Source organism: Diadema antillarum, unplaced genomic scaffold (assembly GCF_040938485.1).
Source record: "Diadema antillarum isolate AM-2024a unplaced genomic scaffold, OU_Dant_1.0 seq00000805_RagTag, whole genome shotgun sequence".
NCBI classification, from domain to species: Eukaryota; Metazoa; Echinodermata; class Echinoidea; order Diadematoida; family Diadematidae; genus Diadema; species Diadema antillarum.
In genome coordinates this window covers 57,334-129,422 of record NW_027271687.1, presented here as the reverse complement: position 1 = coordinate 129,422, position 72,089 = coordinate 57,334, and the positions used below count along the sequence as shown (strand labels likewise).

At 38.1% G+C, this 72,089-nt stretch overlaps 2 protein-coding genes across 2 annotated transcripts; one reads left to right on the top strand and one right to left on the bottom strand.

The window, feature by feature from the left end:
- Positions 1–837: 837 nt before the first annotated feature.
- Positions 838–22,359, top strand: LOC139739549 (kinesin-II 95 kDa subunit-like; the record flags this gene model as incomplete). Its single annotated transcript, XM_071650151.1, has 17 exons — positions 838–962; positions 6,298–6,422; positions 6,976–7,059; positions 8,419–8,498; positions 9,887–9,956; positions 10,436–10,528; positions 10,864–10,942; positions 11,676–11,817; positions 12,255–12,439; positions 14,273–14,412; positions 17,122–17,319; positions 17,979–18,098; positions 19,197–19,315; positions 19,781–19,897; positions 20,786–20,891; positions 21,460–21,599; positions 22,302–22,359. Coding segments are annotated over 17 exons (1,981 nt in total), but the record flags the coding sequence as incomplete, so codon positions are not given.
- A 25,023-nt stretch (positions 22,360–47,382) lies between these two features.
- Positions 47,383–53,836, bottom strand: LOC139739548 (uncharacterized). The gene is made up of 3 exons (XM_071650150.1): positions 53,679–53,836; positions 50,969–51,098; positions 47,383–49,045 (listed from the first exon to the last, which is right to left on the bottom strand). The coding sequence occupies exons 2-3, from the start codon at positions 51,048–51,050 to the stop codon at positions 47,655–47,657; spliced, it is 1,473 nt and encodes a 490-aa protein (XP_071506251.1). The 5' UTR covers positions 51,051–51,098; positions 53,679–53,836; the 3' UTR covers positions 47,383–47,654.
- Between the last annotated feature and the right edge of the window lie 18,253 nt (positions 53,837–72,089).

Genomic DNA, 72,089 nt, shown 5'->3' with positions numbered 1-72,089 from the left:
CTCTGCATTCATGCCTGGCTCCGCCCGACGCGACCCGCGCGTGCCAACGCCGCATGCTCAAAGCAAAATGGCGCCGGAGGTGCTCCAAAGCGAGCGTGGCGTGTGCGTTGAGAACGTACTGTATTGCAGAACCTACATCATATTGCGCATGGCTTACTGCCTAACGTCGTCTGCTGTGGAGATATCTTATGCGTGCGTGCGCTGCTGGAGTGTAGCAGCAAGGTCTATAGCATACAGCTCTATGGGGCATTCACATCACGTATAAACACCCAACATGCCCTTTCGAATGTGGCCTTGTTGCCCCTCTGACTGACCTAAGTGCCCTGGCCTCTTGGACAAAGTGCCCTTTTCTAAATGGCCTTGCCCCTCTAAAATCCTATTTCGAGGCCTGTTACACTGTGAGAGGGCTCAACATTTGTGTTGGGCCGCCAAGTTCCCAAAAAGGTTATATCTTTTAGTGGCCCTGGGGCCACTAAGATTCAAAGAGGATTCTTATGTTTCCATGTACATGTACACGTGTACCGCATGCCACTACTTTTCTTTTTCCGGCCACCAAAATTTCAGATTTTAAGATTTTAGTGGTCCGAAGTATGTCTCATCGGACATGGAGAGACCTGTGCAATGAGATATTTAGGGCGAATGGGACACCAGAGGGAAAATTAGTATCGAGCCTTGATTTGGTGTATTATATGTGTGCTCTGTTGCCATGATGTTTACACTCTTGCTATTTCTCCTGCATACCTAATGATTTTTCCTCATATGATTTTGAATTGTTTTCTTTTCATTAACTCCCTTCCCCCATCTCATTCCCCTTCTCCTTTTCCCATCCCCTTGCAGCTCCAAGCAGAGAGACCTGTACGATGAGACTTTCAGGCCGCTGGTGGAATCCGTTCTCCAGGGCTTCAATGGCACCATCTTTGCCTATGGGCAGACGGGGACCGGGAAAACCTTTACCATGGAAGGTGAGTTAAATGCTAAATGCTTAACCCGCTATAATGGACGAATCCCAAGTATACTCGACCAGGGGGGCATTTCATGAAGCATTTTGTCTGACCTTGTCTGACAAATTTGCTGTCAGCCAATCAGATGCAAGGATTTCTGTAGCTGGTAACAGTTTGTCAGAAAAAATATCTGACCAAACTGCTTCATGATATGCCCCCCTGGTGTTTATGGTAAATGTTTTTTGTAGTAAATTCAGTTTTTCCTCAATGGAATAATTTGCCTGGGCAAGAATGTACTGTACTCTGTCTAAAGTAGCCAGCTACTAAACATACACTTGATATCTCTGAGACTATGCTTTTTTTGCTTGATAGAAAAGCTGTTTTGCTTGATAGAAAAGCTGTTTTGCTTTTATTCTAATGTTTTGACAGAGATAACTCTCTGTAGTAATGACAAAAATTAGTCATGGCAGCCCACCCAAACCCACAAATAAAAAAAAAAGTATTGTATTTGTTCAATCCATTCTGTTTTATAGTAATCAATAACAGGGGCCTTTCAGTGTTCTTTTGTCTCTGAAAGATTTTTGTGTGTGTATGTGTAAATTGATATATAAGTATTTTTATCTTATTTTTGATTGTCAAAGCGCAATTAGGTTAAGCATTATTTTGCAAAAGGGGCATTGATGTCAGAATACTAGACTAATATCCATACCATACAAATTTTTTATGCCTCCGCCACGAAGTGGTGCCGGAGGCATTATATTTTCGGGTTGTCCGTCCGTACGTACGTACGTTTGTACGTACGTCCGTACGTCCGTCCGCTTTCGTTTACGCGATAACTTGAGTAATATTTACTGGAACTTTACCAAACTTGGTCCAAGTATGAAGTATGATGGGGCAATTATTTTATTAGATTTGGGGTGAAATCGGCTAAAGGTCAAAGGTCAAGGTCAAATCATGAAATTGTATCCGTTTACGCGATAACTCAAGACTGGATGGAGCAAATTTCACCAAACTTTGTTGGAGGATGATGTATGATGGGACAATTACTTGATTAGTTTTTCAGTGAAATCAGACAGAGGTCAAAGGTCAAAGATCAAGGTCAAATCTTAAAATTAATCTGTTTATGTGATAACTCAAAACTGGATGAAGCAGCTTTCACCAAACTTGGTCCAAGGATGATGTATGATGGGACAATTAGTTGAGTAGATTTTAGTGACATTGGCAAGAGGTCAAAGGTCAAAAGGTCAAGGTCAAATGCTACAAATGTTGCAATTTCCCCCATATCTATGCAATGCCCAAAGGTATTTTCTTGAAACTTGGTGTGGACATGTACTACTGCGTAAAGATTCTCCAGAGAGAGTTTCATGTCATAAGGTCAAAGGTCAAAAGGTCAAAGGTTAGATGAAAATGTTGCAATATCACTTTTCTCGCAAATGGTTCAATGTACTTGTATCTTCATGGAACTTGGTACATACGCATGTACTGACTTGCAGGGATTATCTAGGGAATTTAAGGGTCATAGGTCAATAGTCAGGGGTCAAAGGTCAAGGTCAACTCCTCAAAATGTTACTATTTCCGTCATTAATGCTTGCATTATTAGTTCCATAACTTGATACATGCATTACCTAATGGAGATTCTCTGGGAAATGTCGAGCCAGAAGGTCAAAGGTCAAAGGTTAAGGGTCAAAGGCCAGGTTTCAATGCCCCCCCCCCCCAAAAAAAAAAAAAAAAAAAAAAAAAATCTATTTTGTACCGTCATTTACACTCTTTCTTCATACCTTGGAAATTATAGTTGGAGAAATTTACAGGCCACCAAATAGTAATTTTAACGATTTTGTCGGTGTACTGCAAACTATACTTGACTCTCCCTCTCTTATGAACAAGCATTGTATATTGATGGGAGACTTTAATGTTAATTTATTTTGTTATAGTGAAAAGCCCCAGTGTCAGGAATTCTTAGATACAATGATGTACAATTCATTTATACCTTGTATCACGAAACCAACAAGGGTTTCTGATACAACTTCGTCACTAATTGACAACATATTTACAAATTTATCTCACGTTGCTGATCAAGGAATCATTGTTTCTGATATATCGGATCACTTCCCTATATTTGTGACGTTACACGATATTTTTGAAAAAGGTAAAACAAATTATAATAAAAAGGGATTTCGAGTAATGTCACAACAACGTATAGAAAGTTTTAAAATGAGTCTTGATCATACCGACTGGTCTGCTGTTTATAATATGAATGACGCTGATATAGCGTTTGATATATTCAATGAAATTGTTTTGCGTTTATATGATGCTCATTTCCCAGTTTCATCGATCAAATTGAATTATAAAAAAATCCCAAGAAGTCCTTGGATCACCAAATCAATTTTGAGATCTATAAATCGTAAAAACAATTTATTTTATAGATATAAGTCTAGTGGTACAGAAGAAGCAAAACGTAAATACTCAGCTTACCGAAATACTTTGACTTCTGTGCTACGTAAAGCAAAAAAAGATTATTTTTCTGCACAATTTCAAATCCATAAAAATGATATCAAGTCTACTTGGAAAGTTATAAATGATGTATTAAAAAAGAATGATGGAAAGAAACTGGGAATTGATAAAATAATACAAAATGGAACGATAATTGATGACTCCCGTGGTATTGCTGAAGCATTCAACACGTATTTTGTAAATATTGGGTCAAATTTGGCCAGAAATATTCCTTTAACGGAAAAAACATTTCATTCATTTCTTGTGAATCCCAATCCTAGTTCTATATTTTTCACGCCCGTAGATGCATTGGATGTCATAGATATTGTAAATAATTTTAAAGCTAAACAAAGCTCAGGCTATGATGGTATTTCAATGTTTCTTCTTAAACAAATCATTTATGAAGTAGCCGCACCTTTGACCCATGTATTCAATTTGTCTTTAATGACTGGTGTTTTTCCTAGTAAAATGAAAGTTGCCAAGATTATTCCTGTTTTTAAGAAAGGCAGACAGGACGACCTGGGCAATTATAGACCTATATCTCTTTTATCATCATTCTCCAAAGTACTTGAAAAAGTTGTCTACTCCCGAACTATCAAGTTTTTAAATGACCATGATATTTTAGTAGACACTCAATTTGGTTTTCGCAAAAAACATTCGACTACTCACGCTGTTTTGTTGTTAATAGATACAGTTGTTCAAGCTATCGAAGCTAAATCTCACACTGTTGGAGTTTTTCTGGACCACTCCAAGGCGTTCGACACAATTGACCATGAAATATTACTGTACAAACTGTCTCATTACGGGATTCGTGGCAGCGCCTTGGAGTGGTTCAGAGATTACCTCACAAATCGGTCACAATTTGTACACATTAATGATTCTGATTCAAGCACAGCAAATATAACGTGTGGTGTTCCACAAGGCTCCCTTTTGGGACCACTTCTTTTTATTGTGTACATAAATGATTTGCCCAGGTCGTCAGCACTCCTTTCTTTCCTCTTGTTTGCGGATGATTCAAGTCTTTTTTTGACGCACAAAAATCCTACTGAGTTACTTGATATGCTTAACTCTGAGTTGAATCACGTCAATGATTGGATTCAAAGTAACAAACTATCTCTAAATCTAAACAAAACTATAATTTTATGGTGTTTAGTAATACAATCACTTGTTTACCTGGCTCAATTTCAATCACAGGAGTAAACTTACAACAGACAAATTCAGTTAAATTTCTTGGTCTTTTAATTGATTGTAAATTATCTTGGCAGGAACAAACAAATCATTTATGTAAGTTATTATCAAGAAATTTGGGTGTTATACAGAAGCTTAAGCATGTTTTCCCCACATATATATTACGTACCTTATATTCGACTTTGTTATTGCCGTATCTTCATTATAGCATACTGGCCTGGGGGAATTGTTCCAAAATACGCCTGGAGTCTATCTTTAGAATACAAAAGCGAGCTGTAAGGATTATCAATTGTACCAATTATTTAGCACCGACAAGCCCTCTGTTCAAAAGTAATAACCTCTTAAAGATTTTTGATATACATTCTTACTCCCTTGGGATATTTATGTACCAGTTAACTAAAGACGAATTACCTTATGCTTTCACTCCCATGTTTGTAAAAAATAAAGTTATACATTCCTACCCTACAAGACAGGAAAATTCATTTCACTTTTCTCCCGTGAGAACTGCATTTGCTCTTAAAACAATAGTACATACAGGTCCAACATTCTGGAATAGCCTTGACTCCGACATTATTGAATCGTTGTCATTGAACTGTTTTAAACGTAAACTAAAAAAATCCCTTGTGCAGGCTTATATCTAATAATACAACATGCAATTTTATTTGAACTCCCTCTTCTTTATCAGATTCGTTGTTTATCATATGTATTCCATGGTTGCCTTTTGGTTTTTTTTTACTGAGTCATTTATGTCAAGGCCTTCCTGAATTAATGAATCATTATGTATCATGTGCGTTTTTGCGCATTCTTACAGTTACGTAACTGTGTTGCTCGGGTGACAAGGAGTCTTGTTAACGCGTTACAGGTGGCTACTTTGTATTTCGCTATGCTTTCGTATATTTTATTCCTTTCCTTTGCTCTTTTTGCTCTCTTTTCTTTTACGTCCCTTTCCTTCCTTTCATAGTTTTCGTTTCTAGGTTGTTTAAGAAGACCAACACTTTCATATATACAGGGACCTATACATTACAAGCTTTGCTTTTTAGTAGGTCCCCACATTTCATGTTTGTTAAATTGTCTTCTCTTGTATTTTTTGTAATTTACGACGCTATGTTCAATCTTATGTTCAATCGATCGTATCATGTTTGATGTTTTGAAATGTGGAACAATAAAATCAAATCAAATCAAATTACCCATTGCATAAACTTATAAAAAGGTCCGTCAGAATTCAAGTAAAAATTCTCAATTCCCCAAATATGTGTGCCTGCACTCTTAGAAAATTATAACAAACCCAGAAGACATTTCTGATAAACCTGTCATTTCAATATTTTGCCAGTTATGTGAAACTGTCATGGATCACACATTGTGAAGACATTGTACTATACGCCTATTGGGAGAATCATGCATTATGGCGGAGGCATCAAACGCCATAGCGACAATTCTAGTTGTAGGTTGATATACATTGTGTTGGACTGCAAACTTTGATACCCGGTTTATGTGAAATTCCATGAAATGAAGAGTTGTGTACATACACATTTCTTCATGACAAAATTTCTTTTCTTTGGAAGATTTCTTATTGAACTCTACATGTAATAAAAGTTTACTTTGTAGCTGTAGTTAACAAGAAAGCAAAACCAATAATGTAACTCTTCCTAATAACACCCTACTTTCCTTTCCTATGCAGGGTTGCGTTCAAACCCAGAGCTGCGTGGAGTCATACCAAATTCCTTCGAACACATCTTCACCCATATATCACGCACACAGAACCAACAGTACCTAGTCCGTGCCTCGTACCTAGAAATCTATCAGGTAAGAAAATTATTTGCTTCTGTTCTGTTGTTTTCCTCTCTTTGTTCTTCTTTACTTTGTTTTGTCTCATCTGTTTTCTTCTCGTTTTTCCTTCTTTCCTGTCTTCTCTATAATCACCTTTCCTCTTCATTTTATGAGTCCTTCTCTTTCTTTTTCTTGTGTTTTTTTCCTTTGCGTCTTCTTTCTTCTTCCTGTTTTTTTCTTTGTTTTTGTCTTATTTTCATACTTTATGTTCTTGTGCCTTTTCTGTAAACAGTTTCGATATGCTTTTCAACAGAGAAAAATAGTTTTAGTTTTCCCAGTGTCTGTAGATTTTAAACAAAGTGTAATAATCAATCTGGTACCCAATCTTTATCATCACATGAGCACAGCCAACATTAGACTTTAATTCATATGTCTTCTCATAACAGGAGAGACAAAGCAACAAAAAATGCATTTAAATGTGCCTTATGCGAAGTTGTTTCCACACTTGTGTGCACTTCACATCCTGTCAAAAAGAATACAATTACATTGTAGTTTACAAAGATCACACAAATCTTTGATGCATTCACAGGAAGAGATCCGAGACCTGTTAGCCAAGGACCAGACCAAGAGATTGGACCTCAAGGAGAGACCAGACACAGGAGTCTATGTCAAGGTTTGTTTTAATAAAGCCCTTTGTGTACCAAGACTCTTTATAAAGCTTTTCCCTTGCCATGCTACAGTGTATTATTGTCCCCCCCCCCCCCCCCCCCCCCCAACAGAGTTCGGAGGATACTATACTTGCTAAGGAGGTGTATGGGTGGTAATTCTACATGAAGGACACAACAGTTTGTGGTGACGGCGCCCTCAGTGTTCCGACTTGGAGGCCATGTCACTGTTCTTGTGTGTGCTCTATCAGCCGCATTTCTTGTCAGATTTTCTTCAAATTTGGCAAAAAGATGCATTATAGTGAAATAAAGATGCCTATTGTTTTTGGAGCAACTTTCTGGCCTAAAAAGTAATCCAGATGGGGTATGGGAGACGAGTTCAGGGGATACATGTGCTTGAACTTGTCTCCTTTGCGAGTGCTCTAGTTTTCTTTTTTCTTTTTTCTTTTTTTTTTTGATAGCATTTAGCCATCCATCCAAAGTGGACTTAGTTGTTAATATTAACGAGCCCACTCAGGTGTAACAGTGTGCCTCAGTCCGACAGGATGGCCATGTTGTACCAATAGGAATTAGGGGGGCTGGTTTATATCTTTATTCATTGGCAATTACTGTGAAAGTGGTCATTTTTGTGGAATGATAATTTTCATGCATTGTATGCAACTATAAATTGGTGCCAAGATTAAAGCATGCAGATATGTTTACTTGATATGTAACATTTTGTTTGAATGTTTTGATTGAGTGGAATAAAAGATACACCAAATCTATCTCACCCAATTTAGCCCAAAAACAATTTACTCACACAAAAGTTTCCACTTTTACAGTAGTTGTAGACATGTGGAGATCAGCAAAGAAAGCACTCCGATGTGCATGCCTGTTTTAGAACAAAACACAGTAGGGTTAAAGATGCTATTTTATCCAGTATACTGAAACCTCAGCATAATCCCTGAGTCTTCCAAAAGCAAATGTGTGAGCTTCACAAAGAAGATAATTACTGAACTGTTTTTCTGTGCTCATTACACAGGGTTAGATTTTTAACAGGCATTGAAAGAAGTAAATATTTACAAAGTTATTTCTGGATATAAAAGCATTAAAAAGAATTATATGACTCAGAGAGCTTCTCACAATATCAAACCCGAGATTTCATATGACTCTACATGTTATAGCACTTACATTGTACTTTACTCCAACGTTGATTTAGGACAATGCCTGTTTATGGATCAAAACTTCAGTCTTGGTGATTATACATTATACTTTCTAGTAGCACTGTATGGTAATCATAGAGTCCCTGGTTGTTCTCTATTGTGTTAGCTACTCCATGCAAATTTTCATGTTCCGTTAATTTTGTTTCCTTCTTTGGTGGCCACCAGGATCTTTCATCGTTTGTGACGAAGAGCGTGAAGGAAATTGAGCACGTCATGACAGTTGGCAATAACAACAGATCCGTCGGGTGAGTGTAGTTTATTGTCGTGATTCCTCATCCACTGAAAGAATCGTGGGGGCGTTTCATGAAGGAACTTGTCGGATAAAATGTCCGACAAGTCAATTATATCCAACAAGTTTAGAGAAATCATCCAATCAGACTAAAGAATTTCTCAAAACTTGTCGGATATAATTGACTTGTCAGATATTTTATCCGACAAGTTCCTTCATGAAATGCCCCCCAGGTCCAGCCCAAAAGGTAAAGCCAAAGCTAAGAGTTTGAATGTGTTTTTAGCAGAGTGTGTTGATAGTGAGGCACACAGTCTGAATGAATTTGCCCCTAGGCCTTTTCTCTGTGTTTGACACTTTTTTCTGGCATCAAGACATGTAGATGTAGATACTGAATGACATTAATTCACGACTAATGATGCATTTCTGTCATATGCCAACTCTTTGGAGGCTCGTCATATCTGTCAGCAGGGATTAAGTACAGGTTTTGTGCCCCCTTCAAACTGCGCTGATATCAGGAAATGTCTTTAGTGGAAAGTAAAATGCTTAAAAGGATAGTACAGTATTGGTGGAGATGAGAATTGGGCTTTTAACTTTATGCGAGATACCAAGAAAACACTTATGATGTAGTACAGAGCATACCATTTTAAGAGGAATTCAAAGTTTATTTGATGAAAATCGGGTTTGGAATGAATGAAACATCCAAAAACAAAGTAAAACAAAGCGATCGTAATAAAGTGTGGGTTCCACACTCTATTAAAATAGCTTTTTTTTTTTGATATCTCAGCCATTTCAAAACCAATTTTCATCAAATAAGCATTGAATTCCTCATAGAATTACATGCTCTTTCCTATTTCATAAGAGGTTTCTCATTATCTCACCAAAAAATTTTAGAAACCTGAAATTATGTCTCAATCAAAACTGTACGATCCCTTTAACCATGACATAATATAACATTCAGTATGATATTCCAGTACCACTTTCTTGTGAACAGATACATGTATGTGACATATTGACTTTCCTCTGCCAAATAGTTTGTGCTTTGATAAAGAACACTGAAGTCCCGGACCAAATTGTAAACCATCATCGGATCATAATCTTTTGATGCAATATCTTTAGATGTTATGTATTTGTTTTCCTTCATAAGTTCTATGAAAATATTGATCAAGATTTTTTTTTTCTTTTAATATTGGCTTACTGTTATCTTTTTTTCAAAATTTAACTTTTCAACTTTGTTTTTGTGGTAATACTTATTGTATCCCCTATGTGTTAAGCCTTTAACGAGGACATGTATATGATAGTTACACATATTTCTACCATTCAAGGACGATATTAGAGCAAACTTTGAATGAATATGTCACATATTGTCATTTTTTTTTCCTCTCATCTGGATTTACGTGTATTCAGTGCGACCAACATGAACGAGCAGAGTTCTCGCTCCCACGCAATCTTCATCATCACCATAGAGTGTAGTGAGGTGAGTTGAATGTCAAAGGTCAGATGTCAGCAGGATTGGCATGGTGGATCCATTATATCCTCATGTGTAGAAAAGTTGTATGCAGTTTGGAATTATTCACAGACACAATTTCCATACTCAGAAAGGTCATCTCGTAAGAAATTCCAATGCGACAAAAGAGAGAAGAAGAGAACAGTACAATTGTATGCAGTTCAATTTATATGATCAGATGTCCTTTCTACAAATATCTTGAAGATTTTGAAGGAACCATTGTACTTTATTCCATAATATAAAGTGTATTTTACTGTTAAACATAAGGCACTGTCATGATAATTATGATTAAAGGCTAACTACAAATAGTCCATTTTGAATAGCAAGCAGTAATTACTTGTATGTCTCAGCCAAACAATGCTATTATATTTGTTTTGTTTTGTTTGCTTTTGTGTGTGTGTGTGTGTGTGTGTGTGTGTGTGTGTGTGTGTGTGTTTTTAACGATGCAGCTTGGACCAGATGGTGAGAATCACATACGAGTCGGGAAGCTCAACTTGGTGGATCTTGCAGGCAGCGAGAGGCAAAACAAGACAGGGGCTACGGTGAGTGCTGCCCTCTTGTGGTGGATGGAGAAAGACAGCTCTTTTCTAACATCCATGTCCAATCACAAACCCTCTCCCCCGTTCCCCATGAACTCTTTTTCTTTTTCATGTATGTACTGCTATGTATTTTTGCTATATTTCTGTACTCCTAGTTTCATGTTTTCCTTCATCGTAGCAATGTCCCATTTTTTATGTTCTTTTTTTGTCTCCTTAAAGACATTAATGCAGTACTCACACATATTAAACATGCATTCTTTAAATTGGCAACATTTCCTTTCTTGGCCTTGAATTTAATCATGGCTGTGTTTCATTTGTGACCTGCATTCTCATTACAGGGCGAGAGATTGAAGGAAGCAACAAAGATTAACCTTTCACTAGCAGCTCTAGGAAATGTCATATCTGCCCTTGTTGATGGTGAGTGGATACATCTTCTTGCTTCCTACATTGTACAGAGGAGAATTTAACTTAAATAGACGGAATTGATGTGAGTTTCATGAGATTTTAACTGTTTTTATCTTGATGAATGTCAGTGAAAAAAAAAGTTTACACTAACACCAAAAATTTGAATGATACATGCAAATATGCAAACTCAAGAAGTAAAAGGGCTACAAAGAGCATGTAACTTGTCAACATAAATGTCAGCATGATTCACATTATGACATGTACAATCTTTCAACGCCGTGCCAAACACTAGTTAGCAGAACCGTCATGCTTTTCAGCTTAACCTGTAAAACCAGTTGATTTCACGCTTACAGCTATTACTGGTGCATACAATGAAATGAGATAACTGAAATCAAGCTTTGAATCACCCATTATGACCAATATGGAGGAATGAATATGAAAAATAGCAGTTTGATCATGAAATGCATGATCTCCATCCTTGTTAATTTGACATAATCAATGATGGTCTCACTTTGAATATTCAGAAATGATAATATTTAACCTGTATTGTAATCAAAATTGGATGTGGAGATTGTGAGAGAACAAGCTAGAAAGAGAGAGAGAGAGAGAGATAGAAACAGAGAAATAGAGAATGTTGGTGTGTATGTGTGTTTGGCATCATCTAAGGATATATCCTGGCAATATATTTTGTGGATATGATACTTTTGTACAATCATATTTTATGTATCAATTTGTATTCGTGCAGGCAAGAGCTCTCACATTCCGTACCGAGACTCCAAATTGACGAGGCTCCTCCAAGACTCACTGGGGGGCAATGCCCGCACCGTCATGGTGGCCAACCTGGGTCCTGCCAGCTACAACTTTGACGAGACCATCACCACTCTGAGGTGAGTCCAGATGAGTTCAGTCAATTTGAGTTGGTTGAGTCAAATCGAGTTGAGTCAAATCAGCTCAAGTTACGTCAAGCCAAGTCGATTAGACCAGAGTTGAGTGGAGGTACGTCAAGTACGGCTAGGTCGAGTGTAGTTGTACGTAGTAACTTCAGTACTGTTAAGTCAACTCAAGCCAAGTCGATCAAGCCAAGCTATGTCGAGTAGAATTGTGTCAAGTTGAATCAAGCAAGATCTGGCCATGTTGAGTTCATTTTCAAGTTGAGTCGTATTTATCAAAACCATGTTGAGCAGAGCTAATTCAAGCTTGACAGAGTCGAGTTTACTTACGTCTAGTTGAGTCATTGAGCCATGTCCAGAGACTATGCTAGATCGTAAATTTTGTTTGCATTAAATTGACTCTGCTCCATTTCCGTTTTGATGATACTAAATAGGTACGCCAACCGGGCCAAGAACATCAAGAACAAACCGAAGATCAACGAGGATCCGAAGGACGCCCTCTTGAGGGAGTTTCAGGAAGAGATCATGAGGTTGAAGCAGCAGCTGGAGAAGAAAGGAGGCACCGGTGGCGGGATGGGGTCTCAGAAGAAGAGGAAGAGAGGGAAGAAGCTGGGGCAAGGTAAGGCAAAGATGTGTGACTCTAGGCAAAAGATTGAGAAGTTTAAGATCGCGATCTTTCAGATCTCGGAAGTTCCCACAAAACTTTGCCAAAAACTTCTTGCGAAACTTCCTACATCAACTAGGGATTTTTCCCCCTCCCCCTCCAAATTTCTTGATCTTTTGCCAGTGTGACCGCGAGAAACTGAAACCTAGCGATCTTTGTCACGTGACCAGTCCACCACCTGCTGGCGGGTAGTGTCTCCGAAGCGCGAGGCCATTGTCATGTACAGATGTGCATTGTAACATCACAATCACGAGCCATTGGTCTGGGTGCTCTTTTTTCTTTCTTGTGCTCGCGCACCAATGACCCAAACTTCTTGATCTAAAGATCGAGAAGTTTGGCTGCCAGTGTGACTGCACGACAAAAGATCGGGAAGACTTCCCGACCTTGAACTTTGTGATCTTTACCCAGTCTGACCGCGCCTTTTGTAAGCTACACTGTATATACTTAACTCAGGTGGAAAATGTAGTCTTATAATGAGCAAAGATGTACCAAAACAATGAAGTTTATGAATATGAAGCAACTATTGTTGTTTTCTATAACTAGTATTTCCTTTGTACGTAAATTGCTTTTTCAATGAAGTCTGAGTATTGCTATGCTTCATTATGTCCAAAAGTGAACCTCTTTTGAAAAGAAAAAAAAAGAAAAACCTAATTATGTGAGTAGTACAATTGCTAGTAAGAATTAATGTGCTATTACCTTATAGAAACACATACATTTATATGTGACCCTGCACCTCAAAACAAACAAGAAGTCGCCAGACATTAATTTTTAGTTAAGACCATATTCTGAAAGAGCAGACTTTAAACTTTAGAATGATGTATAACTCAAATCAAATGGACTCTCCTAACCTACAAGTATCTAAATATTTGAAAGAAAGCACAAACTCAGGAAAAGTGTGAACTGAGAAAAGAGGCTCTGAAGTACAGTGTCTATTCAAGCGCTTTAATAATCTATACCAAACCGTGCTGGCTGTGCGATGAATGGGACAAAAAAACAGGAAGTAAACCACCAGAGTAACAACAATGAAGGGATTATCAGATTAAACTGAAATTGAGCATGTCTCATTAACTCATTCTGTCCATAATCAATGCCAACTTTCAAAGCAGTAACACTCTCTTTACAAAAGTTATTAGAGTTGATAGTGAAGAGTGTGGACAAGGTTTTTCAGAAATGAAAAAGGGATTCTAAAGACACACCTAATCACACTATTCTACCAAAAATGTTTGAGATAAACTGCTAAAAAACACACTTTCCTGCCCGTTTTATGATACCAAATTTTAGCATAATGTAAAAGAAGACCCGCTCTTTCAGAAAATATGAAAAAGTCAAGTTCGGCTAGGTTGACCCATTTCACTTATTTTCAGTCCTCACGCAAAATCAGTGTGTGCGACTTTATGTTCGTTTTGAGGTGCACGGTCACATATACCTAGTGTTTCCACAAGAATGCTGTGCAGTGCACGATCTAGAATTTTGTCAAATTATGAATGAGAATCCCAATGAAAGTAACATACAATTATGTATGATACATGTATTTTAAAAGAGCTATCTTTGAGTAAGCCAATTAAAGAGAATTCAAAGAGATCCCCCTGATATTGGGTAAAAGGGAACTGTCTTTCTATTTTTTAGTTGGTGTGATTACAGTAATTCATAACAGATTATCTGGGACAGGAAGCTGATTCTGCTATTTTCTTTGTGATCATGATTGTCAAAAGGAAGTAGATAAGGCCTATACAGTATGTATCTTCATGGTGCAATGAGGTTAATATCACTTTGACCTTTTTCGATCAGGAGGCTCGGAGGATGACGACATCGACGATGAGACAGAGGAGGGAGCCGAGATGGATGAAGAGGAGATGTACAAGGAGGCTCAGCAGAAGCTGGAGCAGGAGAAGCAGGCAATCCTGGCCAACCAAAATATGATCGCTGAGGTAACGTCTATCTTGAAAAAGATCTATCCATTCTGATAAGCCCACATGCACACACGTGCGTATGGAAATATATAGAAATTACTCTGAGGTCAGGGGCCTCTTGCATAAAGCATCTAACTTGAGAAAAACTTTTGTAAGAAGTGAATACTGTATGAGCTGAAATTTTTGCGGTGCTTTTATTTTCGCGAATTTCGGGAATCGCCTTCGAACCCCGAAAAATAGCAATGTGCAAATAAGTAAGTTTAGTTAGACCCTCGCAACCGCGAAATTAACAACATGCGAAAATGTCCTCCAAGTAGCAATTCGCGAAAATATCTGGACAGTACTCGGGTTATTATGATTCCCCCATTGACTTTACAAAGGAAAAACTCTATTAAAAATCAACCTTTCTTTTTCTCATGGTGGAAAAAAAAAAAAAAGGCAACAGGCCCGAGGTGTCCAGTCACTTGGCCGTTTCGCTAGTATGCCGTTTTTCGTTCTCTCTTTGGGATAGCATTACACCCCCGGCTTTTTGGTAGTTCAGCTCAAACTTGGTTCGTGCAACTGCTATCATACTTTACAGGAACAGCTGTAGATTTGCAAGACATGATTTGCTTTAATATCGAGTAAAACATACAAGTGATGCATTCCCATGATAATGACAACTTTTTGCAAGTAATAATATCAAAATATCGACTGAAGCACTGTTACGTAGGAGTGTTTAGCAGTTGAAGTTTTTTGACAAGTCGATAGCATTATGTCCAGCAATTATGTGGGGTCGTCAACTTAAGGCGGAAGAAATTGAAAGATGATTATTGTTAGCATCGACATATCATCAATCTCATCATCATCACCAGTTTTCTGTTGCCATGGCGACTTGCAGAAGAAGCAGAGGCTTGTGGCTGAGGTTCGATTGGCTTTAGACAGGAAAAATCTCTTAAAAATCGACCTGAGTTTTTCTCAGGTAAAAAAAATCTCTTAAAAATCGGGTTTTTCTCAGGTTTTTTTCAACAGCCCCAAAGTGTCGAGTCAGTTGGCCATTGGCAGTTTCATTGTTATATCTTGTGGATAGCATTACGCCCCCATTTTCTGAGTAGTTAAGCTAAAATTTAGCTCATGCATCTTCTATTGTATGTAGATGTGGCAGACATGTTTTGCATCAGTATAAAGTAAAGCATGATGAATTGCCAGGATGGTAATGGGAAATTTTAGGTTGAATAATACCAAAATGTTGTGGATTAAACTTCTGTTTAGTATGTGACCCTGCACCACAAAACAAACAAAAAGTCGCCAAACATGAAATTTTAGTGAAGAGCATATTCTGAAAGAGCAGACTTTTAGCTTTAAAATGATATATAACTCAAATCAAATGGACTCTCCTAACCTATCTAAATTTGGAAAGAAGACACACACTCAGGAAAAGTGTGAACTGAGAAAAGAGGCTTTGAAGTACAGTGTCTATTCAAGTGCTTAGTCTTTACATGTACAAGCCGTGCTGACTGTGCAATGAATGGGACAAAAAAAAAACCAGGATGTAAACCACCAGAGTAACAACAATGAAGGGATTATCAGATTAAATTGACATTTATCATGCCTTATTAACACATTCTGTCCTTAATTAATGCCAACTTTCAAAGCAGTAGCGCTATCCTTTCAAAAGTTATAGGACTTGAAAGTGAAGAGTGTGTACAAGGTTTTTGAGAAATGAAAACAGGACTGTGAAGACACAACTAAACACACTACTCTGCCAAATAATGTTCCAGAAAAACGGCTAAAAAGCACACTTTTTTGTCCGTTTTATGATCCCAAATTTTAGCGCAATGTAGAAGAAGACTTGCTCTTTCAGAAAATATGAAAAAGTCAACATCGGCTCGGTTGACCCATTTCACCTATTATCAGTACTCACACAAAATCAGTGTGTGCGACTTTTTGTTCATTTTGTGGTGCACAGTAGCATATGTAGAAAGTATACTGATATGGTATATTTCTGTCAGTTTAATAGCATACTGTATTCATTCCCTCCAGAAATTGTGGGAGGTCACGAGTTATGTCAGAAAACATTGAGAGACAAGTATCATTCACATCAATATACAGGGTGGCCCGAAAAGAACGGAACATCTAAGATCTTTAATTTCAGCAATATTGTTGCAAACATCTCATTATTTTGCATACTGTTGGAAAGGCCACTCTTTGTCCAACAGAATGACACCAAGTTCTTTAATTTTGGTTAATGCGTTATGATTTTAGGCCCATTTTTGTCAACCCTTGCAATTTTCAAAATGTGATAATTTTGCACTCTCAGGGATACCGAAACCAGCGACAATTTGGCTTGTCATAGAACCAGTAGCATTTGCAGTGTGTGGAATGTGAGGCAGACGTGTGATTGTCATTGTCCGCCCCACATTCCCCACATTGTGAACGCTACTGGTTCTACGACAAGCCGAATTGTCGCTGGTTTCGGTATCTCTCAAAGTGCAAAATGATCACATTTTGAAAATTGCAAGGGTTGACAAAAATGGTCCTAAAATCATAACGCATTAACCAAAATTAAATAACTTGGTGTCATTCTATTGGAAAAAGAAATGCCTTTCAAATGATATGCAAAATAATGACATATTTGCGACAATATTTCTGTGATTAAAGATCTTAGGCGTTCCGTTCTTTTTGGGCCACCCTGTATAGTCATCATCATCATCATCGTCTTTGTTCTGTTGCCATGGCGACTTGCAGGAGAAGCAGAGGCTGGTGGCCGAGGTGCAGTCCAGACAGGAGGAGGTGAAGAAGCAGCAGCAGCAGCGGGACATCCTGGACTCCAAGATCAGGGCCATGGAGAGCAAGCTGCTGGTTGGGGGCAAGAGCATCATGGACCACACCAACGAGCAGGAGAAGAGACTGGAGGAGCAGCGGCTGAAACTCATCGACGAGAAGGTGGCATATTTAGTTCTGAGACATCATCCACCTCACTTCCTCACTGTCTGTTTTGGATGTTTTGTTTTCTATTTGTTTTCATCATTGTACTGAAACCTTCTTTCTTTCTTTCTTTCTTTCTTTCTTTCTTTCTTTCTTTCTTTCTTTTTTTGGAGTCATTGACACAGGTGTTTCTGTTATGCTATTGATGTGATTAGCAACATAATATAATTATTAACTTAAAGGTAATATATGATAATGTTGTACTCCAATAGTATTGACTTTATGCACATAATGTACAATACTTTGTATGTGGACAAAGGGCAGCATGTAATGATGTGTCATCTCGAGTTGCGTAGAAAGTGAAGATCCTGAGATAGAGTTCAGAATGCAGAGTGTCAGGAATAGAAAAACTTCACGTTGGAAATTTGAAGTGTTTGTGAATAATTGCATTGATTGTGGAAGATACATGCTCAATCTATTGTGTTCTGTGTTCCCAGAACAGGAGCTTGAGATAACAAATGAAGAGAGGCAACATCTAAATTGCAATCTTCAGAAGTAGCACGTACACACTGTGTTTTTTTGTGTGTATACACGTATGTGATGAAAGTTTACTGTGAATGAGGACAGGATGATCATGGAGATGATGTTCTATCTGTTCTCCCCTGCCGTTGCCATAGAAACAAGAGCGTGAGATGGAGATGAAGCTGAAGGAGAAGGATGAGAACACGGAGGAGCTCCAGGAGACGTACAGCTCCCTACAGCAGGAGGTGGAAGTCAAGACCAAGAAACTGAAAAAGGTCAGTGATGTACCCCTTGAACATTAGAAAGGTGTCACGTCGATAAAGATTAGCTAATCCGCCCCCCCCCCCCCCCCATGTGTTAAAAAGGCAAGGGAATGGACCACCATGAAACTGACAAAGTTCAGTTCTATACCCATCAAGAATAAAGGAAAGTTGCTAAGTTGTACAAATGCAGAAATTTGAGCGTTAGAAAGGTACCAGGTCGAAAAAGATTGGTCAAAGCCAAGTTAAGTCAGTGACTTATAAATGCTGACTGCAAACAACTACTGTTAAAAAGGACATTTTTCACAAGTCATGTTTTGCTCCCGATGTGGTAACATGAAATTCTGTATGTGTTTTATTTTGCAGATTTGAATTGTAAAGTAGCATTTACATATCAAGCAAAAACTTTCTGGGAGTGTGATATTTGCACTAGGTTTATGATGCACTAAATGCAAAGCTTTCCATACTGTGAACATTTCCAGTGCCACACTACCAGGGCTGCCAAGTCGCTGTGTATATAAATTAGGATTTTGTTTACAAAATACGGTCACATTGAGGAGCCATTTTTCCATCAGAATATTTACTAGTTAATGTACCCATCTTCCGTCTATTTTTCAATCTCTCCCGAGATAGAAATCTCCTCCTGCCTATGTTTGCTGCGATTTCTCAATGTATCCATCAGTCCATTAGATTCCATCCATCCATCCATCCATTCATCCATCTTGTCTATTCCTGTTCTTATGTCTCTCCCTTATATCTGTCCCTCTGTTTAACCGCCTATTCCACTTTCAATTTATCCATCAATCTGTCTCTCTATCTATCTATCTATCTATCTTTCTCTCTATCTATCTATCTATCTATCTGTCTCTCTATCTATCTATCTATCTCTCTATCAATGTACACAACAGTGTATTTCTCAGTCTTTCTTAAGCTGAACATCTCCATATAAGTCTGTCTTGCCACCTCATGTATCTGCATGTATCTGTTCATCTATGTCATTTCAATCTATCCATATACATTGCATCCATTTTAACTCCATCTATCCATCCATCCATCCGTTCATGAAGTCAGTCCCTTTCAATAATGTATGTATATCCTCTAATACCTGTCCAGTTGTTTGCCAAGCTTCAAGCCTACAAGAGTGACATCCAAGACTTGCAGGACGAACACGCCAGGGAGAGGCAGGATTTGGAGCAGACTCAGAATGAACTCATCCGAGAGCTCAAACTCAAGTGAGTCTCACACCTTGTATAGAGTCCTATTTACCCTGACGATTCCGGAAAACCTCTGGAGGACATCTCATACCCTGTCTACAGTCCCCTTTACCCTGGGAATTCTAGAAAACCTCTGGGGGACATCTCATACACTGTCTACAGTCCCCCTTTACCCTGAGAATTCTAGAAAACCTCTGGAATACATCTCATACCCTGTCTACAGTCCCCTTTACCCTGACAATTCTGGAAAACCTCTGGAGTACATCTCATACATTGACTGTCTGTAGTCCTCTTTAATTAAAGAGTCCCGTTTATCCAGAGAACCTCACGTCAGGAGAAAGTGTTATGGATGATATTAGAAGAAGTAATTACCCACTAAAAATGTACATTTTACAAGAATGTTAATTTCTCATTGAAAGTCTTTAATGTAAGATTCCAGCCATATTTTTTTTTTCATCGTGCGTTTTCTCTCGTTTCCACCAGGAAACTTATTGCAGACAATTTCATCCCGCCAGAAGAGAAGACGAAAATCACGACTCGAGCGGTGTTTGACGAGGAGACGGAGGAGTGGCTCCTAACACCTCTAGCCAAGGCAGAAGGGTAAGCCCCCACCCCCCCACCCCTGAAATACTACACTGATACTTTGTATGGAATGAATGGAAATCCGATTGGGTGAAAGTCAAATGCTTGTAGCTGCTTTGTCCTGACAATCGGATTTACTGCACCTAATAATACATAGATTGTAATTGCTCTTCCATGAATAGTCAGAACTTCATCTTTCCTTGTGCCTATTCTATCAAAACAAGAAATGCAAAATGAAAGAGGAAATGGGAGGACATCTGGTTTCCAGATATGTTGGGAGTAGTTAGGTGAATTCAGTTCTTCTTTGGTTGTCATTGTTACCTCCGCCAAGGGAGGAGGTTATGTTTTCGTAACCGTTGGTTTGTTTGTTTGTTCGTTTGTTCGTTTGTTTGTTTGTTCGTTCGTTCGTTTGTCTGTGCGCAAAATAACTCAAAAAGTATTGAACGTATTGGGATGAAACTTGCAGGAAAGGTTGAGAATGACACAAGTAACAAACGATTAACTTTTGGTAGTGATCCGAGAATTTTGGGGGAATATATGAAGGATTTTTTATATTTTGGCAGGTAGGGTCAATGAACTTGGGAGTTCAGGCTGCGCGTATTTGACGTTTGCATGCGCGCACTAAAGTGCGTGCTCTAGTTTTTGCTAGGGTGAGGAGCGCTGTGCAGCTGAGGGTTTATGACGTAACAAAGGCTTCTATGTTGGAAAATGGGGAGACTTTCAGCACACTATTATAAACACTTTCAGCGTGCTATAGTGTATACGTATGGCTGGAAATCACTGATATCTCTATGGAAGAACAAGATCAGTGATTGAAATGAGATGCACGCTTGGCGGAGGTCTGCGCTCTCAGAGTGCTTCTCTAGTTTTGTTTTGTTTTATTTGTTTCTGCTTGTTTATTCACAGGCCTCAGCAGATGGCCAAGAGACCGGTGTCTGCCGTTGGAAACAGGAGACCGATAGCTGACTACGCCAAGATGGCCGCCCAGATGGGAGGCAACCCACGATACAAGGTCTGTATCTCTAGCTGTTGGATGAGGGTCAATATTTTTCTCAACAAAGATGTGTTGTATGAACAATATTTTTCGGGCAAATGCAGGAAATGTGGAATAGACATGCATGTCACTTGTCACATGCTTTGTCTTTATACCTCTTAACCCATTGAAGACGAGTCCCGAGTAGGCCTATACCTGTGCAGGTGTCTATGGGAAATGTGTGTTGTAGGAAAATCAAACTGTCCCCAACGGGTTAAGGTCCATGCAAAACTGTTGCCAAAAAAAAAAAAAAAAGCACAAAGCTTGACTGTTTTACTACCAAATAATGCATTACAGTAAACCTAATGGACTATGCTGTTAACTCTCACAAGATATTGTAAATATAGAGCAATATTTTGGTGTCTAAATAAAGCCCTTGATGTGTCCGGGTGCATTACATATCATAAGATGGTGTGATGTATGCTCTGGATTTGCACATGAAAAGTTTATTGGTCAACATAGTAATATTCACCTGGTGGGCTAACATACTGCATTATCATTGTTAATATGGAACCAATGTGTGGTTGGATCCTGTTCCTACCGATAGGCTGAGAACATCCTGTCTGTGGACCTGGACATGCCCAATAGGACCACCCGGGACTACGAGGGACCCACGGTGGCCCCACGGGTCCAGGCTGCACTGGATGCCGCGCTACAGGATGAAGATGACCTGGATCTGGAAGTGCAGTGAGTTCTTGTATTTTGTTGCTCTATCAACCACACTAATGGATTAAATGCACACTGGTTTTCTGGCTGGCCTATTGAAAAACACAAAACCAAAACAAAACAAAACAAAACAATTGCACAAAATAGATTAGAGGCACAGCACATTTCTGTCTGGCTTTTTGGAAATTAGCAGAAACAAAAGACAAGAGACCAATGATGACAGGCATAATGTCGGTTCACAACACTAAACAATTATATTATTTGAAAGTCTGTTTTCACTGCAGGGTTAGTTTAAAAAGTGGTAGTGAAATTGATAGGACAAGTAATAGAGGCTATTTCATTGGCAGTATAAGAGTGTCATTCGTAATCAGCAGAGACTTCACGTAATGTGATCCATTCAAGGTGTTAGAAATGTTTGGCACCCACTTACATGTATACAATAAAATTTAGAGTTATGCATGACTCCATTTACTTCATTCACAAGGATTGCTAACAAATCGAGTACTATTTTAAAGGGTTTGGGAAGTCTGTATTAGTTTGTGCTTTACTATTGTTTTTTTTTTTTTTTTTTTTTTGAAAGTGAATGTCATTAAAAAATGAGAAATACGATGTAAGAAAAATACAGCTGTATGGAAACTTTTATATATTGAACACAGCAATTCAATGTTGTGAATAAAATGTGATGTATTTCTTTTTTTCTTCTCTGTCTTGTGTTTCTTCCAGACCTGAAGTTTTCAAGGCAAAGACAAAACTTAAGAAGGACAAAGTCAAATCAAAGTAAGTAGAATCAGTTAGCTGCATGTTAGTAAGGGAACAAGTAGTGGTAGTACTTTAACTCTTTACAAGAATCGCTCATTTTTCTGACACTTGTTCTTCAAATGTGATACAAATAGGACTTCTTGCAACTGATCAACAAATTGCCGTACATTGATGTAAATACATTTAGGCACCGATTAATCATTGTTTTAGTAAGTGGCCATTATAAAAAGATATTGGCATACATACACTGGCTGGATTTGAACCAACAACCTCCTGAGCATCAGAAGGGCATCATATCCACTAGGCCACCAAGCTTCTGCCTAATAGCCAGTGCTGGTTTTAATCCAGATAGTATGCACAGAAATGGATTCTTTCATTGAGTTTTTCTTCTTGCAACTGAATTTGTGGATCAGTTGTAAGAAAGACAACTCCATGAAAGAGTTCATTGATTTGAATAAACAGGACTCCTGTTACATGTACTACTGCTATCATCATTATTACACTTGCTATGTACGTCGTATGTCAGCTGCTACTGCTCCTACCGTAACTACTACCCTCAGTACTACTAGTACTACTACCACTACTACTACTACAACTACTACCACTACTACTACTACAACTACTACTACTACTACTACTACTACTACCACTACTACTACTACTACTACTACTACCACTACTACTACTACTACTACTACTACTACCACTACTACTACTACTACTACTACTACTACAACTACTACTACTACTACTACTACTACTACTACCACTACTACTACTACTACTACTGTGTGTTGCTAAACATCGAGTTTCGAGTTTCGAGTTTCGAGTTTCGAGTTTCGAGTTTCGAGTTTCGAGTTTCGAGTATCGAGTATCGAGTTTCGAGTATCGAGTTTCGAGTTTCGAGTTTCGAGTTTCGAGTTTCGAGTATCGAGTTTTCGAGTTTTCGAGTTTCGAGTATCGAGTTTCGAGTTTCGAGTTTCGAGTATCGAGTTTCGAGTTTCGAGTTTGGAGTCTCAATTTCAAATTTCAAGTTGCAGATTTTCGTTAATTGGTAATTGAAAAGCCAGCGATAAATCGGGAGCCTGTGTCTCCTTCTTTCTCATTGAATACTTCAAGCCTTACAGCAATAGCTTTGGAATCTGCGCTATTTTGTTATTGAATTACACTTTTACTGCAATTCCATATCAAATTTGTGTGATTAAGTTACGTAACAAGTGTACTGTACAGCCCTTAACATTTGCAGCAAAAAAAAAAAAGAATAGGGCCCATGTCATTATAACGAGATCATCGATCCGACTAATTTACTTCATTATGTCGAGACATAATATCCTGACACATGGAATACAACCACAATTGTGCAGTTATTAAAATGCCCTGGTGCAAACTGGTTACATGTATAGACGGATAATATGACGCGATATTGATGAACAGAAAAAGTACATGTGACGGGGAAGTGCTGACCGTAGGGAATTTACTCGCGAAAAACAAAGAAAACTGTTATTTTCTAGGCTTGTTATCAAATGTTTTAGATTTGACGATGCCGTAATGATATCGCAAACGGGACTTGCCTTTCGTTACACGATTACATAGCTGCTATACCTTGACCGCCGCGTGAAAGCACCCGACTTTAAAAAGAAAAGGAAAAGAACAGGATAAAAGAAGATGAAAAAGAAAGGTGAAACTAACAGAGCTGTATCGCGCTAACCCTCCCGAAGCCGGTTGGAAGAATACTCTTTATGTTCCCCTTAAACGTCTTTGGAGTTCAGGTCTTTGTCAGACAGCTTCATTTATTCTGAGTATAACATCATTATATTTATGATCGCCCTGCTCTTCCTGCTGTTATTATTGTCAGCGACAAAGTATTTGCAATCGAGCAAGAAAGAGGTAATTAATTTTTTTCCTCATTGTCGATTCAGGAGATTCAAGCATGGCACAAATTCGTGTTCAAACTTTGTCAGCGAATTGCTGCTTTCCTAAAATAGCAATGTGACATTTTGTGATTGAATTATAAGTATGTAGCCCTTGTCTGGTGCAACATTAAATAACATGTCTTTGAACTGTGTTATAGTTTAAATAGTCTAAACTATAATCACATTGTGTAGGATAATCAGGACATTATGACAAGAGAAAGTGGGCACTAGACCACACATTCCTGAGCACTGTGGTCACTACTGGTCATTCAAAGGACTCCTCCAAGCACACGTCTGTGTTCTGACAGGTTCCGAAGTCCAGACTGTGTGGTTGTCATGGCAATGCACATGATATATATACCAACTTCGGGTAGGAACCTGCGTCATCACCCTCTCTCTCTCTCTCTCTCTCTCTCACCTCCCCCATGCTTTATTCACTCCCGCTCTTGGTTCCAATCTCCCTCTGTCCCTGTCTCCCCTTATTCTTTTAACCTAGACCACTTTCTCTCCCTACCCCTCTCTATCGTCTTTTCTTAGAAGATATAGGGCTATTCATTTCATGCGAAATGGTGTCTTCCATCTGATGAAGCAAAGTTATGCAAGTATTAACAGTATGATATTTGAAAGTAATTAGTTTTAGAAAATGTTTCGTGTATTATGTGTATGAAAGTGTATTACATTGTGGTAAAACCAACCAAAAAATACGCTTCAACTGAAGACTCCACAAAACCCTCAAACTGCAGTATACCGTCCATCTAATTGAGCAAGATGGTACGTCTACCTCATGCTGCATCATTTTGGCTCAAACTTTCTCTTCTTTTGCTTCTGCTCTTCAAGGTGCGAGGATGTGTTGAGCATCCCAACTTTTGACAGTCTTCACAACTTTTGGTATTTCAGGTCAACCCAACTACATTGACGTGACACAATGGCACGACGAGAAAAATGTCTGCAATAAAATTAATTTCTTGTAATTGCTCAACTAATGCAGAGGATGTACAAAATTTCGACTTTATTAGGAATTCCTTGGGCAAAACTGAACCATATTAATAACGTAAATAATGTATGATATTTTTTATTAGTACCATTAAAGCAAGATATACATTTCCTTTAAAGACAGTTGTCTACGTAATTCAGCAGTCATGGTAGGGAAGTTATTCAACCACTCCTTGTCAGCATTCTATGTGGTGAATGTTGATGTTACACGCATGTATTTTCTCTGTAGACCGAAAGGTTTGGATTGTGCTGAGTCGGTGTAAAAGTTAATTCTGTCTTGCATCGTAAGTTTGTCTTTGTCATTGAATTGCAGCTTTTCTTCTTTAGCAATGGAACATTTTTTGATTGAATTGTGAATAGATTCTCCTGGTCTTTATAATCTCAGCGAAAAAAGATTTGAAATTGGGCAAGAAAGACTTGACTCGAATTTTGGCCATTTTCGAGTCTAGACTCGAAAATGGCAAAAGTTCGAGTTTCAACTTTGTCATTGAATCGCAGCTTTCCTACAATAAAAATGTAAGATTTTGTGATTGAATTGTGAATAGATTGTCCTGATCCTTATATTGGCATCGTAAACGGATTTGATATCGGGCAAGAAAGACTTGACTCGAATTTTGGCCATTTTCGAGTCTAAACTCGAAAATGGCAAAAGTTCGAGTTTCAACTTTGTCATTGAATTGCAGCTCTCCTACTATACGGCCGTAATCTGGCAGAACTGCGTATCTCCTTTAACACATTACGCCAGAAATTGGGTTTAAAGATTCAATGTTACACCTTTCTAAACTGAGATACGATGAGTTGCATTTTTCCTCTTTTCTCGGTCATAATTGGTCTAAAGAATTTATTTCCAGCAAAAAAATGACAATCTGACCTTTTTAAGTAGTAAAAATTACCAATTTAAAAAACTTACGCAGTTCTGCCAGATTAATCGTCGCCAAATTTTTGCGATCGTAATCTGGCAGAACTGCGTATCTCTGGTCACGTGCCCGGGTTGATCAGCCAGAACTGCGTAAGTTTTTGGCCATGCGGGGGGTTTTTCAGGCAGAACTGCGTATCTCTAGGAGATACGCAGTTCTGCCTGATAAGCACGTGTTTCATCAGGCAGAACTACGTATCTCTTTTTGTCGTCAACCACGTGCTTATCAGCCAGAACTGCGTATCTCCTAGAGATACGCAGTTCTGGCTGATAAACACGTGGTTTATCAACCAGAACTACGTATCTCGGTCTATTTTCTGCGGGTTGTCTATCGTATTTTACCATCCACCCTCTTACTATTCAGCGGATGCAGTGTCAAAACAATGAATATTTTAGATCGAGTACAATTTTTTTGAAATATTTGTATTGTATAAAGTCATCATTATTGATTCACATTTAATTTCATTTTATCCATTCATTTGTATATGGAAAATAACTTGCTTTCCCCAAATGTTGTCAGTCTGTGTTCATGTTTCAGTATTATTTAGCGGCACAAGAAGTACTGCTACATCAAAAGCCTGGCTGCTGCTTGGGTTATTGTCGATCTCATGAAGCATTGCATTTGGACTAAGAATAATATTAGACTAGGTTCTAGATGTTAAGCTATATTGTTCATCAAGACTATAGGTACTACACTGTAGACCGTCGTCTATTCAGGCCTAACGATACACTAGACATCTAGAGACTAGTACTAGTAGAGCGGTACGTAGGAATCTGCATACGATAGGCCTACTGATCTCATCATTATCCTAGTATTCCTACTCTATGCCCAAAGTAAGAGTAAGCCTAGACCCTTTTGGCTGAAGGCCTAAACTCTATTTAAACTAAAGAATATTAGGAGCTAGGCCTGACTAAAAGTTTATTTACAGCTTTATTAGAAAATAAAAAAAATAGACCCTAGTTCTCGTTTGTGTCGACTCCTAGTCCTACTGTAGGCCTTATTGTCACTACAGTACTAACGTTAGGGTAGTAGTGTTCTAACCGTTACTATCTATTTCTACGCAGGCCTATTAAAAACGTACGAGAACTCTCGAACTCTGTCTACTCGATTGTCTAGGTCTATGTAACATCCAGACGTCTATTTTGGGGCGTCATTATAACAGACTAGTAGATCAATGAAAATTAGTTTCTAGATTTTCTAGTCTAGACTCTAGATCTAACGCTAGACTCTATATCCAGGTAGGGGCTAAATCTAGCGTTACAGCTAGACTGTTTATTGGGGATCTAGGCCTAGAAGGTACTAATGTTGTAGATCTAAGAACAACATAAAGCCTAACATGCCTATCTATAATGACTAACGGTAAGTCTATAGAGTCTATAGCCTATAATGTCTAGTAGTAGGCCCCTAGTACTGGTAGTAATGTATAGAACACAGATCTAAATCTAAGTTTCAGATCTATTTCTAGGGCTAAATGTTTATAATTTAGCGTTTAACCTGTAGATTCTAGATTCTTCATATTACAGACTTCAAGAATGTCTGGCCGAATCAAATCTAGAAAAATAGAAAACTGAGTAAAGACAGAATAACCGGCGATTCAGCCTAAGTTAAGTAACGGTAGGCCCCAGTAGTCTACTAGTAGTAGGCCCCTACTGCACAATTTACTGGGAGTACCGGTACGGTACCGGTATTAAAAAGTAAACTGTAAAAGTGTTAGTATTGGTCAATTTCTGACGTCTGTAGGATTGGATCGAAAATGCCATCGTTATAGACGGTATCCTAGATATTCATTAAACTTCTCGAGATCAATCCCATAGATCCAAGCCCACTAACCGCTTATTACAATGAAAAATAAAATAAGAAGCTATGGTCAATGGATTACAGATATTGTTGTTCGCGTGACCTACGCTACCGCACAGTACATTGATTTCACGTACACTAACAATCATGGACAAGTGCTGCAGCAGTACCAAGTAGGCCTAAAGTTGACTGGAGCGTGATGTCAGACAAGATGAAAACTATAACGTTTGTTAGATCTAGAAATGCTCTAGGCTTAAAAAACACTAGATTGTAGCAAAACTTAATAGTAAGGCATACCGCATATTGACCTGTTTTGAAGCCTGCCAGTCTATGAAGGGAAAGAAAGTGGCAATTTCCCCCAAGAGTAACGAGGGTTATTGCTTTAGCGTGACTGTCGTCGTGTACAATACACGTAGCCGCACGACGTGTCTAGCTAGCTAGCTAGCTAGCTAGGCACTGCTAACCTGAACGCGCAGCGCGTTCGTCACTACCAAGGTCGCGCACGCGCGTGTTAAGATATACCATGTCCGTGCGGGACGCAGGAACACCTTGGTCCAAGCGTTGTCGTAAGTCGACTTACGCAGTTCTGCCTGATTAACATCGGAAAATTCATTTCGAATCTCGACTTACGCAGTTCTGCCAGATTAATCGCCCTCTCTCCTCAGGAATTTTGCCAAAATCACTTTCTAAAAATAACTTTCTGTACCGATTCACAACTTATTTTTTGGCCCACTTGAAAGAGCATGAGAAAAAACACTCAAAACACTCAAAACCTGAAAATCGACCAAAATCGACTTAGGGAGTTCTGCCAGATTACGGCCGTATAGCAATGTAACATTTTGCGATTGAATTGTGAACAGATTGTCCTGATCTTTATATTGACAGCGAAAAAGGATTTGAAATTGGGCAAGAAAGACTTAACTCGAATTTTGGCCATTTTCGAGTCTAGACTCGAAAATGGCAAAAGTTCGAGTTTCAACTTTGTCATTGAATCGCAGCTCTCCTACTATAGCAATGTAATATTTTGTGATTGAATTGTGAATAGATTGTCCTGATCTTTATATTGGCATCGTAAACGGATTTGATATCGGGCAGGAAAGACTTAACTCGAATTTTGGCCATTTTCGAGTCTAAACTCGAAAATGGCAAAAGTTCGAGTTTCAACTTTGTCAATGAATTGCAGCTTTCCTACTATAGCAATGTAACATTTTGTGATTGAATTGTGAATAGATTGTCCTGATCTTTATATTGACAGCGAAAAAGGATTTGAAATTGGGCAAGAAAGACTTAACTCGAATTTTGGCCATTTTCGAGTCTAAACTCGAAAATGGCAAAAGTTCGAGTTTCAACTTTGTCATTGAATCGCAGCTTTCCTTCTATAGCAATGTAATATTTTGTGATTGAATTGTGAATAGATTGTCCTGATCTTTATATTGGCAGCAAAAACGGATTTGATATCGGGCAAGAAAGACTTGACTCGAATTTTTGCCATTTTCGAGTCTAGACTCGAAAATGGCAAAAGTTCGAGTTTCAACTTTGTCATTGAATTGCAGCTTTCCTACTATAGAAATGAAACATTTTGTGATTGAATTGTGAACAGATTGTCCTGATCTCTATATTGGCATCGAAAACGAATTTGATATCGTTCAAGAAAGACTTGACTCGAATTTTGGCCATTTTCGAGTCTAGACTCGAAAATGGCAAAAGTTCGAGTTTCAACTTTGTCAATGAATTGCAGCTTTCCTACTATAGCAATGTAACATTTTGTGATTGAATTGTGAAAAGATTGTCCTGATCTTTATATTGGCATCGAAAACGGATTTGATATCGGGCAAGAAAGACTTAACTCGAATTTTGGCCATTTTCGAGTCTAAACTCGAAAATGGCAAAAGTTCGAGTTTCAACTTTGTCAATAAATTGCAGCTTTCCTACTATAGCAATGTAACATTTTGTGATTTAATTGTGAATAGATTGTCCTGATCTTTATATTGACAGCGGAAAAGGATTTGAAATTGGGCAAGAAAGACTTAACTCGAATTTTGGCCATTTTCGAGTCTAGACTCGAAAATGGCAAAAGTTCGAGTTTCAACTTTGTCATTGAATCGCAGCTTTCCTTCTATAGCAATGTAATATTTTGTGATTGAATTGTGAATAGATTGTCCTGATCTTTATATTGGCAGCAAAAACGGATTTGATATCGGGCAAGAAAGACTTGACTCGAATTTTTGCCATTTTCGAGTCTAGACTCGAAAATGGCAAAAGTTCGAGTTTCAACTTTGTCATTGAATTGCAGCTTTCCTACTATAGAAATGAAACATTTTGTGATTGAATTGTGAACAGATTGTCCTGATCTCTATATTGGCATCGAAAACGAATTTGATATCGTTCAAGAAAGACTTGACTCGAATTTTGGCCATTTTCGAGTCTAGACTCGAAAATGGCAAAAGTTCGAGTTTCAACTTTGTCAATGAATTGCAGCTTTCCTACTATAGCAATGTAACATTTTGTGATTGAATTGTGAAAAGATTGTCCTGATCTTTATATTGGCATCGAAAACGGATTTGATATCGGGCAAGAAAGACTTAACTCGAATTTTGGCCATTTTCGAGTCTAAACTCGAAAATGGCAAAAGTTCGAGTTTCAACTTTGTCAATAAATTGCAGCTTTCCTACTATAGCAATGTAACATTTTGTGATTGAATTGTGAATAGATTGTCCTGATCTTTATATTGACAGCGGAAAAGGATTTGAAATTGGGCAAGAAAGACTTAACTCGAATTTTGGCCATTTTCGAGTCTAGACTCGAAAATGGCAAAAGTTCGAGTTTCAACTTTGTCAATGAATCGCAGCTTTCCTACTATAGCAATGTAATATTTTGTAATTGAATTTTGAATAGATTGTCCTGATCTTTATACTAACAGCGAAAAAGGATTTAATATCGGGCAAGAAAGACTTAACTCGAATTTTGGCCATTTTCGAGTCTAGACAGTTGAAGCGTATTTTTTGGTTGGTTTTACCACAATGTAATACACTTTCATACACACAATACACGAAACATTTTCTAAAACTAATTACTTTCAAATATCATACTGTTAATACTTGCATAACTTTGCTTCATCAGATGGAAGACACCATTTCGCATGAAATGAATAACCCTATATCTTCTAAGAAAAGACGATAGAGAGGGGTAGGGAGAGAAAGTGGTCTAGGTTAAAAGAATAAGGGGAGACTGGGACAGAGGGAGATTGGAACCAAGAGCGGGAGTGAATAAAGCATGGGGGAGGTGAGAGAGGGAGAGGGAGAGAGAGAAGGGTGATGACGCAGGTTCCTACCAGAAGTTGGTATATACATATATCATGTGCATTGCCATGACAACCACACAGTCTGGACTTCGGAACCTGTCAGAACACAGGCGTGTGCTTGGAGGAGTCCTTGAATGACCAGTAGTGACCACAGAGCTCAGGAATGTGTGGTCTAGTGCCCACTTTCTCTTGTCACAATGTCCTGATTATCCTACACAATGTGATTATAGTTTAGACTATCTAAACTATAACACAGTACAAAGACATGTTATTTAATGTTGCACTAGACAAGGGCTACATACTTATAATTCAATTACAAAATGTCACATTGCTATTTTAGGAAAGCAGCAATTCGCTGACAAAGTTTGAACTCGAATTTGTGCCATGCTTGAATCTCCTGAATCGACAATGAGGAAAAAAATTAATTACCTCTTTCTTGCTCGATTGCAAATACTTTGTCGCTGACAATAATAACAGCAGGAAGAGCAGGGCGATCATAAATATAATGATAATATACTCTGTTAGTTTCACCTTTCTTTTTCATCTTCTTTTATCCTCTTCTTTTCCTTTTCTTTTTAAAGTCGGGTGCTTTCGCGCGGCGGTCAAGGTATAGCAGCTATGTAATCGTGTAACGAAAGGCAGGTCCCGTCTGCGATTACGGCATCGTCAAATCTAAAACATTTGATAACAAGCCTAGAAAATAACAGTTTGCTTTGTTTTTCGCGAGTAAATTCCCTACGGTCAGCACTTCCCCGTCACATGTACTTTTTCTGTTCATCAATATCGCGTCATATTATCCGTCTATACATGTATAACCAGTTTGCACCAGGGCATTTTAATAAATGCACAATTGTGGTTGTATTCCATGTGTCAGGATACAATTGTCTCTACATAATGAAGTAAATTAGTCGGACCGATGATCTCGTTATAATGACATGGGCCCTATTCTTTTTTTTTTTTTGCTGCAAATGTTAAGGGCTGTACAGTACTTGTTACGTAACTTAATCACACAAATTTGATATGGAATTGCAGTAAAAGTGTAATTCAATAACAAAATAGCGCAGATTCCAAAGCTATTGCTGTAAGGCTTGAAGTATTCAATGAGAAAGAAGGAGACACAGGCTCCCGTTTTATCGCTGGCTTTTCAATTACCAATTAACGAAAATCTGCTACTTGAAATTTGAAATTGAGACTCCAAACTCCAAACTCGAAACTCGAAACTCGATACTCGAAACTCGAAACTCGAAACTCGAAACTCGAAACTCGATACTCGATACTCGAAACTCGAAACTCGAAACTCGAAACTCGATACTCGAAACTCGAAACTCGAAACTCGAAACTCGAAACTCGAAACTCGAAACTCGATACTCGAAACTCGAAACTCGAAACTCGAAACTCGAAACTCGATACCCGATACCCGATACCCGATACCCGATACCCGATACCCGATACCCGATACCCGATACCCGATACCCGATACCCGATACCCGATACCCGATACCCGATACTCGAAACTCGAAACTCGATGTTTAGCAACACACACTACTACTACTACTACCACTACTACTACTACTACAACTACTACTACTACTACTACTACTACCACTACTACTACTACAACTACTACTACTACTACTACTACTACTACCACTACTACTACTACTACTACTACTACTACTACAACTACTACTACTACTACTACTACTACTACTACAACTACTACTACTACATTCTTCGGTACAACTCCTTCTACTACTACTACTACTACTACTACCATAGGCCTACTACTAAGCTGTTACTACTACTACTACTACTACTACTAAGCTGTTACTACTACTACTACTACTACTACTACTACTGCTAAGCTGTTACTACTACTACTACTACTACTGCATTCTTCGGTACAACTCCTTCTACTACTACTACTACTACTACTACTACTACTACCATAGGCCTACTACTAAGCTGTTACTACTACTACTACTACTACTACTACTACTACCATAGGCCTACTACTAAGCTGTTACTACTACTACTACTACTACTACTAAGCTGTTACTACTACTACTACTACTACTACTACTACTACTAAGCTGTTACTACTACTACTACTACTACTACTACCACTACATTCTTCAGTACAACTTCTTCTACTACTACTACTACTACTACCATAGGCCTACTACTAAGCTGTTACTACTACTATTACTACTACAGTACTTCTGTTACTACTTGTTGACGTACCACTACTATGTAACTACTACTACTACCAGTACTACTACTGTTACAACTATGTACAACTGCTATGGAACTACATTCTGCTGCTGCTTCTACTACTTCTTTTATAACACTATTACTGCAGCTGCTATTACAAATACTACTATGTTACTATTGCCAGGTTTCCTACTTGGAGAAAGTGTTCAAGAAAATATTAATACCTACGTATGCCATATAATTATGTATAGCCATCTATTAGTGTGCTGTTGGTCATGAAACAATGAGATGATGGTGTAGTGTTGTTAGCTACTTATTTTCACTTGTCTTGCAGAAACACTTGTTTGACTCTATTTCTGTGTTTATTGATTTGTTTCCGTAACATGATGCAAGGGTCAGATTTACAGATTAGCGATAGTGTTAAAATCATATGAAAATCTGATGTGCTTGTTCAACTACACACAGCATGATCTGCTTGATTATGGATGCTCCTCTTATGAATGATTTGTCTGTATTTTGTTTGCTCCCACACTCCAGGCATAAATCTGTGAATAAGGCCAGTCTAAACTCTCAGCTGTACCCCCAGGCTCGGGGCCTCATTCCCAAATAGGACCTCACGCCGATGGTGTCTTCTTCTCCTTCTTCTTCTACGATAGTTGCTCTTCGCCGACGATAGTTGCTCTTCGCCGACGATAGTAGCTCTTCGCTGTGATGTTATGGACGCCTGTTCATGCGGCAAACGAAAAATCTTCTTATGAGAAACTGCATTGAACCGGAGTATGAGATGGGCAGCGATATCTTTCTATTTAAATCTTTTCAATCAGTTTTGTGCACTTATCTCTATAGGAGTTATCTGGATAGCTCATTGGCTCATCACTTTGAAGCTACTGCGCCGCCATCCTGCCATGTGCATCGCCCATACATTTGTGTACGGAGCTCTCAACATCATGTGATCTTGGTGGCAGTCTCTGCTGGAAAATGCCATAGAGCTTGCCTGGTGAGATGGAGCTGTGGCAGGCTTCACTCTTGTTTGTACAGCATGAATGGGGCTATGAGCTATCCAGTTGCTTTCCGTATAGATCAGTGGTTTAATGTCCTAAAACCAAACCTGCATCTTCACAGGGAGGTAGCTGCACATAGTCTGTGCCCTCTCAGCATCTCTAACTCTTTGTGCGCTTTGAATGCTGATCGGTAGAGAAAACTTCATAGCTTTGTACACACTGTACAAAGTCCCTGGCACAGAAAGGGTTAAGTAAGATTTCTTGCAGCCCACACCCACCGCTTCACTTCTGCAGACATTCAAAAATATTTGAAAATACAACGTATTCAAAAATGATCAAACATATTCAAAAATATAAAAAAATGATTGAATATGTGGTGTCTCGATAATACTTAATTGCTTACATGGTTGCAGTAGTGCCCCACATATTAAGATTTCTTCTTTCTTTCTTTCTTTCTTTTCGTTTTTTGAGGGATTTTTTTTTTCCTTTGTCACACACTGCTAAAAACACTTTGAATGTTACGTGGCTACAGCTTTGCTGTAGTTGATGAGAATGGTAATAAGTGAATCAGATACACTTTACAGCGAAGAAAAAGGCAAAATGGCTGGTCTTTACAACATTCTCAATGCAAACTGATACACTAGATGTGCGTGGTAATGGCTCTGCAGCCTCAATTGTTATGTTTCGTTTGGGGTCTTTTTTTTTTTATCTCTTGTAAAATATTTAAAGTTTATAGAGGATACTCGTTTGGCATCCTCATGATATGATTACATACTCTGTACAAATGTCAGCTTGATTTTTTGTTGTTTTTATTCATTTATTCTTTTATGGCATCATTGCTAATTTGCCTGGCAACAGTGGTTACAACATACTGCATGCATTGTCTACTATCATATCAATATTGGCATATCTTATTCCATCAGTGTTGAGATACAGATGTTATGAGTTGATTGACTTTTCTCAGTTTTTGTTTTGTGTTTTGGTGTTGCATGACATTTACTGGATAATTGCAGTAGCCCTCCCGTTTCAAAAAGTCGTCTACTCTCAAGACAGTGGTGTTGACTTCTTGCTAGATTATTTTTCTGCTTGATTTGTTTCCTCATGTGTCAAAACTTTCTGCAAACAACTGGAAGGAAAAAAGAAAAGGAAAAAAAGTTCAAATGTGTCAGCAAATGCTAGTTGTCCACGCAAATCAAGGATTAATTCTGTGCATGTCATGTGTGCACAGCTGACTCAGTCAACAACTTGCCACCTTTGCATATTTTGCTCAACCGCACAAATGCACACAAACTGATCGATGTATGACAGTATGTTACGTACAGTAGGCCTACATTAAAAGTGTCAGAGCCATGAAATTCATTAATTGTGGTAAAATTTACATCGCAGCCAAGCTTGCAATTTTTTATCCACAACTTGGCTGTAATGCATTTCTAATATAAGTTTCTATAAAGTTGCACGGCTTGCAAAATTGAATATTTTCCAAAAGTGCTCATGTGTTGCTGTCTGAGAAGGAAATTGTAGGACACAGGTGGTATACACTGTGGCACATAAAGAGTTAAGCTTTCTTGTGATCATCATAGTCGGCGAGGAATGACTTTATTCTTGGAATAAAGTTAAAAAGACATCCTGTCAATTCAGAGCAGTGAGGGGGGTATTCTTCATCTCTGCTCTGCGCTCTTTCACGCTGTAGGCAACTCTGTAGTCTGTAACTCTGTAACTCTGCTGATAAGTCTGTAGTCAGTCTAACATTATGGTGAATTTCATACCTGTACTGACATGCTTCTGAGTATGTGGGACTGAGTGATACTTGTTATTCTGAAGGCGGAGGAAACAAACTGTGTGTGTTAGGGTGACTGTCTTTTCTTTTTCTTCTTCTTCTTTTTTTTTTCTCTCCCAATTATTTGTGAACCTGCAAGGCTGTTGCAAAATAACATCCAATGTTGCACAATTTTATTTCTTGTTTCAATGTGTAGCCATTTTGGGCAGTATACCTTCCCCCAATATTTGATGCCGATACGAAAATGTCAGAAAACTTTATGTAATAATCCTCACAGAAGTCACCAGTGGTCTTATAACTTTGCCGAGTGAATACACCTGTAAATTGTTCTGTATACTATTCTGTACTGTGTACACTACTTTAATAGGTAAGTGTTCATTTTTATATTCAACCTTGTACAAAGACATGATCATATTGTATATAACGGAAAATCGATAGTATGCTATGTATATAATGTGTGTTGTGTGATAGACAAAAGAATTATTCAGTAGCTAAGATGGCCAACTTATTTAATTTCCCCCTTTTCATTTCCTTTTTGATGTTCTGTGTGCATATTATGTCATCATTGATCTTTATATTCAAATCCACCAATAGACTTGTTACGAGGTAAAGTTGTTTTTTGTTTTTTTTTTGATTGGTCATTTCTTCTACTCGTGTTGGTCTAAACTCCAGCCGTGAACTTTATACGTACTGCAGCCAAGCTGTCGTCCTGTAATTTCTGCGATAAAACCTTTTTTTGTGATGGATGTTGATATTGCCTATTTATACATACTTGTTATGAAGAGTCTTTCCTTTCCGCATAACTTTGTATTATTGTCCATGATACGCTCATACGTAACATTACGCCGTACCACTTGGAAGCGATACTTGAAGAGGGAAAGTCAGGCAGACAACGATATGAGTCATTTCTACGGTGGAAGTGTCCACCAACCCACCCTCACTGACTCTTCGCCCACATTGCACTGCAGCCCAAACATTTTGGACAGTTGCGAAAACCTTGCCCAAAAAGCAGATTACCAGCGTATTTAAAGGCAGCTGTATGACTTCACAAATATCTGCAAAAACAAAGGCACACATAAAATATTTTCCTTTTGGATGAGCTGCCTGTGATAAAATGTGCATGAAGTTCACTTTGACACTATGTACGTACTTGTTGGACTACATGTATTTCTTACGCTACTTTGTGTTTTTGCTGGGCTGTGGACTGATTCTAAACCCCTTAGTAATGTCCTTTCATGCAATTGTCCACAATAGGATACCTTTTCACCACTTCACGTGATTGCAGGCTGGGGGTCAAGACATTTTTGAAGCAATTTTGATGCAGCTTTAGTATTCAATTTTCCTCCATAGTAAATGTAGTGCATGTATAATTCATATTCCCATTTCTCAGAACAGATTATGGGCAATATCAATATGTTATGCATAATATTACTTGGCTCATCATTGGTTGGCCAGATAATCCCATGTAGTCATAAATTAGTCATAAATTAGTCATAAACTATGTCATGTGTACTCAAGGATTGAAGGAGCTTCAGAGGTGTTAGACCAGGTCAATTTGTTAATATATTAATTTCATATTCATGTACATGTATTATGCAAATTAATTAATGGACCTATGTCCCCATTCACCCTTGAAAGGTGCAATATGCATTGTCACTGTCAATTATAGAAAATGTATTCAGAATTTGTGGATGTACAGATACTTTTTTCTTTTCTTTTAATTTTTCCCCTAGAGAAGACAAAGTAACACACAGTTTGACTTCAATTCAATACAATTCAAAAGACTGCGAATTCGTTGGCATCGTGACAAATGCATGCCATCCCATTGAAGCAATATTGAATTAAAATTTTTGCTGTTGTATTTAAATAGCAACAAATGATTAATAATTGCATTCCGTTGAAATGGCTGGTTAAATTTCTCTGCGGATTTTTATTTTATTTTTATTTTTTTGGGGGGGAAACATCTGTTTTGATTGATTTCTATTACAAATTTATCATATAATCATCCAGAATCAAATGACTACTTAAATTTATTCAACTTCACCCTGTTCTGCTTAAGTTTGTGTTTGGATATATTTCTTTATTCTTTTAATGTTTCTTTTTATTTATTCATTCATTTTATTGGTGTATCTGGTAAGGAAGTGATCAAATACACATAAGCATGTTGCAATGTTATGATAGTGTTTAAAGTTCCCTCTGAAGGACTTTAGGCAGATGGACAAAGTGCCTTGACCAATGGCACACAGCTGCAGCTAAAAGGGGATTTGGTCCAGGAACCACATGGTTAACCCTATTTTAACTGGGCTATTTGAGACCAAGTTTTTACTGGGGGGGGGGGGGGGAGGTCAATTCCCCCCCCCCCCCCCCCCCCCCCCCCCTTCAGATCTCGGCCGCCGATCACGCGATCGCCGCAAAATTTTGCCTGAAGATAGACCCGATGTCATCTACAAGATTTTATAGTCATAGAACAGAAAAATATTGACTTTCTATTTTTAGTAAATTAATTATGCAAATTTATGCATGAAATCATAGTTTGACCTGTATTAAAAATGCTGAAGGATTCCTAAAGTTTGGTGTCAGAATTCCTCAAGACATATCAAACAATTTCCTTGAAAAAAAAATAGCACAATCAAAATCAATTTCTTTTGGTTTTTTTATTGTTTTGTGAACATCTTAGGTATTTTATTGTTTTTTCGACCTTTTGTTTTCTTTCTTTTTTTATGCCAAAATTTGTTGCAGGGACTTTTTCAAGCTTATCTACATTAGAATTGATCAATTTGTATGATTAAATGTTGAAATAATCTAATTTATATCAATTTAAACAAAAAAATGCATTGGTTGTGCACACGATGTCGTGAATTTGAGCTGTTTGTGAGTTGACATTCATATACAAAACATGTAACTTCAGAACGGTGGACCTGGATGTCGCAAATTTGGTCTCAAAATATGCAGGAGACTTCAATGAAAAAAGTCATGAAATAACGCAGCAAAATCTTTGCGCGTTGCGGAATCGTGGCGCGAAATGTCGAGGGGGGGACACAGTTGTACCTCAGTGGTAATGTTATTGTTGTTATTATCATTATTATTATGATGATGATCATCATCAGAGGATGTATTAGTATTCATATTTTTGGCTTAGAAACAGAAGGATGTTGGTTTAACAAAATCTGTCACATAAGTGAACCTCTTTAGTTCATCTCCAAATGAAGTATTTTCATGATTGCTAAGTTTTAATGTGCGAGACATATCATGCGGTATTATGCACCCAGCCCGGGGAATTTTGTCACCTTGATAATTTGAAGAAATGCATTGGAAAGAATTCATTGGACAAATGTTAGTTTTTGAAATTGAAAGTTAATAATTGTGTTTTCTGGGAGTGATAACCCCCCCCCCCCCCCTCCTCTTTCTTTTTATGTTTATAGAAGGGGAGTCAAACTTAAGATGATATATGCAGGCCCGTACATTGTATGTAATGAACAATGATAATAGAAGAAGACCAAAGTAAAAGGAGTCAGAATCTTTTTATGTTGCTGCAGCGGGATCATTTTCATTCTATGTTTCTGTGAATAAGAATAGTGCATTAGGGCTAAATCGTATTCTTGAAAACCGACGTTGGCTGCTAAAATATTCCTTGGTCTGTATACGTGTGTGTGTTTTGCGTGCAGTATGTAACTATGCGTGTATTCTATTTTCCATGTATTCTGTAATGTTTTTTTTTTTTCAAGTTGTGTTTGTGTTCGTTTGCTTGTCCGTCCATTACTCTTTGTTACATTCCTTGCAAGATCTTTTTGTAGACAATTTACGCTATAATCTATATGAAGAGTTTCATCGCAAAACGAGCTAATTCCTTCTTTTTTTTTCAGTCGATATAAAATTCTTTGCGGTTAGAGCTGTTAAAAAAAGAATTAAGATTTTGAGGAAGTGTATACGGGTTATTTTGGTCATAACTTCAAGAATATTCCTTCTCTTGCTACATGTGTCTGGAGAGGTTTTGTTTTACTATACCTTAAGGCAGACTTACCTTACAATGTTTTAAAACGACACTTAGCCCCTTTCGCGATGAAACTCTTCGTACCTGGTTTTATTAAAGAATGCATGCTTCATACTGTCAACTATGAAAATAAAAATGTGGCAATCTAACGTCGTGATGACAATCACGTTTCTAATGTATCTCATCGGTTGGTTGCTAAATAAACAATGTGATTGAAAGTTGTACTGTGCTTATCATTGTGCAAAGTGGCGCTGGCTGTCAAGGAGCAGTTTGTGCGTTACTAGTGCATTCTTTACCCTCCTTTCCAATAATTAATCTCCGTCACAAAAAAAAAAAAAAAAATGAAAAAAAAATCTTGTAATAAGGCTTGTTTTGTGCCCTATCTTAACACGAACCTACCAACAGATTCAGTAGAGAAAGATTGAGAGAAAAAAAAAAACATCAAGTCAGTTGTGAAACCTTCCCAATTTGCAGTTTGCGTTTATTATTTGTGTCTACTGTGACGTTTCAGTCTACAAGAATGTCAAACTGTGATTCTTCAGTTACATGTAGCATTAGACAGTGAGTTTATATTTTTTTCTCACAGACAATACATGGCGAAAAGAAGAAAGAAAGAAAAATCTTAAATCAACTTTTTTTTTTTGTTCCTGTATTTCGAAAATCCTTTGGTAATGGAGTCGGGGGAAATGATGAAAATCACTTTTTGTTTCCTGGTTTTAAGTTTATTGCCAGTGTATCCCGGATTGGCGAGTGTCAGAGCGGGTAGCTTTGATTCCTAGCTGAAAAGGGCCTATGTTTTGAAACCCCAAAGATCAATATCACAACAAGAGCAAACGTGACTTCACTTTAAGACGATGACATTAGAATACGGCATTGTTGGTCTTGTGCCTATACAGTGTAAACCACGTTGTTTTCTTCGTGTGCATGTGTTTATGTTTGCGCATTTTTTTTTTAAGGCCTATTTATCATTTTGAACTTTGCATAATGTTTTATTAATTTTTTTGGTAGCATTCCTGATTTTCCTCCATAACTATAATGATTTGTGGTATAAATTGAATTATATGTGCCACCTAAAAGTAAACACAAGTAGTCTTTATAGGGCCATCAACATAATGTGTCCTGCATGGCGTAATAGGGAAATATCCTAAGCTTGATGCGCCACGGTCCATGTGATATTATCGGCTTAAAGAAGTATTCCAGACGATTTTCATAGTTTTCACATCATGGAGTACATGAATCAACAGCTTCATGTATAGATATGTGAAATTTATTGTGATCCTTGAGCAAAGAAATCAATACTCTAAAAAAACCCGAACAAATTACACTGAACAGGGATGATAACATAGAGCCTCACATAATAATATTTCAGAAATGTAACAGTGTAATACAAGCCTGTACCATTACAATACCTCATGCACCTGCGTAGAATTTATGCATGCTTTCTTCTTTTGTTCTGCTTCCTTGAGCCCCCACTCATGCATTCGTATAGTGAGGCTGCCACGTCATCATCCTTGTTCATTGTGATTTGTTCTAAATTTCGAAAACATCCTTACTCCTCATCCCAATCACAATAAATTCTGAAACTCTGTACCCAGTATAACCAATTTATAGTTGTTCACTAAAAGTCTGAAAATTGTCCGGAGGTCTCCTTTAACCCTCCCAGTAACCATGGTAACAGCCATTCAACTTGTCGCTAACGTTGCATGGAAGCAGTTTACCAGTGGGAAAGGAAAATGGAATGGGAATTTTTTTCCAGAGCGTAATATTTATTTCATTATCTTGTGATTCGAGTGCATGATTGCACATGTCTATAATGATAAAATGATAAAATTTGCTGAGAACGTGATGGACGAATAAAATCGTTACAAAACGACCCAGCTTCTTCGCGACAATTCTTTAGAACATCTGTACCGTCGTGAAAAAGATGGTGGTGGTGGTAGTGATGGTGAAGGAGAAGAAACAAATGAAGAAAGAGAGAGAGATAGAGATTGAAGGAGAAGAATAATGATGCATAAAATAAATAGTAACGGCATCATTGATGAATTCTTAGTCAAGTTGCCTAGGAGAAGATAGAAATCAAGCCAAGGGAAACTAGTGTCGCTACAGCGACTGCATTTCATAAGCTTTGGTATGAGGAAGTAGTTAAATCCGCAAGATCTTTCCTTGATCATTAATATGCCGTTATGGCAACGTACTTTCTACTGTCGAGCGTCTTGCACATCTACAACCAAAGTCTGTACCAAGTTTCATGGAAATTGGGCAAACACTGAGGAAGTAGTTTGCAAAACAAAATTTTCCATCATTTTATAATATGTGAGCTGTTACCATGGCAACATACTTTTTGTCACTGTCAAGAAATGTGTCATGCTGACCTATATCCTAAGACAAACATTCAATATGAATTCCATGAGAATTGGAAGAACACTGATGAAGCAGTTTTGCCATGCATTTTGCATATTTTACCAATAACATGCCGTTACCATGGCAACGCACTACGGCGGAAATATGTGTCACATTAACATATTCAGATGAACATCTGTACCTAATTTCATAGAAATATCAAAAACTGTGGGAGGAGTTCGCGACGCAAGATTTGTACAGCCAATAATATGCCGTTACCATGGCAACGTACTTTTGGGTACTGTCAAAAAATACGTCTTGCACATCTACAACCCAAGGCACACATCTGTGCCAAGTTTTATGGGAATCGGTTGAAAACTGAGGAAGTAGTTCGCGACGCAAGATTTGCAACGGACCGACCGCCCGCCCGACCGACCGACCGACCGACCGACCGACCGACCGCCCGCCCGACCGTCCGCTGATTCCTACCCCCTTCAAACTTCGTTTGGCATGATAACACGAGTCGTGTACAAATCAAACAGTGAGTCATAACCGTACAAGTTATTCTCATTCATTCATTCGTTCATTGGTCACTCATTCACTCACTCACTCACTCAATCAACAAATCATTCATAACCAGGATAATGTCTAAAAACGGTGACGAAAAACGATGATCTTTGCACGTGTCGAGAAACTGGAAAAATCGATTCAAAATAATATATTACCATAGAACTCGAATTTTTACCGCAGTTCCCCTATCGCTGGCGATCTCCGTAACGATGACTATTGAGTTTAATGCTATGGTTATCAAGCAAAGCTATGGGGGGGGGGGGGGGGGTTCGATGCCAAATTTTCACTTGACCAGCTTTCGTATTAAGTCATCGAGTCTTTGTTTCCGAGATATTTGGGGCCATCTCTGTATCATTTCATCAGTTCTCCTGCTTTTGATTTGGCAAAAGGGTGTACACTGTATCTCTATACATACACCTTTTTGCCAACTTAAATGCACGATTTCTCACGGTCTATGTCAAGCTACACCTTTTTTGCCAAAATAGCATGGGTTGCAGTCCCTGTAAACGTGGTTTGGCAAAAAAAAAAAAGATGTAGGACCTATATTCCTAAAAGTGCTGATTCCGAAGTATTTTTTAAAGTTTGATGCAAGAAAATTATCAGTAAATGAAATTTGAAGTGTGTACTAATCCTGAAATTAAATCCCTGAGCGCTGCACAGTTTAGATGGCTTCTACGGTCAAGGAAACTGCCAAATCTTTAAAGTCGATTTTGTCGGCTTTGTAGTCGCTGTAAAACGGCAGATATACACCTTTTTTGCCAAAAAACGACCGATCTCCTCGTTCCTTGTTGCCATGCGAATTGAGCAATCAGACATAATGTATTAATTACACTGGATCAGGCAAACTGCAGTATACATTGTACAGTTGAAGTCATAAGTTCAGCAAATCACTGTATTGAACTCAGTATGTCTTCTTTGAACAAAGGTGAAACATCTTTGATTACACTACACACACAAAAAAAAAAAGGAATACGTTTATTTGTTTGGATGTAGCCAGCTGTACACATTAATATTCATCTATGTGTATGTATCTATCTTGCTTTAGCTATACATAATTATATATCATACAGCGTCCTCCTTGTCATGTTCAGTGGCGGATCCAGAGGGGGGCGCAACCGGTGCACCTCCCTTAATTTTTCATTAAAAACAAAAGAAATAAAAAGAAAAAAATGAAATGAAACCCGGAAGTGGCACCAGAAATTATTAGTCACGCCCCCCCCCCCCCCCCCTCTTTACAGAATTCCTGGATCCGCCCCTGATGTTTGTACAATGTGGGGCCTACTTTGTACTTGCATCATAAACATGAAAGGGAAGACATGCTTCCAATAGCATACAATTACGACTGCATACTGTCTGTCTGCTTGTCTCCGCTTTCTACTGTCCTTTTGTCTGTTTTCTGTCTCTCTCTTAAAAATCAATGGCTTTTTATTCACTCATCTCTCCCTCTCTTTTTTTCTTTAATTCGATCCGTCTCTCCCTCTCTCTCTCTCTCTCTCTCTCTCTCTCTGTCTTTATCGATATTCATTATCTTTCTCTCCCTCTCTTTCTCCTTTTAATCGATCTCTCCTTCCACTCTTTTCTCTTCTGAATCGGTCCGTTTCTTTGTCTCCCTCTCTCTCCCTCTCTCTCTCTCTCTCTCTCTCTCATATTTCACCCTGATTAGTCATACTGTCCCCATAAATACATAGACTGGTACAAACACATACATCAAGTGCCCTTTGACTTTGCACGAGCGTAATAAGTGCTGTACAGATTGCAGGGTTTATTTTATTCTGTATTAATTTTACGACACATCGCAGAGTAGGGTACTCCGTATACAAAAACAGACGCACGTATTCTCTTTAATTTAGTACAAGTGCATACAAACGTAGATTGCACAGCTTATTATTCCGTATGTATGCATACGACAAGATTACAAGGTCAGTTATATAGCGTCAAATTAAATGATGCAGGCAAGGTTATTATGCAGGCTGTATGTCACTGATTCTAACGTAAAAGAACTACATGAAATAAGTCTTATAACAACACAGACTCCCAATGTCCAACTAAACCGTGAAGAATACAAAAACGAAGAAAATCAAAGAGACATGTGCAAACAAACAAACAAACATAATCCGGATGGTTTCTCTTCGGACAGAAAATCAAAATATATGTTTTAAAATTTCGTCACGCGTGTTTTGTTTTGTTTTTTTCCCGGAAACAATGACATTGGTTGCAACTACGCATGCAAAATACATGACAGAATGACGTCATCTTCTAACAAGTATTCCATCGACCTGCACAAACATCTACCCAAAAGAAGGTGTGTGTGTTAGGTTTTGTTTGCTGGTTATACGATCACAAAAAAAAAAAATAAATAAAATACTCTCATGTCAATTTCACTTAAACTGTGGTGCATTGTGGAGTCCAATCAATATGACTGTTTGGAATGAAGGACTGATATTGCTAAAATTATCTATACCAAAACATCAAAACGCATGATCTTTGTGAACAAACTCGATGGCATACTTGTGAGAAGATGACGTCATAACCCCCATCTAAGTTGCATGGTGGTTGCAACCAATGTAACACTCTTCCGTCAAAACTTACGTAACTTCACATTGCTCTTCATCTTATATACAACTTTGATGCAACTTCCGTCAAACCGTTCGTTTGGTTTATTCTCTTCATTTCATGCAATTTAGATGTGAAGTGTTTACTCTTGAAATTGTAACATAAACACACACATGCGCGCGCGCACACACACACACCCACACATACACAGTTATCATAATGCGGCATTTTTGTTTACACGAGCAAGAAGTATTGGTAAGCTCAAGTATAAAGCTATCCATATTTTTGCTATATGTATGTTCAGAGCAATTCAGTGTGCATATCTAAAATGCAATGTGCTACAAAAAAGGATTGAATATAAGTCACGTCATTGCTATAGCTTGAGATTACAACTTATATACAAGCTGTACATCTATTTTCCTCTCCCTCGCCTCTCTCTCTCTCTCAGTAGTAGAAAGTATTAAAGTCGAATGATATTTTTCTATAATACTATGGAGTTGCATGAACTAGTCTCGAACAGTCCAATTTTGCTGAAATTTACAGCGACTCCACTATTCACACTTAGTGTAAATTATTCGCATAATCATAGACACATAATCATACCAGATTTGCGAGTTGTGCAAGATAATAACCATAATACATAGAATAAATCCTATCATCACTATCATGCAAGCTTAATAGACGATTAAAGGAATAGCTCCATCCAAATATACCAAATGGCATGCCTGAGGATAGCGTTTGTTTCGCAGGCTCAACATTAAGCGCAAACCGACTTGGTTTTTGTCATAGCAACGCATCTTTGATGTCAAATCATAATAAAATCAGTGAGAAAAGGCATTAGTGCATCTACTTCGGCCTTCGCCTCTTGTATCAGCACCTGCGTGTTTACATTTTCTTGCGTGTTTACACTTTCTTTCCTGCCTGCTTCCAACTCAGTGGGTACAATTAAAGGATAGCAAAATCAAAATACTGTATTGTATTATGAGGATTGAGGAACTGCAGCAATATTACTAAGGTTAGGAGTCATCAGCAATGTTTGAGGAAAATCAGATAGTCCGTTGAGAAATTATGAGTTTTTCAAGTTTTGATTCTGGCATTGCTGGATGAGAGGACTACAACATTTTGTGATGTCACTTATAGACAACAATGATATAAAATGTTTAATGAAATTCAGCTTATTTTTACTTCTCTGTCTAGCATTTCTGAAAGAGCACATGACTCACCTATTTTAGATACCACGTTTATTATTGTAACCCGTACACAATAATGGCATTAACACGTTGAATGAGTGTAGACTTTTTCATACAAAAAGAAAATAACATGTTGTTGAAGTTAATTTCTATAACATTGTTGTTCATACGTGACGTCACGAACTGTAGTAGTGCTTTCATCCCAGCGATGGAGGAAACTAAACTTCAAAAACGCAATTTTTTTTTTTTCAACGGAATGTCCGATTTTCCTCAAAACTTTGCTGATGTGTTAGAATACTATATGCATTGTATTGCTACAGGCACTCAATCCTGATGCAGAACTGAATGATGGGTTTCATTTCGCTTTAAGATTAAAGTGAACTTTGTCTTTAACAAACGGAGCATAAAGAATCAGTAACATTCTCCCCTCCCCCCCCCCCCCCCCCCCCCCCCCGGTCCTCCTTAACCGACAATCAGATCCCCTGCAAACTGGGAGTTGGAAATCAGTATTAATATGCTCAAACAAATGGACCGAAGTTGGTGTATAGCGCTCCAGCACGTGACGTGAAGGAGACAATAGACAACACTTAGCGGCAAAGGACATAGCCATTTAAAGAACCTTGCAAAAAAGAAAAGGAGTTCAAATTTAATAATTTGAATCATACCAGCGCCAATCTCAAAATCCTATTTGCACGTGACATCAAGTGGGATGTCGCATCTACTACGCAAATTGCCACACAATATTGCATGTAATATATCATTACTTGGCGTTTTGTTTGGTCAGGCTTTTCCACATAGAGTCGTATATTTCATTCAACGTCGCTGCATCCAGCCCTCCACTCAGGTTGTCGACTTTTGTCTCGTCCTCTCTACCGACACTGCTGATTGGCCTCGACGAGCTATCGGGCCAAAGCCCTGGCGGTTTGGAGAGAGACTGCATGGAGACAAGAGGACCAGCTGCAGAATGACTTGAGGAAGATCCAGTAGTAGTGAAGACATCCTGCGTGGATGCCAGAGCCACAGTCACAGAACTGTCCGAGGAGTTCCGGTCGACATGATCAAAAGCTATCAGACTGGATTGACTTGAGGTGCAGCTTGGCTCCTCGTTGTGGGACGGCAGGGAGTTGGTATCTCCACCAGGTTCAGAAGAGCTTCCTGATGAAACCATCCCCCGCACGATACTGGGATTCTGACTATTAAGGAGCATGTCGGCCACCTTGTTGGCAATCTCGGGGATCATGCTCATCATTACTTTTGAGCAGGCCGCTACAATCTCCTGACGACAGCTATCGATGTCAGGGTTAGGGTTGCCGCCATCCAAGAGGCTGCTAGGGGGAGGTGACAAATTCTTGATTGCTAAGGTATCACTTCCAATCTGCCCGCTAAGACCACTACAGACTTCAGCAGCATCACCCTTCAAAAGAGTGTGTTCGGCGATGTCTGCACCAATCCTGCGAGGTCGGCTTCGAGCTTCACGCGACGCGCCCTCTCCGAATGGCATCTTGTCCTGGATGGCAGTCGTTGAGTCTGGGAGAGTAGAATCTGCCTCTACATATGAAGGGGCCTGCCTCGACTTCGCTGGAGAGCCACGCCCAATGGAAAAACCATTGGAGGCGAAATAATTTAAGCGCCCAGTGGTATCCAAACCTCTGGTCGTTGGTAACCCAGAGCCCCCGGATAACACCCCTTGACCTGAAAATAGGGAGAAGGGTTTGGTCTCTACAGAGGAGCTTTTGGCAACACCGCTTTGCTGAGGTTCCTTGCGCTTGGTGATCGCTTCTGCCTTCTTGTGGCTTTTGCCCTCGTAGTGCTGTTTGGCGCTGGCAGCTCCTGTGAAGTTGACATCGCAGATGCTGCAGTGGAAATTGTCTGACCCTTGTCCACCTTGGTGCCCGCCTCCTTCAAGAGACATTCTCTGCAGCGCCTTGCGGTGAGCTTTTCCGGCGTAGTGCTGCTTTGCTGGTTCCTCCCCGGACAGCGAAACTTTGCACACCTTGCAGAACGTGGCGTCTTCCCTTGAGATCCGCAGCTCCAAGGGGGTGCCTTGCGGATTTGGTATCATTTCCTTGGCGGTGTTCAGGACACTCATGTCCATTGGCTCGGGCCGAACTCCCTGTGCTGGTCTGGTGACAGTTCGGTCAAATGTTGTCCCTGAGAGGGAAAGTGGATAAAGCAAAGGATTTGTCACATGGAAGTCCTGTTGCTGTAACATAATGTTACAGAGCAACTAGGTCACATTTAACCCATTAAGGACGGGCTTATTTTGTTAAAACATGCATTTCCCTTGTACCCCTGCCCAAATATACTCAAGACTTGTCCTCATTGGGTTAACAAGATGCAGTTTCAATGGGAGACAGTGACAAAATAATGATAGTGATGGCGGTGATGAATTGGAAGGTGGCTATATGTACGATCACTCTCACTCTTTGTATACAGTCCAAACAATCTTACACAGTGTACAAATCATATATATACAAATGTTTTTTTAATTCCATTCCATGTTTCGTCTTGATGTGTTGGGTATAACACATCAAGTCGTTTGAAATAAGGTCCTACACATGTAACTTTTTTTTTAAATTTGAGACATGGAGTGTCTGATGCAGAATATTTGGATACAGCAGTCTACCAGTATGCTGTATCAATACAGACAAAACTATGCCGATTAACCCTTTTTGTGCCATGAATCAAATGCGCTCAAAGTTCACACACGGATACATACGGACAGTTAATCAATGAAGCACACAAGAGGTTAAACAGATGAAAATGGCACAACGTATGTAATAGTGTATGAGTTTACAAAGGTGTTTCCAGTTTTTCTTTAATTTTCTCAGGGTGCCACTTCAATTTCTGGCCCTTAGATGTGTCTGAAACTTGAACATACTTGACTAATTGGTACTGCATGTGTTGAGTAATGGAATGATGAGGGATATAGGTTGCCAAGACATTAAAAAAAAGTAGATACATAATAAAGTCCATTTGTAACTTTCTGATTTTTTTTTTTTTTTTCGAGTTTGGTAGTACATAGCCCTATATTAGAACGAAAAAAAATATACAGTTCAACACGGAGTGAAGCCTATCATATTCAAAAACATAGAGCACCGCACTCTGCACAACCGGATGTTTATTTACTACATAATATGAAATATAAATTATCTGCAAAAATGTTTTTTTCTGTTGAAATGTATATCGGATTATTTGTGAGATAATTCATTTTGGTGTTTATAAAGTATAAGGGAGTCTACTCCTTTACTCTATGGAGTTTTTGGTATGGATATATAGGAGCGCCCTCATGCCTTATGTGCAACTGACAAGGCACATCATCCGGACTGACCAGATTTTTTCATTATCATCATGTACTGGACCTTATCTGCCCCAAAAGTATGAGAGAAGAGTGTTCCCACACACCAAATACAATTACTAAATAAATAGATAAATAAACAAACAAATAAATAAATAAATAATAACAATAATAATAATCAGTCAGTTAAAGGGGATGGCTAGTAACCAATCAGTGGGAATCAGTGGGAATGCTGAGGGATGATTGTTGCAATCCTTGTGGGATTCATTTAAGAGTACATTAAATATCTACTGTTGTGTGAAAATTATTTGCTTCAGAACGGTCTCATATTCAAGTAATGTGCAGATTAATGCCCCGTCACTGACCAGGGACGCTTACCTGGAAACATTACACTGCACATTACTTGAATATGAGATCATTCTGAAGCAAATAATTTTCACACAAGAATAGATATATAATGTACTCTTAAATGAATCCCACAAGGATTGCAACAATCATCCCTCAGCATTCCCACTGATTCCCACTGATCAGTTACTAGCCACCCCCTTTAACTAAGGACGGTAATTAATCAATTACACTACATTTTATTCATTTCTCGAGTTACTGTTCTTGATTTTGATATGATGGAGATAACGGCGCAAATAGTTACATACACAGACACACAAAAAAAAACATAACAACAACAACAACAACAACAACAACACGGCACTGCAAGGGTGTCCGCGACATCTGGGCCCTCTGGTTCATCCCTAATCAATAACCTACCACGCACATACCTGTCACAGAGGACGGTTGCCTAGGCGACACATCATTAATGTCAATCCAGGCTTCTTCGTGTTCGTCTTCTACTTCAAACATCGTTGCTCTTCTCTCTGGTCTCCCTCAGCAAAGATCAAATATTGAACTCTGGACAAAAATACACAAAAAAGGAAGATCCAAAGGATTAAGATTAAGAATAATATCACTCACTCACCTTAACAGAGCTACCAAGTCTCACACATTCTGCGTGAGACTCAAGCATTTAGGGTCCGTCTCACAATCTCACGCATGGCACCCATTTTTCTCACGCATCGGGCGAAGTCTGCAACTTGGGCCTATAATAAGGAGCATAGCTCAAAGGATTAAAGTGATAGTTGCAATTGAAGGTATATTTTTCTTTTGTCTTTCAAAATAAGTAAAAAATAATCACTTAAGTATGCACCTGAGCGCACCATTAAGAGCTTAAAATTGAAAAATCTCCCTACCGCGGGAGGCCACATGGGGAAAAAACCCCTCCCACACTCTCGTTCGCGCGCACATTCGCGCGCCGAGATGCCTAGTCATGAAAATCTAAGTCATATTTTTTTTTTTAACTTGGCATCCCTGCCTTAATGTTTAAGTCGATATCAGAAAGATTGATTATGACTTATATAGTGCAGTCTGGAACCAGTGGCCAACCATGGCAGGTACTGCCCCAACAGGAGCTGCCTTCCAGGAGGCTACCCTTCCTGTCATGATCAGAGGGTTGAAACCTCCTGTGGGTCCCATGTTGCTGTAAATCTGTGCTTACAGCAGTTTTAGTGTACACATCTATTTGTAAATATGTTATGACTGCACCATCACCTACTGTCACAGCACATCCCATCCCAGTTTAGTTCGAAAAGAGCTGCTTCAGGGATTATCTCATCAAGGTTTCAAGGTCTCTTTCAAACTTTCAGGATAGATCAACGCATCTAATTCCTTCATTACCATTCTGCCATTCAACCTCAATATTCCTAGAAATATTTCGATCTCACTTTAAAGAGAAGAGCTACGACTGTTGTTTTTTCTGTTTTTAAGAGAAAATTGTCATACAATCAATTTCTTTTAAAGAGGAAAGATTTATCAGTAACCCTCATATCCGAAATTCGATAAGCACACTTTTCTCATTTTCATCAAAAATATTTCCCCAAGTTATGGTAGACAATGATCAGCACCGTTAGCCCATGGCCTGCCATTTTTGGCGGGTCTTCCGGCGCAAAGTAGCAGTACCCACTCTATGATATAATGCTTGTCATTATTGTACAGATGAGATGTATACATCGAATTATCTGCTAACTATACACAGCCCAGTCGCTGTACGTAGGTACGTCGCGACACAGCGAACTTACAGCGTCTGGTCGGGCTAATTATCTGCATACTTATTACGCACACATTACAAACAGGTGATCAGTAATACATGTATGAGATAATGATATGTTATGACACCATTCACATCCGATGGTATACTGTGCTTGTTGCCTACCTACAGCATTACGGTGCACCGCCCGCGACTCGACTGACCCGTAGGTAAAATACGGCGTGCCAACAGTAACACGCTTGGTGTCAACAGTGTCCTTACACGTTATCAAAATACCGCATACCGGATAAATTTACAGCAGAATTCAGCGTACCGTTGTTAAAATTGTTTGTTCACTGCTGCGCTGCATTGCAATACTACGTTGAAGTTTAATTCGTAGCTTAACGTTAGTTGACCTAATGATTATACAGAATTTTTTGGCACAGTTAGGCCTACAAAGATATCGAGATCACACCCGCTATTCTACACAGTTTCATTTGAAATATGATACACCGGTACCATTCTGCGTACTGAAAGAACACACCAAGAGCTATTAATAGACTTGACCGAAAGATCGGTCTGTATCTGTCCGTCGGGGAATGTTCCGCGGAGACTGCGTCTGGCTTCACGGATCCCCTCCGTATACAGACCGAAGTCAATGATGCCAGCTCCTGTGTGGCAGTAGCGCACAGATCAAACGTTACGATAAACCAAATTTCATACAGCTTTTTTACATTCAAACAAGTTTGACATGACATGACACATTATGCAGCAATATTTGGGGTTAATTTCTCACATTTTGCAATCAAAATACTCACAGTAACGCGGTTATAATGCAGAAATTTTATCCATATCGCAACATCGCCGTTCGCTAGCAGTAGGTCGCCATTTTGAATCTGTAAACCAATCACATGCGAGGTACTTTATTAAGTAAAAAAAACACGTAGAAACTACCTCGCATGTGATTGGCTAATAGATTCATACTGTATGTTTCTGCCGTTTGAACGTGACGACGCGACGGGCTGGTTGATGTGTGTTTTGCGTTGAAAATTCGACCGAAATATTGGATTATTCATTAATCTGGTGAGTGTAGTCTATTCTTGAATAGTTGATTTAACTATTCAAGCTTAAATTTGCCGACCTAGGGCCGTGAATTAGACGCAATCGAGAAGGGTGAGGTACCTCACCCAATTTTCCATAGAGACAGTGGTTAAGAACATCCACACAGCAATGGGTACTACAACCTTCCGTCTGTCTACGGAGGACGGCGTTAATGGCAAAATACAAAAGAGTCCTCCGGACAGCAGACGGATCTTTCTGTCTATTAATAGACTAGTCTACATTGTGTTAGTAAACCGCTGATCGGCAATACATAAACACACGGTATGAATACACTCTATCAAACTCACCGATTCGGGGACAAGACTTCACAGTGAACCAGCCTGGAGAAATTTTAATCTACCCTGCGTCTGTCGATATTTATATAGAGCCAAGCTCACCGTACAAGTGACAGCTGACTTTTTAATAGCTGTGAATATTTTGTCGTACATGCGTATAGATACGTGTAATACAGGGAATGGAGGGTAGACGATTGACCAATTTCTGCGCAGCATACTGTAACACACGGTCAGTAAATAGTGTGGGGAATTCCCACTTCGTAGTCGTATTCAAAGTCGTTTATTCTTTAAACTTTTGCACATCAATCACAGAGAACAGGATTTTTGCAGAACATAACACTATATTGCTTAATTAGCAAATAGCAAAGATAATTTCCGTTCTATAAATCACCTTTAACTGAAATATTACATGTTTGTTTTTTTATTACTTCCCTTTTTTTCTTTTTTTATATTTAAATAATCACAGAAACGCTTCTTATTTACGACTACACCGACAGTGTTGATTTTCGTAACTCCTGTGGGATCTACTCTGGGATTGCGCCATCTTCCGGCGTGCTTCCCCTTTTGTGTAGTCAATGAAAGACTGAGTGCCCGTCAAAACATAATAAGGAGGGCGCTTTTCATGTTGTTATTTTATGTTTTATCGGATCATCCAAAACCACAACACAATGTACATGCAATATCAAACAGTAATAAAGAGTTTGTTCCCACATCCAAGCAAAATAAAGTTGTAATGTGAAAGTTGAACAGATACGGTAAGTATAAAGAAAATGTCAAGAAATCCAACTACCAGAGTGTGAACGGTGGGACAGCACATGAGCTAACGACAAAAGAAAATATGTGACCGTGCACCTCAAAACGAACATAAAGTCGCACACACTGATTTTGCGTGAGGACTGAAAATAAGTGAAATGGGTCAACCTACCCGAACTTGACTTTTTCATATTTTCTGAAAGAGCGGGTCTTGTTTTACATTATGCTTAAATTAGGTATCATAAAACGGGCAGGAAATGTGGGGTTTTTTTTCGCAGTTTATCTCGAACACTTTTGGTAGAATAGTGTGATTAGGTGTGTCTTTAGAATCACTTTTTCATTTCTAAAAAACCTTGTCCACACTCTTCACTTTCCTCTCTAATAACTTTTGAAAGGATAGTGCTACTGCTTTGAAAGTTGGCATTAATTATGGACAGAATGTGTTAATGAGGCATGATTTATTTCAATTTAATTTGATAATCCCTTCATTGTTGTTACTCTGGTGGGGTACTTCCTGTTTTTTTTTTTGTCCCATTCATCGCACAGCCAGCACGGTTTGGTAAAGATCAAGCGCTTGAATAGACATTGTACTGCAGAGCCTCTTTTCTCAGTTCACACATTTCCTGAGTTTGTGCTTTCTTTCCAATATTTTTGAGGGTTAGGAGAGTCCATTTGATTTGAGTTATACATCATTTTAAAGCTTAAAGTCTGCTCTTTCAGAATAATATGGTCTTAACTAAAAATTCATGTCTGGCGACTTTTTGTTTGTTTTGACGTGCAGGGTCACATATCCAAGTGATAATAATAATGATGATAATAAAGAAGATAGTACCATTAATAATAATCGCAATTATAATAAGACACTAAGGATAAGAATAATGATAATAGGCCCAACAGTAATAATCATATCAATAGACCTATATGATAATTGAAGAAATAGGTAAAGTGTTACAAAAATGAGAAAATAAGGAGTAGATTAAATAGATAGTCAAGTAGATAATTTATGGTTGCTATAGATTTTATGTGTATCAAGTCAACACATAAACTGACGGTACACTGTATCGTAACATTGCAATCATAATTCAATTTCAATTTTCATTTTCAATTTATTTTCGTATTTCTCAATGGAAAATACATGGTATATAACAAAATGTAATACAAAATGTCCAGCTTGGATATATACATGAAGAAATAGGAATACAAAAGTAACACATAACGGTCGATGTGTCATTTTCAATCAAAGTAAAGGATGCGAAGAGAAATACGATGGAACCTACTAAATAGCAAAGCTTGTTGAGTATAGGTCCCAACAAAAGCCTAGTGAGGGGAACAGGATGAGGAGCACGGGTAAAATTAAGACCAAAAGTAAGGATAAACAAAAGAGAATGAGTTTTACTCGGGGCACAGAAGATTCTTCTCACATGTATGTGTGTGATAAAATGAGAACAAGTAAACCACATGCTGCACACTATAAGCAGTTGCTCTAATAGCAATTTTGACATGGGAGTGATAATGACGTGAATACTTAGGTACTATATAATATTAGGGTTTAAACATTCCGGCTTCCATAGACACGAGGAAAGATTTGAAAAATGGAGAACATGAATCAATTGCAATTCCTATACGTGATATACCAGCATGACGCATAAAAGAAAGGAAAGAAAGAGTGTACCTTCTCTCTCTATTGTATAGAGAAAACAGGGACTGCACTCCACTATTTTTTATCTTTAAGAACAAGTCCACCTTCATAGAAATGTGGATTGAGTGAATGCAGCAATACTAGTAGAACACATCAGTGAGAGTTTGTGAAAAGTTGTGAGATCTGTGAGAAGTGATGTTTTTGAAGTTTCTGCCCAGTCACTGCTGAATGAGAAGACTATTACAGCTGATGATCATGTGTACAACGATAGAAAGAAAATTTATGAAGAAAATTCAACGTATTTTTCTGTTTCCTGGCATATATAAGAAAACTCTCCACTTAACTCTTTAAGGCAAGGGAAATGATATTACACCCTTAACATACATCATCGACAAGTCGAGGAAATATGCATTTTTTTTTTACAAAAAGTAAAATTTTGTGATATTGTCTGTAAATTTTTCTCATATTGTTCCTACGCATGTGACATCATACACTGTAGTAGTCTCCTAATCTAGCAGCATTAGCTGTGCAGATATTTTTAAAAATTCATAACTTTTGAACAAATTATCCGATTTCCCCCGAATTTCCCCTGGTGCGTCCATGCTATTATTGTTGAATTTACTCAATTCACATGTATGTTATGTAGGTTGACTTAAGGAGTGTTTTGTCGTACATTAACGAACAAAATAGTACGTAACAATTAACCATTACATTGTACAATGTACAATGATTTCAGTTTACATTGTACAATAATTTCAAAATCTTAAACAGTCCGAAAAGCTGTTTTACATGAATCATAAATACGTGAATTGTAATTAAAAAATCCATCCCAAAAATGAGTTAATTTCCAAACAAAAAAGAAAAAATATTCCCTACAGAACTATACAAAAAAGACAAAAATCGAATTCAAATAATCAAATTGATGATGTCGTGCTCTCACATTCATTCCTTTATACAGAAATGACAACATTGTCATATTTCAGCTGTAAGGATATTAAACCACCCATATTAAAAAACAATAATAATAATAATAACGCTGATATAAATTTTGGTATATATGGGAAAGTGTTTTTACTTGGATTAGCTAAACATAATCATTGAAATATCTTTTTTCCGAATTTCATGTATTCTTATATAACATATATGAGAAATTGTGAGGATGTGACATCATCAAATCAACTCACTTATTTGAATATTCATAAGGACTGGTCAAGAAAATATTTCTGAAAAAATGCGAAATTTTAAAATGTCAAATCTTGGTAATTTATCCCTTTTGTGTGAGTGTATGTGTGTGTGTGTGTGTGTGTGTGTGTGTGTTAATCAGTCTGTCAATGTCATTCTCAAGTGTTAAATCAAAAGCGAATAGCTTGAAAATTTCTGTGCCGAAATAAACTGTTGGCATAGTGGTTGGTGATTACAGCATGACCTTGGTTAAGTTTTATATTTGATGATATATATCATGTACATATATGTATATGTATAATTTATATATATATATATATATATATATATATGTATATATCATAGATATATATATAATATATATTAAATATATGCATATAATATATATATATATATATATATATATATATATATATAATATATATATATAAAACATATGATTTCATAATATCCCCTTCCTTTCCTGTGTAATGATTTATCCCAAGTCCCCATTGACCTGATAGGTGCTAGGTGACTAGCACATTCATGGTGACTGGTGGAAAGCACATCATTAAGAGCACTTCATACCCAGCGATTTTTTATCGAGATTTATTACCTCCTTGAAAAACAAACAAACAAACAAACAAACAAAAACAATCAAACAAAACAATCTCACACCCGCTCCTGCTGGCAAGTTCATGATACACACGATATACGAAGAGTTTGTTCGCCAAAAAAAAAAAAAAAAAAAAAAAATCGATAAGTCCATTTTTGAAGATTTTGAAGTACCGTCTCTGTCATAAATTACAAAATAATACCATTTTGATGACGTATTGGTCACTACAAAGGTACATTTTTGAAGTTATGGTCAAAAGAAGCAAATATTTTTTTTATTATTCTCTTTATTTTTCTTGACCTTTAATCGCAAATATCTTCATTTGGCAAATGTGGACTTATCGGTTTTTGCGAACAAACTCTTCATATCATTAGCACCTTATCACGTGCTGACACATTATACAAATACAGCTGATATCATTATATGATATTAAATTGATTAGTAAAGGTAGTAGTAGTAGTAGTAGTAGTAGTAGGAACACACTGATTTCCTTCGCATAGTTGTTCCACTCTCAACAGTCCTAAGACTGAATTGCTGTGACATACAGTCATAAAAAAGATAGAAATACATGTTCGCTAACATTCAAAGATAAATCATAAAAAAAGAATATTTAAATCTTCTACACACACTGGTACATCAAGACCATAACAATCAAAATCTAAGCTTATATTATGTGATGATATCGTGATGCTTTAAAAATGAAAAAAAAACAACAACATATTGAATAATTATTCAGTGTATGTAATTACAGTGATTAAAAGAGGAAAACGTATATGCAATGCCGATTGTGTAGCGGCACACTATAGATATACTTAACATTGCTTAACATGGATACATATGATTTTTTATACATTACCATTGGATTATACGCAAACAATAATCAAATTGTGCCAAAGGACATCCATTATAACCTGTTGCTTGTCTACACGTGGCAGCTCAGAATGCCTACTTACGGGGGAAGGGGGGGGGGGGGTAGACAGGACGGGGTAGTACATTTTGTTTAGAAGAGGGAAAGGGCGGGGTAGGAGAATATATAATACAACTGCTATCAGTTATTACACCATGCGGGTTGGTCTATGGTCACTAACAACAAAGTCATTGAGCCTCCAGACCTGCGCCCAACATCTAACATTAAATATGGAATCCTTTTATTATTGAATCACGATTCCATCAGCCTTACATTGTTTGTTGATCAGTCAATAGTATTGTGTAGAAATACCAAATATTGACCACTATCACGTGATCATAGAAATCGTTGACGAGTATTGACTGACTTATACATAAAGTAAGACCTATTCAATAATACATACCAGGGGCGGATCCAGGAATTCCGTAAAGAGGGGGCGCGTTTACAAAATTAAAGGGGGGGGGGCGCAGGCACCCCTCCCCCATTTTTTCTTTTTATTTCTATTGTTTCAACAAAAAATAAAGGGGGGGGGCGGCGTGCGCCGGTTGCGGTCCTCCTTGGATCCGCCCCTGCATACATTACATTAGTGTGTGTATTAAGCCCACATACACAAAATCTTTGGAATGTGAAACAAAAACAAAAAGCGAAAATAATCGAGAAATAATAATGATAAGAGACGAGGGTTCTGAGCAGAGATCCCCCCTTACACCCTCTTCCTCCTAAAGCAATACCCCATCCCCTACCTCGTCGGCATCCTCCTCAAGCTATCGTAAAACAAAGGAAGAAGAAGGGAAAAAAAAAAACAACCCTCCAGACTCCGGGACTACCTCACTCAAGCCAAACGCGGGTGATAACTTTCCAAACCTCAAAAGCAAAATTTTCTATCTCACATTCCTTAGAGAACAGGTATGCCCTCAAGATTTACAGGAACAATACTCATTACTGATTAAAAAAAAAAAAAAAAACCTGTAAAACAACCAATGAAAAATCACATGTATATTACATACTTTCATCCATATTATGGTGATGATTTAAATTGCAAAAAAAAAAAGGGAAGAAAGATTAATCGATGCAGTCGAATATAATAAAACATCACGTGCCAACCACAGTCGATTAATCTCTGAGATTGTAGTATTATGATAGAACTACTAGTATTAGTTATATCCTTACAAATTTATGGAGTTCTTACAGATTTGATCCAACTAACCAATCTCGAAACAGTTATATTTGCATGCGATTCAATGGCGAACTTCAAGCAAAATGTTGCATCCACTGCGCGAATTGTCATTTGCACGAGGTCATCCATTACAAAATGACAAACAGCACTGCTTGTCAATACATCATCACTTGGCGTTTTGCTTGCTCAGGCTTTCCCAAATGGCGCTTTGGAGCCAAGAGGTTTCCATAGTCGAGAGCACCTTCTGAGATGGCGCCGCATTTAGTGGTAGAGAATCGTCCGAAGAGCCCCGGTTGAGGTGATCCAAAGAAATCAGACTGGACTGACTGGAGCCACCCTGCTGCTCGTTGTGGGACATTGGTGGGTGGATCTCTCTACCAACATCAGCAGAGCTTCCAGCCTGGAGCTTCGTCTCTCGAACGATACTTGGATTTTGACCAGTGAGCATGTCGGCCACCTTGTTGGCAATCTCGGGGATCATGCTCATCATTACTTTTGAGCAGACCGTCACAATCTCCTGACGACAGCGATTGAAGTCAGGGTTTGGCTCTCCGCCGTCCAAGCAGCTGGTGTGGGGAGATGTCGAATTTTTTATTGATACGAAGGAATCGTCTCGAATCTGCCCACCAAGACCACTACCGAGTGTAGCTGCGTCAGAACTGTTCAAGAGAGCTTCTCCGGCGATGTCTGCACCAATATTGTGCCGTCGACTTCGACCGTCAGTTGCCACTCCCTGTGGAAATGACATCATCTCTTTGGCTGCCGTGGTCATTGAGTCTAAGAGACTAGAATCCGCCTCCACAGATGTAGGCGTGTGCCTCGACTCCCCTAGAGACTCACGTCCATTGGATAAACCAGGGAGGGAGAAATCGTTGGAGCGCCCAGTGGTATCCACCCCTCTGCAGGATGGCAAAGTGGAGCCCCCGAGTAACACCCCTTGACCGGAAAATAGGGAGAATGGTTGGTTTTCCACTGAGGAGCCCGTGACAACGCCGCCTTGCTGAGCTAGTTTGGGTTTTGCGACCGCTTCTGCCTTCTTGTTGTTTCTTTCCTGGCGCATTATCTGTATAGCGCTGAACGCTTCCGTAAAGCTGTATTGGCGGATGCTGCAGTGTAGATTTCCTGACCCTTGTCCATCTTGCCGCGCGGGCCGTCCTCCTCCGAGAGACATCCTCTGCAGCAAGTTGCGGTGATTTCTCCCGGCGTAGTGCTGCCTCGCTTGTTGCTCCCCTGTCAACGAAACCTTACACACCTTGCAGAACGTGGCCTCTTCCCTTGAGAACTCCAGCAAGGGGGCGCCCTGCGGATCTAGCGTCTTTGCGGTGTTGAGGACCTGCATGCCCATTGGGTTGCTGAGCTGAACCCCCTGAATTGGTCTGCTGACAGTTCGGGCAAATGCTGTTCCTGAGAGTGGAAATCAATAAGGCGCACAATATGTCACGGGGAAGTCTAGTCACCGTAAAGTATTCTGCCATATAGTTAAGAAATAATCGGACAGATTTAACATAACATAGTAAAACGTGTTGTGCTAAATGAAGGTCAGTGCTCAGCATAATGAATTTGATGGCTGTGGTGAATTGGAGGTGGATTAAAAACTGTCACTGTGAAACTTTTCATAAAAGTCTAACAAGATATCACGTATTTATCATAGTATGTAACACGAATATAGAATAGGTGTTACTCTGTTTGCCTTTTATTTAATTCATTTTATATCAATACATTTCATCAAGCATGCTTACAAGAATTTTCCGGTCATTTTCATACTTTGTCATTCAAGTTCCTATTCCGAGCATTCAATTTCAGGCATTCCACGCTCGCAGCACTGAATCAGCAATCAAATTCAAAATCCAGTCATTCAAATTCTCTATCGGAGCATTCTAATTCACTGCCGGAGCATTCCAATTCGCTATCGGGGCATTCAAATTTAAGAGAGGAGCACGCATTTCAGCATTGAGCATTAAAATTCATGTCAATTTGGCGACGGAATCGCGTCGGTCATTCAAATTCGTGAATAGGCAGCAATGTTCCAAATAGCTTCATTCAATTTAAAAGAGGATCGGAATTTAGTTAGTTTAGGACCGTGTATGTGTGACTTTTTCCATTTAGCTTTGAATATATAGGGATTTATGATGAATGATATTTATTTTGCACTGGAGGTCCACCTGTTCATTGACAAATATGAACTCGGGCTTCACGAAATATATATATATATATATATATATATATATATATATATACAGGCACATGTCCCTCTGATAGGACGTAAAATTAAGGTCCCATGTGTAAAAGAGTCACAACTCATGTATGTCATGCACGCGATCCCACTTCAATTATCTATCGCAAAGAGCAGAGTGTTTTTCCTCGTTAAATTGATCGCGCGAAGTACGAACTTGATGGCCTGAAAATGAAATTGAATGCTCCAAACAAGCTCACTTGAATGCACGAGTATGAAATACAATGCTCGCATTTCGAAATTGAATGTACGTTAAATGAATCTGACTAACAAAAGTATGCAATTGAACGGGAAAACAAAATATTGCACATCACGTTTACATGAAAACAGAGGAATGATATAAACATCTGTTTTTATAACAGAGTCCATGCACACTGGTAAGGAAATGAGAAAAGGCCATACACATTATGAGACTTATCAAGGCCGATCTCCTTACACAACATAGTACCACGTACAATATTTTATGGAAGTAATGATGTTTAGAGTTTGAAGCGTGTGTGCTGCCATACGTACGGTGACAAGGTACTGCACGACTAATTATTATATTATTTTGTTAAAGCTCAACAAGATTTTGCTAAGGGGTTTGTTGTGTTATTGTAACGAGGAAATGGGGTGGATAAGGAGAGGGTGATGGAAATTCATTATTTGCGTGACTATAAAATTTCTTAAATGGAATTAAATATTCCACAGTATTACTTAGAAATTCTGCAAGTTTGAGAAAATATCAGAGAATGTTAAAATGTAAAGGGGGATTTGTCCAGTTACGTTAAAAGCAGGAATATTGTGTTTAATTGCAAGTATGATACTTGGTATTAAGAAAAATAATATCTTCAGAAGAGCATTTATCGGACAAAGTCGTGTCAAGTCTGGAGAATATTCTATGAATCTCGGTATGACTGCTAAATTCATGGAATTAATTGATCATGCTACTTGATTAATTGAATTTTACATACAACACAAGAGGCTTTTAGAGTAAAAAAGAAAGGCGTCAACTGAATTTCAAAACGTGGATGTAGCAACTTATTATGGAATTATAGATACTTAAGTGATGTTCATTCAAGGAAGATTTACGTTATTACGTTATGTTAATATTTACTTGTTGTTTTCTAAGATATTTTATTTTCAAAAGCATTATGACATTTGCATATATTTCAAAAATAGAAGACAATGTGACTTTTTATTTTTGTTACAACAAAAGAAAACATAGTTTTAGGAAATACATACACATTGTAGGCAGAGTAACTACATAACTGAATCGTATTAAGGAAACCATCTCGAATATGGAGCGAACTGCTAGGAAGCCTAGCTTATAGAATGCAGCCCCTCGATTCATTGAGTGTTTCGCCTTGATGCGTTTGATATTCATTTTTTATACTATTTTTTATACTAATCAATTGATTTTTGTGTAATGAGGGATATGGAAATTAGTTTATTGTTTGTGGTGAATTAGGGGATTAGGGTTAGGGGTATATTGGGGGTAGAATTTACGTTTGGTCTGGCGTGCAGATATTTCATGGGATTGAAATAATTGTTGAAGCAAAGTAATGTCACGGAACCACCGCACTAACCTTGGGACTGTTGCCGAGGCGACGGAATATGATTCATGTTAATCCAGGCATCATCGTGCTCGTCTCCAACATCATACATCACGGCTCTTCACTCCGATCTCCCTCAGCCAAGTATAGTATGAAACCCTGTGGGAAAAGAGATGGATGAAAAAGTGGCATAAGAATACCGATGACGATGTATAACGTACCCATATAGCGTAGGCCTACCTATAAGGTCCTATCGTATTGTATTGCCGTGCGCCTAGCTGCTTTGCAATTCATTGTGTTCCTGTAATTCCTACTCAGCTAATCATACAGGTATAATTTGCAACGTCACAAAGAGATCGAGATCAAACAAACGTACACCCGTTTCGATCGCGATGCATTGGATAAAAAATTTTGGTCTAATATATTCATGCGTTTGGAAAGATGAAAAGCCTAAAATTTAGCGCACAGTACTTAATTAGCATTCTAAAAACACAGAAATATATCGCACACGGAAGACAGCATCAAACTCACCACCGATACGAGGGAAATCACGCCAGAGCTGAGACTGAACTTTTGGACCAGTCTATCGATATATTATTTATTTATATCGAGTCAGGCACAAAACAAAGACAGGGGCCTCAGTGGATAGTTCCTCGTATATTGTATGCGTACACATGTACTTGAAATACGCTCACTATAAACATGCTTGGACGATTGACCAATTTGTGCGAAGTTAATGCTGCGCGTTGCAGTTGTGATCAGCGGGGAATTCCCACTTCGTAGTCGTACCTAAAGTCGTTTACATTTTAACATTGTGCACATTAATTGCCAAAAGCATAGTCCACGATGTGATTATAAAGTCACAATTGTTAAGTGGTAATAAGGACCAAATACTTTAAACCGTATAGAACAACACAAAATGAAATATGTGACTTAAAAAAAAAAACACTCACACACTATGCACACTATAATATATCAATTTCTCACCGTGATACAGGTGTATACTAAATTCTCATTTTACGACTACGTTGAAATAGCTTTAATATTTCGTAATACATTAGAGGATTTATTATGGGATTGCGCCATGTTTCAGAGTCTTCCGCCGACAATGCCAACATAGCCGATTTCGTAACTGCTGTGTGATATAGGGTTATTCTGGCGTGCTTCCACGTCTGTATATGAACAAAACATGAAAGCCTGTTAAAACGTATAAGTGACGAGTTTGTGTTTTTTATCCAAGAAAGAAGGGTTGCAATTTGCAAGGACGGAGAAGAACAACAACAAAAAAAGTGTTATTGATTCATATTGTTTTAATGTGGATGCCGGACAACAGACATAAACTTATTCTGATAGTACGTGCTCCAGTTTACACGTCGTGTCGTGACAACACAGATGCATTTATTTTAAGACTTATTATGTATCAATAAACAAACCAGTTTTTACGTAGCAATATATTTTTTTTTTATTCCAATATCTATTCAATAGGTAGTAAACGGTCAATAAACTTTTTTTTGAAAAATCATACCTGCATAAATAACCAATGCTTGTATTTAAAAAAAAAACATGAAAATGCGCATGTCCTTTGTATAATTCTTAACTAAATGGTCTCAATAACAGTTACAATTTACTTGAAAAGCTATTTTACCATCACCCCCCCATACTGGGCTCTCTTTTAATTATGCGAGCGCTTAAAATTTGCACAGGTAAGACATTAAAGTGTATTCTTTCCAGATGAGAGAGTGAGTATATAGGAGAGCAGTTCATGAAGTATGCTCAGACATACCCCAAAACTTCCCAAAATTATCGTTTTGCTATGAGCATAGGTCTAACCCTCTAGTACATTCATTATGATCTAGCACTATACCAATACCATATCCCGATCCTTAGATTTCAGTCGATTTAATTTGTCTCTGTTATATTATTTTGATTTGAATTTATATGTGTATCTACTTTCGCAAAATGATATTTTGTTTCTACATTGATTTGGGTTCTCTTTTCAGCATATTATGTCTTAAAAGATAAATTACAAATTGCTAAGGCATTATGTCTAAAATTAGAACGAGTTTCTTTACAATAACGTGCTCGTTTACTTTTAGCTTCAATTAAACTTAAATTCATAAAGGGACCGCATATAGGCCGGAAGCATCGGAAAATGAGCTCGACATAAGTCATTTGGATTGCCATCTCAGTAAGCATGAGAAAAGAAGGACAACGGGCATCGGGACAGGTCTGCCATGCTATAGGTACTGTAGTCAAGGAATGCAGAGTAAGGGGTGATTGTCAGATCCTTACTGTTACTATGTTCGTCACTGCCATGAAAGTATTTGTGTTTCCTGTTGTTTCAAGGGGAAAAAAAGTAATCCATCTCTGTTAGCTCACCGCTTACGAAATCAGCTGACAAACCGACTAGAAAAAAAAGTAATTAAGAGAGGAACAGAAAGGAAAGACATTGGGGAAAAAGGAAGAAGAAAATACCATGGACAAAACGGACATTGTGAAACGATGCAATTATTTTGCCTATTCGTTATGACCACTAAACTCTGTATCATGGAAGGGACACCGCTCGCAGTACACCTTGAAAGGCTATAATGAGTTCGGTGCGCAACAGTGTTGAAGCCTCCGGCGGCCATTAAAACGGTAAATCAACGTCCCAAAGTTTATCAAAATATATTCAATTGAAACAAATGCATAATTATCTCACGCGAGGATCCACGGAAATGTAATTATCTTCCCTAGTTGAGAACAGTGTTAACCCCCTGAAATATATTTTGCTTATACTGGACCCAAACTTTCGAATAACTTAGATGAAAGTTTGAAAGAATCTTCTAAATTCATAGCATTGCCTACAAATTTGAGGCTATCAAATATACAAGATTGCCCCCAAAATGAATTTCCCCAAGGTAAAACCGAGCAAAACAACACTAAATCAAAAAACAGAACAAAATGCTCTACAGTCTCAGCGAGGTGTGCCCCCTGTATAATACACATTATAATAAAATCCCGGTATGCACCCTTTAGACTTTGCAAACTAAGAATATGTACTTCACTCCGGCTAAGCGCGGGCGGTGATAACCTCTAAAACCTCAAGCAAACTTTGATATCTCGTATTCCTAGAGGACAGATATTGCCTTATGATTCATAGAAACAATACATTATTACTGATTATATTATACTGTGTGCGCTTAAACAATAATTCCAGACAAGAATAAATTAGTCTATAAAAGGGTAAAAGATATAGACTAGCAAAATAGTATCAATCTGATCAAATTTGAGTAAAGTTAAGGAAGTTATGAAAAGACATGGTTAATTAGTATGTCAGCTGCTGATGGAGGTAAGTAAACAATCCAATGAGTAAATAATTACCCGTAAGACGACAGCCTACGTGCGCTATAATTAATTTGTTTTATGTGGATACATTGACTTCAATGATATCAAATCCTGCGTCCGCTTGCCCTGTGGTAAAAAAAAGCCGGAGAGACCTCAAGCCAGACTTACATAGAGGTATCGGTATAGGAATACCTGCATGACATTCAGTGGACAGGTGCGCTTGGAACGATGTCGCAGAAGTATGTTTCGCGCACTGTGCTCGCTGCTGCTGTACGTGATTTTATGTCTTTCGTTAGTTGGATTCTACTTGGTTTCCTTTCAAAGCGTGTTGAATAATGGTAGGATCAGGGGCGCCTCTCAACCTCCTGTTAAGGTAGGCTCAAGATTACGTCACTTTGTTGGAAAGAAAGACAGGAAACTTCAAATGAAGAGTTTCATCGTAAAACGAGTTATCTCCATGTTTGTCAAAATGGAGATATATCAAACCTGTTAAAATATAAAAAGAAGAAAACTTCACAAAAATAATTATGTGATTGTAGTATTTCCAATCATTGCATCTGGCTTCTTTACTCTTTGTTATTCAAAAAGTGAATATCATTGGAAAGTTGTTGTTGTTTTTTTTTTTTGGCTCTATCTGATGATAGATATTCAAAAATGCTTAAAAGTGGTGTTAAAGGCCTGCTTTGCAATCAAACTCGCTAGTATATCTTTCAAGAACCCTTTTTGTAACATATACATTTAAATATGAGACCTGAAAGTGGTAAATATCTTGAAGTTATATATATATATATATATATATATATATATATATTATATAACTTCTTGAAGTTTTATATATATATATATATACTTCTGCTTCTTTTTTACTACAATGTATAATTACGATAAGGTTCTCAATTGTTGTACATTCTTTTTGATACATAATGTTCTGTTTACCTTATTCTCTGTTGTCAAAAGAAGTGTGACTTATATGTTTTGTCGAAAAATGAAATAAACCTTGAATTGAATTGAAAATTGATATATATAATAAGAACTGACGATTATTGGCACAAAACCATGTACCCACTTTTTGCAAATGACCATTTGTCTGCCTTTTAAGCTCATTCATATCAACGTTGTTAAAGTGTAAAATAAAGAGTAAAGATCCCAGCAAGGAATCATGAGGACCACCACAAGAAATTAATTTTAGATTGGAACACACGATTTAAACTTGTTTTCTCATTTTCGTTATTACAAACCTGAGGAATAACCACTGATTCTCTGCACACAAAAGGTCTTTTGTAGGTTCCTCTTCACACTATATAAAGAGCTTGCTTCTATTAGGCGATAAATCTATCACTTTTCAATGAATTTACCGCCTTTTGGAACCAAGCTCTTCATTTAATTTCCATATATGAATGAATATGACTCTTTATATACTTTATTCAAGCATAATCTTAATTTTGATTGATTATGTAAAACATCATTTGCGTACAGGGGATTTTTATTGCCACTGCCACTTTTGTCTGATCTGTAAACGCATGTCAGGAATGAAACTTGCGGGGGAAAAACTCAATAAAATGAATGATGCCAAGAAAGAAGTAACAGCAAAGGAAGACAACGCTTCTTTGATCTCTCTAAACCGACGATTCAATATTTTATCTCATTACCATGAAAGCATTTGTTTGCCCCCCCCCCCCCCGCAAAAAAACAACAAAACAAAAAGGGGGTATGAAACGTGTCGAGCAGTATTATCAGTAGAGTTTATAATAAGGTGTACCGTTGCGTCAAATGTGGACAAATGATATGAATAAAATCATTAGCTGGCCCCGATATTACCAAAAGAGAGAGTTAGTCGTCATTTTCATGGCCAAGTTGATTCTGTTTTCCTATAGATTCTTTAGATCCCATCATTTCCTTTTTGAAATCTACTCCTTCCTCTTCTTGTTTTCCAACAATGTGGAGATTATAATATTGTGGATATAAATGAGCAGACCTATAACACCGTTTTAGCTTTGCTTTAAAGAGATGATACTTTTGGTTTAGATAGGAATTCAGGATTTAAAGTTTTGCAAGATAATTAGAATGCTCTTTAATATCATGCCTGTACAGTGACGGGGCATTAAACTGCACATTACTTGAATATGAGACAGTACTGAAACAAATAATTTTCACACAACAATAGATATGTAATGTAATCTTAAATGAATCCCACAAGAATTGGAACGATCATCCCCCAGCATTCCCACTGATTCCCACTGATCAGTTACTAACCATCCCCTTTAATCATAGTACACAATGGCAGAACAAAATCCAATCAAACAAACGTGTCGAGCAATTAAATTAAACGATAATTACACAAGGACTTAAATCAACACAAAACTCGCTTGCAGTTCTATCGACTAAATAAACAAGAAATCGCAGCAATGCGAGCGAGGCATATTTTGCAAGGTATATATTTTATTTGATATTCATATTTGAAAGGTGCATACATGACATACCCCGTCTTACAACAAACTGGATAAAATTATTAGGCAGCAGCAATTTCGAACCAGTTACAACATAAAGCGATTAGCTGAAGAACGCAGCGGTTTTAGGCCTAGACTTTGGTATGAATGATAAATAATTGATAAGAATAAGAAAGATAGATAGATAGATAGATAGATAGATAGAGATAGATAGATAGAGATAGATTGATTGATTGATCGATCGATCGATTGATTGCTTGAATGATTGCTTGATTGCTTGATTGATTGATTGAGAAGCATAGCTATAGATAAATAGATAGAATGATAGATAGACACGTGTACATTCATATTTAACAGCTGTAAATCCTCTTTCATGTTGAGACAATTGAGTACACCTGAATATAAAAACAACTGAAGTCCATATTTGGCTATCGTCATCGGAGACCCTCTTTACAAAGTCAGGCAAAGATAGAAAGATGCAAATGACTGTTTTACATTACTGTCATTTTTGTAATGGTCTCTTATACAAATGATGCACAGGGCAGAGTGGATTGGTGAGAATTGGATGCGCGAGTTTAACTTTGGAACTGTTTAAACCCACGAGCGCAGCGAGTGGGTTTATAGACTTTTCCAAAGTTAAACGAGAGCATCCAATTCTCACTGATTCACGAAATAGGCCTATGCATCTTGTGTTATAAAATGGACCTGTAAATTCATGAAATATAATCATTTTCCCCATCATGCATCCGGTACACACTACACTATACAAGACTTGAGCCATGCGTTCGGATTTTACCGGACGCATGGCTCAGTGTGAATCAGTATTAAACTCAATGCATGATAATTGACCAATCAGAGTGCAGAGATTCTAAAGTCCATTTTATAATATTTTAGGACAGAGACGTGGATCGCTCATCTTATGGCAAGTCTGGTGACTGTGAGAAGGCAGCGAGGGCGCTGATGGGGAACGAGACGAGAGGCATCAAGTTCCATTCGGATAATCTCATGAAACTGAGGTAAAAAAAAAATGACCGTTGCACTTTGTCATTCCTTAGATTCTTTAATTCCGAAAATGAAATAGGTCCCTTGTAATATTCAAGCACACACACACACACACACACACACACACACTTACACTGTAAGACCACACATTACCATCTTGACATTAACTCTGGGGGATCATCATAACTATAATCTAAACACTGATGCAACCTCCCGATATTATCATTTTTTGGTGATGTCACTTATTCTCGAAAGTTCTTAATAAAAATTAAATAAATTATAATAAGGTTCATTAATATTCATTATTACCAAACACGGGGAATCATAAAACGTATTTTTCGTTTGTCTGAAAATGAAATACACAATGATTGGTTATTTTGAAGGTTTCAAAAATGACAATAGAAATATCGTCACTCCGAAGGTTCGGTTCCCCACTAGGATTTTAATCAGCGATATGCATATGGAAACCCCTCCCGAACAGCAAACAAATCAAAGCAAACAAAAATAAAATGCATGAAACACACAAACTCAAGTACTCAAACACAAACGCACACACAAGCCACATTTACACGCAAAATAACGGGATGACAATCGCGCTCCAAGCCTTGAATTAGTTTGCAAGCGTTCACACAGACTGCCAGAAAAGCGGGATAACGATCGCGTTCCAAATCTCAAGATTTGTGTTCCGCTAATTCGCGTACTTGTGAATCCCATTAACAGAGATATAGCGCACATGGGCACACAGACAGGCAGACACACCCTCACAATGACGAGAGGAATGTTCCAATATGATAGGAACCGTATATACTGGATGAATAATTATATGAATTGTATTAAGATTTTGATATACATGAAATTGGTATGATAAATCTGTCACTGCCTTGATACTTATCTAAATGATTGTGACCCTGCATCACAAAACCAACAAAAAAGTCGCCAGATATGGTTTTTTAGTTCAGGGCAGACTTTCAAAGAGCAGACTCTAAGCTTTAAGATGATGTATAACTCAATTCAAACAGACTCCTCTAATCCATTTAAATACTAAAGAGAAAGCACACACTCTGGAAAAGTGTGGACTGAGAAAAGAGGCTCTGAAGTACAGGGTCTGTGCCATGAATGGGACAAAAAAAATATGATGTAAACCATTATAGCAACAACAGAGAAGTGATTATCAGATTAAGTTGAAATTCAGCATGCTCTATTAACACATTCTGTCCATGATAAACTTTCAAAGCAGTAGCATCATCCTTTCAAAATTTATTAGGGTTGAAAGTGAAAAGTGTGCAAAGGAGTTTCAAGAAATGAAAAGAGGCCTCCAAGAAAAACCTGATCACACTACTCTACCAAAAAGGGGGTTGTAGAAAAACAGCTGAAAAACCATTTTCCCATTCAATGTATGATCCCAAACTCGAGAATGATGTAGAAGAAGAATACCTCTATAAGATGATATGGAAAACTCTAAATTGACTTGGTTGACCCGTTTCACCTTTCTTGAGTCCTCACGTAAAATCAAGTGGTGCGACTTTGTGATTGTTTTGTGATGCATGGTCACATATGTAATCATTAACATTCGGAAAACTTACACTATTTGTCAATAACCTTTCTATTGAAGTAGACGTAAGTTGC

Coding starts and splice junctions, on each gene's coding strand:
- LOC139739548 (XM_071650150.1), bottom strand. CDS start 51,050: ATGTTTGAAGTAGAAGACGAACACGAAGAAGCCTGGATTGACATTAAT. Junction 49,046..50,968: donor GCAACCGTCCTCTGTGACAG/GTATGTGCGTGG, acceptor TTTCCCTCTCAG/GGACAACATTTGACCGAACT.